Source organism: Neoarius graeffei, chromosome 9 (genome assembly GCF_027579695.1).
Source record: "Neoarius graeffei isolate fNeoGra1 chromosome 9, fNeoGra1.pri, whole genome shotgun sequence".
Classification (NCBI taxonomy): Eukaryota; Metazoa; Chordata; class Actinopteri; order Siluriformes; family Ariidae; genus Neoarius; species Neoarius graeffei.
In genome coordinates, this window is record NC_083577.1 from 21,204,792 (window position 1) to 21,276,880 (window position 72,089).

Here is a 72,089-nt window from a genome sequence, read left to right on the forward strand (position 1 = left end):
AGCCTAAGTTGAACAACCGTGATCTCTGATCCCTCAGACAGCACTGCATCAAGAACCGTCATTCATCTACAGCTGATAGAAACGCATGGTCTCAGGGTTACTTTGGCAAACCTTTGTCAAGCTCTACAGTACATCCACAAATGCGAGTTAAAACTTTACTGTGCAAAAAGTAAGGTTTGCTATCTTCTACTCTAACCTTGTCAAGCCATGTCTTCATGGTGCACCGGTGCATTGTGATACTAGAACAGGTTTGTGCCTCTTAGTTCCGGTGAAGGGAAATTGTAGGCCTGATTAGGGTGCATCAGTTGCCCTCACTTTCATAAAATCTGATGCATTTTTGTTTGGGTGCTCCTTTTCACCAATAAAGACATCCTGTAAAATTTTTTTGACCATATTCAAAAGTCTAATGGTGGCACCATAAGGTTCATTTTTTTTTGCCAAAAAACGCTTATTTTATGTTTTCGCGTAAGGTTTGAATCACAATGTTGGACTCCATTTATTGATTTCTTGTGACCCAGAGATCATGTTAAGAACCTTTGCAAGGGATTGAGAAGCATTAATGTGATTCATAATACATTTGTATTGTTTAAAAGTAGTTGAACAATGATTCAATGAACAGCTAAAACTCAAACTGTGCTTGATAATATATTTAGAATATGTACTAAAAATGTGTATCTAAGATATTTGGTATACTCTATAAGGTGCCATAATGTTTCATGAAAAGTGATCGAAATTTTGTCATAAAAGTCATAAAATAGCAGCTTTTTCCATAACTTTGAGCTCCTGGTGCCACCATTAAACTTTTGAATTTTGTCAAAATATTTCACCCAGTGTGGGTGGCACGGTGGTGTAGTGGTTAGCGCTGTTGCCTCACAGCAAGAAGGTCCTGTGTTTGAGCCCAGCGGCCGGCGAGGGCCCTTCTGTGTAGAGTTTGCATGTTCTCCCCGTATCTGCATGGGTTTCCTCCGGGTGCTCCGGTTTCCCCCACAGTCCAAAGACATGCAGGTTAGGTTAACTGGTGACTCTAAATTGACCATGAATGTGAATGGTTGTCTGTGTCTATGTGTCAGCCCTGTGATGACCTGGCGACTTGTCCAGGGTGTACCCCGCCTTTCGCCTGTAGTCAGCTGGGATAGGCTCCAGCTTGCCTGCGACCCTGTAGAACAGGATAAAGCGGCTAGAGATAATGAGATGAGATTTCACCCGGTGTGTTTTCTTACCAAAAGGAACATAAAAACAAAAATGCATCATGATCAGAGGCACTTTTCATTTTAGGGGGCAACCGATACACCCTAGGCCTGATCCTACAGCAAAGACATTGTGTGTATGTCCAAGTTTGTGAGGAACACACTAGGTATGATGTTCAGGTGATTTTATGATTATTTAGAACCCAGACTCATCATGGCACCCAAAATATCACACATCACACATCACATTATCTCTAGCCGCTTTATCCTTCTACAGGGTCGCAGGCAAGCTGGAGCCTATCCCAGCTGACTACGGGCGAAAGGCGGGGTACACCCTGGACAAGTCGCCAGGTCATCACAGGGCTGACACATAGACACAGACAACCATTCACACTCACATTCACACCTACGGTCAATTTAGAGTCACCAGTTAACCTAACCTGCATGTCTTTGGACTGTGGGGGAAACCGGAGCACCCGGAGGAAACCCACGCGGACACGGGGAGAACATGCAAACTCCGCACAGAAAGGCCCTCGCCGGCCCCGGGGCTCGAACCCAGGACCTTCTTGCTGTGAGGCGACAGCGCTAACCACCCAAAATATCATAAAATGCTTTTATGGAGCCACAAGATGGCAGCAGTGACCACGTTTCTCAATAGCAGGCGTCTTAGTGCAGTGTAAAGCTGTAATGATCAGAATGTCCTTTATCTTTGTGATATACTGTATATCACATGTTTATGAATGCAAGAAAGTCGAATTGAGCTGTCACTAAGCTAATGAAGTATGCCAACAAATACGGCTAATGAACTGTGTGTGCGCGCAAAATAAAATCCCAATCAACATGATTATAGTGTATGCAGCCTATTTATTTATTATATTAGTCTATATTATCCTGACTAGAATGTGTATTTGTGAATGCACAATACATGCACATGATTAAGTAGTAAAGAGGCTTTATTGTGACTGGAGATGGATGCACTCTGGAACTGGGACCTGCAGCTTCCAGAAATAACAGAATGGGGAGGAACTCGGGCGTTTCTCCACCTAGTAGTATCAGGTGAAGAACAAAATCTCAGACAAACTGGATGTCTGCAACACGGAAGTCAAGAAGCAGTGAGATCAGACTCGACACAGGACAGCTTGGAATATTATTCATTTCATACAAACTCCAGGAACTGAGCTCTAATCTGAACATCCACTAAGACAAGCGCACACAGCTTCTACATCTAGGGGGGGGGGGGAAAGGCACCGAATTCCCAAAGATGCTTTTCCTGCTGGACTTTTGAATCGCAGAACCGTGTGTGGAAATGTCGTCGGAAGGTGCGATGGAGAAGGAGCTGAGCAGCGGCGAGTTGAACCGCGCTCTCATGGAGTTCCTGATGTTCGTGGCGCGGTGCGCGCTGCTGCTCTACCCGGTGTTCGCGTGCGGCGCGTTCGGCCTGAGCGTCAGCTGGGTGCTGCTCACGGTGCTGCTGTGGAGACTGTGGGAGAAGAACCGGCGGCGCAAATTCGAGCGCGTAGACGCCGCCATAGACTTCGTGGACAACGAGTTTCACGTAATCAAGAACGAAATGATGGAGGCGCTCAACTCGCCCACCTGGGTGGGTAAAGCAAGGGGGCGTGGCTTGTACTATGGGGTGGCCAGGTTAGACCCAGTGACTTTGTTTGGGGTGGCGCAATCTACATGCCGATCTTCATCCATAGAAAAATATCACTTTCTGTAGGCTGAATGTCTCATCTCATCTCATCATCTCTAGCCGCTTTATCCTGTTCAGGCAAGCTGGAGCCTATCCCAGCTGACTACGGGCGAAAGGCGGGGTACACCCAGGACAAGTCGCCAGGTTATCACAGGGCTGACACATAGACACAGACAACCATTCACACTCACAGTCACGGGTGGCACGGTGGTGTAGTGGTTAGCGCTGTCGCCTCACAGCAAGAAGGTCCGGGTTCGAGCCCCGTGGCCGGCGAGGGCCTTTCTGTGCGGAGTTTGCATGCTCTCCCCATGGGTTTCCTCCAGGTGCTCTGGTTTCCCCCACAGTCCAAAGACATGCAGGTTAGGTTAACTGGTGACTCTAAATTGACCGTAGGTGTGAATGTGAGTGTGAATGGTTGTCTGTGTCTATGTGTCAGCCCTGTGATGACCTGGCGACTTGTCCAGGGTGTACCCCGCCTTTCGCCCGTAGTCAGCTGGGATAGGCTCCAGCTTGCCTGCGACCCTGTAGAACAAGATAAAGCAGCTACAGATAATGAGATGAGATTCACAGTCACCAGTTAACCTAACCTGCACGTCTTTGGAATGTGGTGGAAACCGGAGCACCCGGAGGAAACCCACGCGGACAACATGCAAACTCCGCACAGAAAGGCCCTCGCCAGCCACGGGGCTCGAACCTGGACCTTCTTGCTGTGAGGCGACAGCGCTAACTACTACACCACCGTGCCTAGGCTGAATGTGTATACACCTAATAAATAAAACCTGGGTAACATAACATATATCTCACGAAGTGCTAGGGTTCCATATGAGTAGCTGATAACAAACAGAAGAAATCCAGTGCCTCAAAATAATAAACGTCATTAACCTAAGTGTTTGACTAATATTTGTTTGGCTGTTGGTTCATTTTGGCCAAGGAATCGTTACCTCTGCCAACTGTGTTGAAGGGCGTTATGTTTTTGTCTCCATTTGTTTGTTTGTCCATTCCCAATGGAACTCAAAAATTAGTGAATGGATTTTGATGAAATTTGGAGAAAAGGTGAGCCAAGGAACAGTTTCTTAGATCTTGATACAAATCCAGATATGTATGTAAATCCAGGATTTTATTTTTTTTTTTGTCTCTTCCCAACGTAACTCAAAAAGTAGTGAACAGATTTGGGTGATATTTGGTGGACAGCTTTAGTATTATCTTAGGTTTAAATGAATTAATTTTGATGTTGATAGTATGTGGCTTGGCAGAGGTATGCACTCTGCCACATGCCCTTCTAGTTGGGTTGTGTGTTGGCAAGGTCAGCTTGCTTGTTCATGCATGGCACTGACAGCCTTCACCATTGGTCAAGGATGACATGAAAATTCCCAGAGATGTTGTAGTGGACATTCTTTTATTATTCAGTCTAAACAGAACAAAGTAACCATCACAGTAAGATTTACCAATCATTCAGCTTTTATCATATGACCTCAGTTACTACTACTACTACTACTACTACTACTACTACTAATAATAATAATAATAAATAATCATAATTTTATTATTATTATTATTATTATTATTATTATTATGTCTCATTGCAGTGGCCTCTGGTCAGCTCTTAGCTACACCCATGGGTGACTTGAAAGCTGTATGATTTGTCATCTGTTGTTCATTATCACGCCTTTTGCAGTACCAATATCACTGCAATAACTAAATACTGTATAGTAGTTAATTGCTATGAGCATGTTGAGCAGTATCAGATCCTGTGCAAAAGAGTTAATGCTCTTTTTAATTGATCACACCATTCTAATGTTGCTTTCACTCTGCAGCATTTAGTCCATTTAATCTAAGCTTAGTGTTATTACCTCCTCAATGCAGTTCAGCAAGGCAGCTGTAAACACAGCAATCACACGTGGGTGACTAAAACAACCAGTCCCAGGCCTCCTAACTAATAGTAAGCCACAGTCTCTGTCTGCTTACCAGCCAACTTTAGCATTATCCATCCATTATCCATAACTGCTTATCCTGTGCAGGGTTGCGGGCAAGCTGGAGCCTGTCCCAGCTGACTATGGGTGAGAGGTGGGGTACACCCTGGATAAGTTGCCAGGTCATTGCAGGGCTGACACATAGAGACAAACAACCATTCACACCCACACCTACGGTCAATTTCTCATCTCATCTCATTATCTCTAGCCGCTTTATCCTTCTACAGGGTCGCAGGCAAGCTGGAGCCTATCCCAGCTGACTACGGGCGAAAGGCGGGGTACACCCTGGACAAGTCGCCAGGTCATCACAGGGCTGACACATAGACACAGACAACCATTCACACTCACATTCACACCTACGGTCAATTTAGAGCCACCAGTTAACCTAACCTGCATGTCTTTGGACTGTGGGGGAAACCGGAGCGCCCAGAGGAAACCCATGCAGACATGGGGAGAATATGCAAACTCCACACAGAAAGGCCCCTGTCAGCCACTGGGCTTTAACCCAGAACCTTCTTGCTGTGAGGTGACAGTGCTAACCACTACACCACCGTGCTGCCTACTTTAGCATTATTCAACTGACAAATTGATTCGACCCTATTGTCGCCTGCTGTGTATTTTTGGTTGCAGGCAGCAAATATTTTTCTCCTAACTTGACCCACAAAGTCCAACAGAAATGCTGGATAGGATTCCCGAAGTGCCTTGAACTCCAGTTGCTTCAAATCATTTAACTAGTACCAGATCAATGTCTTTATACAGTTACTTTTTCTCTGATTTCTATACACAGTCACCAAAGGTTTGTCTACCTTTTTTCAACTCTATTTTTGACCAGTGATACAAAGTGTTCTACAAGTACATTTTCAGCCATGTCCCTTTTTACACCATCTGAGTAAATGTATTATATGAGAGAAACCAAATTTCACATTTCTGTTGCATGTCATAATAGCAACATGCCTGCATGTGTTCAAACCCAGCAAACAGTTTGAAGTTAGTAGGAATTTCTCTCGAGTGTTATGTCTAAGAACATGTTTATTTATTTATTTTGTGGTAACATTTATAGCATTTCTAAATGTTCCTGCAACACTGATGCAACCTTTGTAGTTCTAAAAGTGTCCCTGCACAAATGTTTTAATAATGTCCGAATAATCAGAGCAATTTTGAAAATGACTCCCATGGCAAAAGGTTTCTTGATCACCATTAACAATTATCTTCCCAGATTATCCCATGGTGTACGGGTGTTCAATCCAATCTTAACCCTCCAATCTACTTGCTGTCCAGTCATACCTGCTCCATTTTAATATAGTAAATATTGACCTATGAATACATTCTAGCAGTGTTTTCTGTTAGTTGGAAATATGATTTATTTGTATCATGCATGGGGTTTTAGGAAGATTTCCGGCTTCAGTTCATGATCTAGTTTAGTAGGAGCAATGAAGTGTGTAGTGTGTAATCATTTTTTCCATACCAACTTGCTTTAGTGTGGTGTGGTTTTGGATTCAGGGCATTTTGTCATTCAACTATTGTGTGTTTACAGGGGTGTGGTTCTTGCTGTGTTGCCTGGGAACCTCGCAGGCAAAGCAGGTTTCGTTTCTAAGCTCCACCTCTGCTTTTTGGTGTTTTTGATGCCAAGTACACAGTGGAGCGCTCTTTCTCTGTGTGTGTGTGTTAGTTAAACAGGTGATTCTTAAACAGAGTACCAAACGTGAAATATGTTCACTGCAGTGATATTCTTCCTCTAGAACTGTTCAGAACATGATAAAATTACATTTAATGTGTATATCAGGAGAAGCGTTACTTGATTTTTGGAAACTGTCAGCAGTGAGTCATATGTGGGAACAATCATAATGGTACCATTGGAGCATAATTGTGTTAACACAAACCAGAAAAAGGTGTGATTGACAAGAACATGGATGGAAGCCCTGAGCTTTTGCACAGTTGTGTCCTAATGTGTCATTGTGAAAACACTTGAGAAAAACTCTTCAGTAATTAGCAACTACTATAGTATTGAAATGCCACTGTGATGATTCTGCTTTTGTGAGAACACCTGTTTACGTTAATAGTGTAAAAGGTGCTAATTCAGTTTGTTCCTCTTGCATTACTCTTCTTGGAATCCTTTGCTAAAGGGTTTTAATTCAATGAGGTGATTTCTGGCCTTCACTTTTTCTATAATGGTTAAATTTACTAAGGTGTTGTGTTTATTTATTTATTTTTTATTGGCATCCCATCAGTTTATGCCTAGCTAGCAATAATACTGAGAAAATGTCACTGTTCATATGTATGCATGACTCCTGATTACATGCTGTAAATTGAGCCATGGGGCAAGGAACAATTGATTAGGTTTTGATGCAGATCCAGGATTGTTTTGTCTCTTCCCAATGTAACTCAAAAAGTAGTGAACGGATTTTGATTACATTTGGTGTACAGCTTTAGTATTACCTTAGGTTGAAATGATTTGACTTTGATGTTGATAATATGTGGCTTGGTGGAGGTATGCACAATACCAAGTGCCCTTCTAGTTGTTCTTGCAAAAATGGGTGTTTTAGAGACTTCTCCCGCTCAAACCGGATTAGATTAGGTTAGATTAGATTAGATTCAGCTTTGTCATTGTGCAGAGTACAGATACAAAGCCAGTGAAACGTGGTTGGCATCTAACCAGAAGTGCAAAATACAGTATTATTTAAGTGCCAGAAGTAAGTACTGCAGCACAGTGATGCTGTATGTTACAGAATATACAGTGATGGACAGTGGAGAGTTACAATATACAGATATGCCTGTAAATATTAAAATGCATATTTACAGAGGGGAAGTGGACAGGATTAGAGTATGTAAGATTGTATGTACAGTTAGCAGCAGCAGCATTAGTTCACCCCATGTACAGATGTTTGTGTACAATGAAGTGGCAGTGTGTGCAGCAGCAGTATGAACATGCACAGTTGTTTATATGTACAGTATTATTATTGCATAAGTGGCATACTTTGTGCAGCAATTTAAGTGGACCATTTTGTACAAGAACTTAATAGTTCAAATGGCATGTTAAAGTACAATTTATTAGAAAACATATGAGGTGTCTAATACTTGGTTATTGAGTTATTGTTGTGCAGGGGGTTTATTGTAATGTACATAATTGCACTTTTGAATGTTGTCAGCAGGGATAAAGTGGAATATGAAAGGTTGGAAGGAGTTTGCAGTTTGTTGGATCCCATGACATGTATACGGGAAAAAATGTTATGAAATAAAATGAAAAATTCTCACGGCAGCCTAGTGTTTGTGATCTCAGATTACACTGAGGACTAACTAGGTATCTAACCTACCGGTAATCAGCAATCAATAAGCTTCTTATAATATATATCATTACAAATATTTACACACAATCTAACCAGCAAAATTTCATTAATTATTCAAGATTATTGGATATATTGTTACAAATTCTTTTCACCGAATATGAGCAGGTGACTCGGGAGCACTGGTGAAATCAAATGAACTTGACTTGAAGATATTTTGAGCGTGCATTCTTGCCTCTCGGTATTCGCTGATTCATCTCACTTCAGATTACACTATAGATAATACAAATGGATGATGTTAGTTAAACATGAAATATGTTTGTCTTTTGCTTGTTTCCTTTGAAGCAGGATTGGACTTTTTAGTTTCTGTCATGCAGTAACTACAAATCTTTTTCCTCTCCTTTTTTGCTTTCCTTCACTCCTCAGATCATTTCAAAGCAGAAAATGTGAATTTTTACCCTCTCAAAGTTACTCAGGATGCCAGAACTCAGTTTTGGATCATTTTGCATAACTTCAACCAATTGATGTTACTTAGACAAAGTATTCCTGTTTGTCACACTAGTATCACTTGAGGGTTTTTTTCTTCTTCTTTGTGTCATCTCAGGGCTTGCTCATTATGGATCTCAATCTGTGTACATCTGCGTTTGCGACAATTGTCTATTGTTAAAGGCACTATAGAAATAAAATTTGAATTGAAATTCTCCTGGAGCTACAAGGCACGTAAAGACTGCCAATTAGTATAATGTAAACTTCAAATTACATTTGTCTGTTTTGTATGGCGGCACGGTGGTGTAGTGGTTAGCACTGTCGCCTCACAGCAAGAAGGTCTTGAGTTTGAGCCCAGCAGCTGATGAGGGCCTTTCTGTGTGGAGTTTGAATGTTTCTGTGTGGGTTTCCTCCGGGTGCTCCAGTTTCCCCCACAGTCCAAAGACATGCAGGTTAGGCTAATTAGTGGCTCTAAATTGACTATAGGTATGAGTGTGAATGGCTGTTTGTCTCTATGTGTCAGCCCTGTGATGACCTGGCGACTTGTCCAGGGTGTACCCTACCTCTCACCCATAGTCAGCTGGGATGGGCTCCAGCTTGCCTGCGAACCTGTACAGGATAAACAGCTACACATAATGGATGGATGGATGTTGTTTTGTACATCATGCATACAGTGGTTTGTAAAAATGAATGAAAGTGTATCAAATACGACTTTCAGGATGTTGCTTTTGTATGGAATTTTGCTGTCTGACATGACAAACTGTCTTATTAATGTATTGGGCCCCCACAAGTCAATAGCTTTAGTGTTGAACAGATTCTACAAGTCTCCGGAACTGGACTGAAGAGATGAGCACTGTTCTTCCAAAATATATTAGTATTTAGATAGTAGTAGTGGTGGTGGTGGAGAGCGCTGTCTAACACATCGCTTCAAAATCTCCCAAAGGAGTAACTTTAGATTGGTTTGCAATGATGCTTCCCTCTGAGGGAACGAGTGGATCCAATCCATGCCAGCAAAATGAGCCACACAACAGAGCCACTGGGCTTTCCTTTAATTTGTCACAACTGCAGACAAACTGTAACCTGTGTGTGATAAATCTTTCTCATATTTGTCTTTCTGCACAACAGATTCACTTTGATGAAGTTGAGAAGGCTACCTGGATCAACAAGGTAAGAAAGAATGACCGAATACTGTTTCAGGTATTGTAATGTACTCGTGTGTGTGTGTGTGGTACCAGTCAAAAACTTTGGACGCTGCTTTTAATTCAATGTTTTTTATTCATTTGTATTAGTTAAAAGACACTTCATGTCTTAAAGTAATGATGGCTGTCATTTCTCTTGACTTAGTTGAGCGGTTCTTGACATAATATGCAGGGATTAATACAGTTACGCTACAATAGGGCTATTTACTGTAGTTTTATTATTTACTGTTTGATCTCAAATGGGTGGCACGGTGGTGTAGTGGTTAGCGCTGTCGCCTCACAGCAAGAAGGTCCAGGTTCGAGCCCCGTGGCCGACCAGGGCCTTTCTGTGCGGAGTTTGCATGTTCTCCCCGTGTCCACGTGGGTTTCCTCCGGGTGCTCCGGTTTCCCCCACAGTCCAAAGACATGCAGGTTAGGTTAACTGGTGACTCTAAATTGGCCGTAGGTGTGAATGTGAGTGTGAATGGTTGTCTGTGTCTATGTGTCAGCCCTGTGATGACCTGGCGACTTCTCCAGGGTGTACCCTGCCTTTCACCCATAGTCAGCTGGGATAGGCTCCAACTTGCCTGCGACCCTGTAGAACAGGATAATGCGGCTAGAGATGATTTCAAATGCATTAAGAAGGCAAGAAACTCGCCCGCTAATTAACTTTTGATGAGGCACACCTGTTAATTGAAAAGCATTCCAGGTGACTGCCTCATGAAGCTGGTTAAGATAATGGCAATAGTGTGTAATGCATCAAGATAAACACTGGCTACTTTGAAGAATGCAAAATATGAAACACATTTTGTTTTTTAAACACAATTCCATATATGCCCCATATGTTGTTTCTCGTTTTGATGTCTTCAGTAGGGCGGCACGGTGGTGTAGTGGTTAGCGCTGTCGCCTCACAGCAAGAAGGTCCGGGTTCAAGCCCCGTGGCCGACGAGGGCCTTTCTGTGCGGAGTTTGCGTGTTCTCCCCGTGTCCACGTGGGTTTCCTCCGGGTGCTCCGGTTTCCCCCACAGTCCAAAGACATGCAGGTTAGGTTAACTGGTGACTCTAAATTGGCCGTAGGTGTGAATGTGAGTGTGAATGGTTGTCTGTGTCTATGTGTCAGCCCTGTGATGACCTGGCGACTTGTCCAGGGTGTACCCCGCCTTTCGCCCGTAGTCAGCTGGGATAGGCTCCAGCTTGCCTGCGACCCTGTAGAAGGATAAAGCGGCTAGAGATAATGAGATGAGATGTCTTCAGTATTGTTCTACAATGTAGAAAATAGTCAACATACAGAAAACCTATAAGTGTGGTGTACAAACTTTTGACTGGTACTGTACATAACACCTAACACCCATAAACAAACATAATTCTCTTTAATGTTTGCTGACTGATAAGGACACAACCATTTTACTAGGTTTATATAATACAGTATATGAGGTGTGTTATTCCTCAACAAAAATTCCCGTGCAGGGATTGGTCAAGGATGGCTCTTGTGACCATAAAATAGTTCTACCATTGATTAAGCAATGTATCTCATGACATCAAAAAAAAAAATGGACATGGTGAGTCAGTCATGGTATATCCTGGCTATACCATGAACTGACATCACAATTTCAAGCTATACGGCTGACTCGAGTCACAGCTGTGGCTCTGTGAGCATTTCTGTGTGTGTAGATCTATGTATCATGATCATGCCTAGTGAGGCAGGTGATAACATGGTACATTGCACATGCACAGGTCGAAGGTCGCGTCGATGTAAACAACAAGCATGGCTGCCTCCAGTGAGTTTATGCCAAGATTCAATCTTAACACACTTAGTTTGGAAATTTTTGATGAGGGATATAAATCAAATATACCATGCACTGAAAGGTTCCGGTAATTATGGATTCTCTGAGGTGACTGGCATAGTACTATTTTCTTTGGGGCTGCATAATTTAAATTAAGGAAGAGAATCCATGATTTCAACCAGAGCCTCTTAGTGGATGGTATATTTGATTACTATTATTCAACAAATGTGAGGTCAGTAAGAACAAGGTGATGGATAGCTTTCCAGGCTTAATCAAATTCACTTAACTCAGCCAAGCCAGGTATTCTCGACAAAATATCCTTCAAGAAGACTGAGAAATAAATGGAATGACTACAGTAGGGTTTTACTGTGTCATTGTCAAAGAGTGACATTTTTTTACTGCACCATATTATAGCATGAACTTGGGTTCAAATGGGATCTTGTCCTTGGGTTTTGTAGCAATAAAACTTATTGCTTATTATAGAATGTCAAGGTCAAGTAGATTTTCATGAGCAATGCTCCCTGGAAAAATGTTGGAAGCTACAAATGATCATTGGGTGTAAAGTTCTCAAATATGGCCATCTTTTTCTTTATAAGGTTCTTTAAAATTGGTATGATGACCTCTCATTTTAGTAAGCAACAGAAATTAAAATAAAATATGCTAGTTATTTGATAGCAACTACTGTACTCAACAAAACTGGGCTTTGCTCTCATAATGCTCTATCATGTATGTTAAGAATTATTTGAAATTTTCACCCAAATTTTGTTCCAGACTACATTCTTGTGCTGTGAAACTCACAGGAAAAACATTTGTACCTGAGATTCTTCAGACATGTGTGTTACTATGATATCAAGATGATGTCTTCTGAATATTCTCAGATTCTTAAGCAAGCCTGGCCATTCTTTGCCGTCTTCATGGACAAGCTTCTGAAAGAGACCATCCAGACTTCAATTAGGCAGTCCAGCCCTCACCTCAAGACCTTCACCTTCACCAAAGTCCATTTTGGCCAGAGGGTGAGGCGAACTGCTCTAACAAACATGGCATAGATTAGACTTAATGATGCATAGAGGTTTATGGTGATTTCTTAGACATTGGTGGACATTTTTTAGACACTTGCCCCTTTCCCTTCTTAACACCTTTGGACATAATGTGTACACTTGTACACATGAAGTTCCATAGCATGAAGTTCCATAGCATTTTTCCTTGTGTCCGCAGGGGTTAAGCAATTGAAGGAGATTGTAAACTTGATAGACTAATATGCACCTCTGTTTGGTGGTGTTTCAGGCTCCAGTGATTACAGGCATACGAGCGTACACAAATGAAGTAGACGTGAGGGAAGTCATCCTGGACTTCAACATTGTGTAAGTTCTGTGGTTCTAGAAAAAGAACTATATGGGAACATTTTTGATGTCTATCTAATATTTCTGTGATATTAAGTTCTGACCTTCAATAAGGTCAGAGCAAATACAACATTTCCTCATAGCTTATGTATAATGTTTACAACCTTACAATTTCAAGGTCAATGTGCTTTGGAGAATCAGATGCATCTTCTCATCAGATTTATCAATACTTGCTTCATGGAATGCTATCACTGTTTAAATATTTCATGACTGTTTCTCAGTTACGATGGGGATATAGACATTGACGCAGATATAAAGACACGCATCTCGGCAGGAGTTAAAGAAGTTCAGGTTGGCCCCCATGCTTTTTCTGTCAATATATTTTGAGAATGGTTTCATTTTGGAATAAGAATTCTGTGGTGGTGTTTTAGTTTATGGGAACAAATACCTGTATACACATTTAGTACAAGTTTGTTTAGTAGTGTTTTACAACTTGTAATCTGAGAGAGAGACACTTATAGGGTTTGATTGAATTATATTATGAGTAAGATTGGTATCTGAAACTTGGTTATAAAGGACATTGTTGTAAAGGACATTTTAAGTAATACCTTTTGAAATGTGAAAACATTAATACATTTTATCTCAAGTATATTTGCTATACATCAGTGACAGCAAAGAAAAATGTGGAGATTTTAGTCTGTAATCATGACATCTAGATATCTAGAATATCTACACTACCGTTCAAAAGTTTGGGGTCACTTTGAAATTTCCTTATTTTTGAAAGAAAAGCACTGTTCTTTTCAATGAAGACTTTAAACTAATCAGAAATACACTCTATACATTGCTAATGTGGTAAATGACTATTCTAGCTAAATTCTACTAAATGTCTGGTTTTTGGTGCAATATCTCCATAGGTGTATAGAGGCCCATTTCCAGCAACGATCAGTCCAGTGTTCTAATGGTACAATGTGTTTGCTCATTGCCTTAGAAGGCTAATGGATGATTAGAAAACCCTTGTACAATCATGTTAGCACAGCTGAAAACAGTTTAGCTCTTTAGAGAAGCTACTAAGCAGGAACTTTTCAGGCAAATATTAACTGGAAGTCATTCATTTAGTTTGGTTGCTGAGTGTTTTGAACATCTTTGCACGACAGCTCTGAACAAATATTCAGTAATAGAGTTTGACCAGTCCTTTACCTGTTATTGAAAGTTATTTTTTGTCTTTCAGCTTCAGGGGATGCTCCGAGTGATTCTTAACCCCTTGATTGGCCAGCCCCCACTTGTGGGTGGGGTTACAATGTTTTTCATCCGTCGACCTGTGGGTGACATTTTGTTATATGTAATACTGTGCAATATACAATATTTATCCTATTGATGAATTGATAATTACTGCAAAATTTACCGATGAGCTTCATTAATCTAAATTCCCAGATCATGCAGTTGAATTGGACTGGCATGACCAATCTCCTGGATACTCCAGCACTACGGTACACACTGTTTGATTTTTTTTAATTATATGAGTCATGGGGAAACACTGTGGTGCAGTGGATAATGTTGCTGCCTCAGACCTCGGGGGTCCCTGGGTAAATCCTGGGCTTGGGTTACAGTTTGCATGTTTTCCATGTTCCTCCAGGTTTTCTGGTTTCTTTGTACCTCCCCCAAACAGTATGTGTTAGTAGGTGGATTGACTATGCTAAATTGGCCCTAGGTGTGAATGAGTGTATATGCATGGTTCTCTGCAATGCACTGACATTCCATTCAGAGTGTATCAATACCTCATACCAGCATTCCCAGGACCCACCATGGACCTCAACCAGGATAAGGTCTTGTTTGTAGTTCAGTTTTAGTTGTTAGTAATCTGTTTGTTGGTTTACACCTAATGCAATTCGCACATTTCTCTGCAGACAGTTTTCCAAGTCAGCCATCATGGACGTCATCTCTTCCTATATGGTCCTACCGAATCGTCTATGTTTCCCATTAATAGACCAAGTCAAGGTGGATCAAATGAGGTTTCCTCTGCCTCGAGTGAGTGCAGTCGATCACTCACTGTGTCTGTTAAACTGCAAATGATAATTTTGTAAGCACAGAATGGCAAAATTGTGTTTCCAGGTTTTCATTCCAGTCAAGTACGGTCTTGACAAAATCAAGTTTTTTGAAAAGATTTGGCCTCATGAGGATCAGACTGGAGATCCTTTCATAAGTGACATAAACTGCATTAAGATACTGTAACACAATACAGTATTAACTACTGCTGTAACCTGTTGGATGTTTTATGGACATTCTCTAGGGTGTGGTACGTGTCCATGTACTGGAGGCTCAGGAGTTGAAGGCCATGGACATGGCAGTGATGGGACTAGTAAAAGGCAAGTCTGATCCATATGCAGTCCTGATGGTCGGAAACCAACGTTTCCAAACAAAGACCATTCAAAAGACCTTGAACCCCAAATGGAATGAGGTGTATGAGGTAATGGCTAATGCTTGCTTTGCATATATAAGAACTACAAATTTTCCATTCAAGCCAATGTCCAATCAGCATTTTGCATAATTGTTCTTATGGTTCAAATTACTCTATATTACACAAGGTTTTGTGTTCTGATATACTGTAAATGTACTAATCATGGGGTGGCCTTGGGCTGAAGTCCCCTTGAGCAAGGTACCTAACCCCTAACTGCTCCCCGGGCACTGTAGTATGGTTGACCATTGGGGTGTGTGTGTGTGTGTGCGTGTGTGTGTGTTCACTGCTTCAGATGGGTTAAATGCAGAGGATGAATTTTACTGTGCTTGAGTGTGCATGTGACAAATAAACGCTTCTTCTATCATACAAATTGGGTTTCTTGCAGCTTACTTGTCAGAATAACAGTAAAATGAGCAACTGTTGTGTTACAATAAGGAAATATCAGCATCAGGAGGTTCCACAGGGCATGATGCTTGGTCATTTTGATTTCTTTTGTTCACAGTGATAAATCTGTATGTATTTCTTTTGAGTATAGTTTGTGGTTCATGAGGCTCCAGGCCAAGACCTTGAAGTGGAGCTCTATGATGAGGACACGGACAAGGATGACTTTATGGGCAGGTGACTATTTCTGTTTTCTTTCTGTTGGCACTGTGTTAATCTGAGGTAATATTTAATGCATATATTCATTTGCCGGTAATACAGGTTTAATCTGGATTTTGGTGAGGTGAGGAAGGAACATGTGATAGATGAGGTATGTGCCTGTGCATGATACAGATAGCTAGATTGTTTGGGAATAGACTGTAGAATATCCTACAGATGTAAATAGCTAGATCATCTGGGAATAGAAAATGGAAAATTCTCTATTGACGCAGTACAGTGCCATCCATAATTATTGGCACCCCTTTTAAAGATTAGAAAAAAAATCCAACCTTTTAATTGAAATAAATTTATTCAGAGAAAAACAAGTCCCTCATCAAGAAATAATTATTTCCAACAAAAGCACGTGCCAATATTATTGGCACCCCTAGAAATTCTAGTGAACACAATGTAACTGAAGCATGTTTCCCATTTAAATTGTACATGTTTGAGTTGATTGGAGTGTGTAAGAACTTTTACGCTGTAATCCTGGTTAACTGGGGAACAAATGTGATGTGACACAGTGGCTAAATTCCCTTAGTCATTCATTAACATGGGAAAGATAAAAGAACACAAACCAAATAAGGGAGAAGTGTGCTGATCTTCATAAGTCAGGGAATGGTTATAAAGAAATAGCTACTCACCTGAAAATGTCCATTTCTACTGTTAGGCCAATAATAATAAAGTGAACACCAACTGGAACTGTTACAAACTTGCCTGTAAGAGGTCCCAAGTTTATTTTGCCCCCACATACGGTACAGTGAGGTGGAGGGTAAGAGAACAAAAAAATTCCCCAAGGAACCCTCTTGGTGAATTCCAAAAAAAAAGTAAAATCTTGGGTTTTCAACTCTCCAAAACCACCATCAGACTCCACCTCCATGCCAACAGGCTATTTGGAAGGTTTTCCAGGAAAAAAAAAAGCCTTTTCTGTCAGTTAACCACAAACATAAGCACCTGAAGTTTGCGAAACACTACTAGAACTTTGAGTGGAACAGTGTTCTCTGGTTTGATGGAAAGAAAATTTGAATTTTTTGGCAATAAACACTCAAGGTGGGTTTGGTGTAAAAAGGAGGAGGCTATAATGAAAAGAACCTGATCCCAACTGTAAAATCTGGTGAAGCGTTTGTGATGTTTTGGGGGTGTTTTCCCTCCAAAGGCCCTGGAAACCTTGTTAGGGCACATGGCATCATGGACTCCATGAAATACCAGGACATTTTAAATCAGAATCTGTCTGCCTCTGCCAGAAAACTAAAACTGGGTCATCATTGGATGTTCCAGCAGGACAATGATCTGAAGCATATGTCCTGCTGGAACAATGCAAAAATGCTTCTTTGAGCACAGAATCAAGCTTCTGCCATGGCCATCTCAGTCCCTTGACCTGAACCCCAGTGAAAACCTGTGGGTGATCTGAAGAGGAGAGAGCTCAAGAGAGGGCCAAGGACCCCAGATAATCTGGAGAGACTGTATAAAAAGGAATGGTCTCAGATGCCCTGCTGTGTATCTCCAACCTTATAAAATGTTATAGGAGGGACTCCATGCTGTTTTACTCCCAAAGGGGGGTTGTACAAAGTATTAAATGCAGGGGTGCCAATAATTGTGGCATGTGTTTTTGTTAAAAATATTTCTTGATGAGGGATTTGTTTTTCTCTGAATACATTTTTCAATTAAAGGTTGGATGTTGCTCATTTTTTCAGTGTGAGATGAAGTGACTTCACCAAAAAGTGGATTTTTTTTTTCTAACCCTTTTTACTCATCTTTACAAGGGGTGCCAATAATCATGGAAGGCACTGTAGTTAAATCATTTGGGAATATAAACTGGAATATTTTACTGATTTGTTAACAGATCATTTTTGGAATATTTTTTTTTATTATTTATTAAAAATAATATATTCTCCATAATATTGTTTCTTGTTTGATGAGACATGAACTTGGATTAATCAGTCAACATTATCAACATGACACTCCTGTCCTGTTGCTACTAGGAAGGCGTTGTTGTGTATGCACTGTATGAAGAGTTACTAATTACATTTTGAACCCTTTGTAGTGGAGCAATGAATGTGTTTCAGGATATAATACCACAAATATTATACGATATGATGATCCTTTGCACATTGCCTTTGATTTTACAGTGGTTCAGCCTGCAGGAGATTGATAAAGGAAAAGTACACCTGAAACTGCAATGGCTCTCTCTGCAGACTAATCTGGAGCTACTGAAAGAGGTAACCTGTCTCTTATTGTACTAATCTACCTCATCTACTTACTGTAGATATCATGAAGATCAGTTGATTTGTCCACATGTTAGGTGTGCATGCTTTACTTTTCATTAATTTTCAGATGAACAAAATCTCCTTTTTGGGTATTTTAAATCTCTTAATTTTAGAGAATTCTCTCTCTCTCTCTCTCTCTCTCTCTCTCTCTATATATATATATATATATATATATATATATATATATATATATATATATAAATAAAATATGAATATGAGTCGTCCCCCCCCCCCCCCCCATGCACACATACTCAACATTTATTCACACACTGAACTCAGGGACTGCACATTTCACTTTACCTCGCTCATTTGCCCTATTCCGCACTACCTCATACTGGTTATTTCATGTTTACCTGCTATACCTCAAGTGCCCTTGACTGTTTATTTTATGTCCTTTTGCTCCAATATATATATATATATATACCCACCCCGATTCCAAAAAAGTTGGGACAAATTGTAAATAAAAACAGAATGCAATGATGTGGAAGTTTCAAAATTCCATATTTTATTCAGAATAAAATATAGAATGTATTTCTATATTTTCTATTTAAACATACATTTTCTCAGTTTAAACATCTATGATTTAAAGAGAAAAATTAGGTGATTTTTAAATTTCATGACAACACCACCTCAAAAAAGTTGGAACAAGGCCATGTTTACCACTGTGAGACATCCCCTTTTCTCTTTACAACAGTCTGTAAACGTCTGGGGACTGAGGAGACAAGTTGCTCAAGTTTAAGGATAGGAATGTTAACCCATTCTTGTCTAATGTAGGATTCTAGTTGCTCAATTATCTTAGGTCTTTTTTGTCGTATCTTGCGTTTTTATGATGTGCCAAATGTTTTCTATGGATGAAAGATCTGGACTGCAGGCTGGCCAGTTCAGTACCCAGACCCTTCTTCTACGCAGCCATGATGCTGTAATTGATGCAGTATGTGGTTTGGCATTGTCATGTTGGAAAATGCAAGGTCTTCCCTGAAAGAGACGTCATCTGGATGGGAGCATATGTTGCTATAGAACCTGGATATGCCTTTCAGCATTGATGGTGTCTTTCCAGATGTGTAAGCTGCCCATGCCACACGCACTAATGCAACCCCATATCATCAGAGATGCAGGCTTCTGAACTGAGCGCTGATAACAACTTGGGTCGTCCTTCTTCTCTTTAGTCCGAATGACACGGCGTCCCTGATTTCCATAAAGAACTTCAAATTTTGATTCGTCTGACCACAGAACAGTTTTCCACTTTGCCACAGCCCATTTTAAATGAGCCTTGGCCCAGAGAAGACGTCTGCGCTTCTGGATCATGTTTAGATACGGCTTCTTCTTTGAACTATAGAGTTTTAGCTGGCAACGGCGGATGGCACGGTGAATTGTGTTCACAGATAATGTTCTCTGGAAATATTCTTGAGCCCATTTTGTGATTTCCAATACAGAAGCATGCCTGTATGTGATGCAGTGCCGTCTAAGGGCCCGAAGATCACGGGCACCCAGTATGGTTTTCCGGCCTTGACCCTTACACACAGAGATTCTTCCAGATTCTCTGAATCTTTTGATGATATTATGCACTGCAGATGATATGTTCAAACTCTTTGCAATTTTACACTGTCGAACTCCTTTCTGATATTGCTCCACTATTTGTCGGCGCAGAATTAGGGGGATTGGTGATCCTCTTCCCATCTTTACTTCTGAGAGCCTCTGCCACTCCAAGATGCTCTTTTTATACCCAGTCATGTTAATGACCTATTGCCAATTGACCTAATGAGTTGCAATTTGATCCTCGAGCTGTTCTTTTTTTGTACCTTTAACTTTTCCAGCCTCTTATTGCCCCTGTGCCAACTTTTTTGAGATGTGTTGCTGTCATGAAATTTCAAATGAGACAATATTTGGCATGAAATTTCAAAATGTCTCACTTTCGACATTTGATATGTTGTCTATGTTCTATTGTGAATACAATATCAGTTTTTGAGATTTGTAAATTATTGCATTCTGTTTTTATTTACAATTTGTACTTTGTCCCAACTTTTTTGGAGTCGGGGTTGTAGATCCAAAATGAAATTGATAGGATAAAAATCATGCAGAGGACAAATATGAGAGTTTTTTTGTAATGTTTATTTTTGTAAATGCATTAAATTTTTCTCGTTTGCATGTCAATTACTTAATTTCGAAATGAGTGAATGCAACTTATGCCCAGACCACAATCCCATTCTTAATTAAATAATTGAAATATGAGTGATTACTTCAAATGTTTTTTGATTTTCTTTAGAATACTGATGGCTGTGCCTGTGCCATGCTTGCTGTATATTTGGATAGTGCGTCAAACCTTCCTGTGAGTAAACTATCAAGCTCTTCTTCTTCTTCTGACATTACCTTGTAGATACAACAGTCAACTGTCTCAATGGTTTCTTTATTTTGTACTGTGAAGGATTTTTGCATTTTGCAAATATAACTATAATTAGGCGGCTGCAATTTGATTACCTCCGGTGTTGGAGGTTATGTTTTCACCTCCGTTTGTCTGCTTGTTCCCAATGTAATTCAAAATGTATTGAACGGATTTGGATGAAATTTGGTGGAACGGTTGGTCATGGGTCAACAAACAATTGATTAGATTTTGATGCAAATCTGGATATGTATGTGGATCCAGGATTCAGATATGTTTGCAGATCCAAGATTTTATTTGTCTGTCCCCAACATAACTCAAAGTAGTGAACAGATTTTGATGAGATTTGGTGTACAGCTTTAGTATTATCCTAAGTTCAAGTGATTTGATTTTAATATGTGGCTTGGCAGAGGTATGCACCCTGTCGAGTGCCCTTCTAGTTCTTTTTGCAACTTTGCTGTACAAAAAGGTTGTGGTTTCACACTGACAAATTACATGTACAATATTATAACAAGATACTAAACACAAAATTGACTGTTACAGCTTATTCAAGTTTCAACATGTCTTACAAGAGGGGTGGCATGGTAGTGTAGTGGTTAGCACTGTCACCTCACAGCAAGAAGGTTCTGGGTTCGAGCCCAGTGGCTGATGGGGGGGCCTTTGTGTGGAGTTTGCATGTTCTTCCTGGGTCTGCATGGGTTTTCCCCGAGTGCTCTGGTTTCCCCCACAGTCCAAAGACACGCAGGTTAGGCTAATTGGTGGCTCTAAATTGAACGTAGGTGTGAATGGTTGTGTGTCTCTCTGTGTCAGCCCTGCAATGACCTGGCGACTTGTCCAGGGTGTACCCTGCCTCTCACTCATAGTCAGCTGGGATAGGCTCCAGCCTGCCCGTGACCCTGCACAGGATAAGCAGTTACGGATGATGGATGGTTTACAAGATTTACGACTTCTTAATATGATTTTATGACTGTAAATTCCTTTAGATTGAGATTTATGGTCACGTTGAAGTTTTTGCTGATGTTTCCTTTATGTCTCTATTTAGAAAGACTGCAATGATTTAAACCAACATGGGAAGCCCCCCAAAGAGGCCAAGGTAAGTTCATAATCATCAGCAGGAATATACTTGGATGCATTTCTATGTTATTCTTCTGTCTTGTCTGACACCACACCATGCCATCATCCAGTCAGTCATCGTAGATGAGAAAGGCCATTCTTTTAGTCACATGATCAAACCGAAGTATGCTCGTACTGTATTAATATATCAAAGCCTGCATTTCATGTTTGTAGTGTGATAATGGTAGATTATTTGCGCTAATAAGTGTACGTAATGCCTCACCTTGTAATATTTCAAACAGGTCTATGTCTACAATCTCCTTTTCAGAGTCACTTACTACCCAAACGAAGACAACTGAGCATTTTTATTTTCTGAGATTTTGCTGTCTATCCAATTCTCGTGCAGATCCAGTTCTGATATTCCCACTTTCTTAACAAGTGCACTGGTTCAAATTACGTGTGTCCTGTTGCCTAGAGGTTTTGCTAAGTCTCCAGAGGAAGAGTTGACAGTCAATACTGCCTTGGGGATTTTAGGACATGTGACCTGCTAAGCAAATCAGTAGACAGGAAAGAAAATTCCCTGTTTAATATGCGAGCAAAGAGATGTTTGAGGGCCTAAAAAAAAAGAGATGCCTTTCTTGAATTCACTTACAAACAACAAAACATCTGGCAGCTAGAGATTCCTGCTAAATTGGAGTGATCTTTTCTGCATGGTTATGTATATTAGCAACACTTCTGAGACCATTCTTTTCAAAAGAACATTACTGCACAGAGATAAATATGAGAACTATAAAAGTTCCTATCATTCCTAGCAAAAGGATTAATCATTGGAGAATTTGAATGATGTATTGTCTTGCATTTTAGGAGAAACATTTTTACAGTTTGGGTTTTGTGATTGCTATGCAGATATTATTTGCATGAGTCAACCAGCACTTTTTTTGTTTGCTTTTTTTTTTAATAAATAAAGAATGCAGATACATGGGCTAAAAAGTATTCCAGAATTATATACAAGCATACTATATTTTGTGAACCCTGCTAAACAGGGTTTAGAAGCAGGCTTTGGATTGTAAATCACTCCTGGGACCTGCTGAACCGGTTTCCTTCAGGAACGTATGATCATAGACACAGCTACTGCTTGGTTTCGCTTGCACAACAGTTGTAATATGCGTCATACAAACTTGACACCATTGCAAAATGGTTGATATTACGTTGTTTTCTCTCTTTATCTCTTCATCCATTTTCCTTGTATGTCCAGAGTTAAACAATTTATTCCTCCAGTATGTACAAACTAAGTGATCCTCGATCACTTATGGGTTTTGTGTAAGTGTGCTTTTTTTTTTTTTGTGCATTGCAGCTTACAAAGAGGCAGCACAACCCCGACTCTTATGTGAAGTTCTCCATAGATCAACAAATCCAGAAAAGCAAGGTACTATTTGCATTCCCACTAGTGAGAAATGTAGAACTTCAGTGCCCTCTGCTGGAATTATATTAGCACACAGAAACAAAGTGTAAACTTGGTAGTATAGATATTTACTTATATTTTCCATGAAGGTGTCTATAAATGTCATGTTTTTCCACCTTTTTTTTGTTAAGTTTCTAATCTTTGGGTCTGTCTTGTCTTTTTTTTTATTTGAGATTGTGTATTCCTCTAAAGATCCTGTTTTTGAGCAGTACTTCACGTTCTTTGTGCACGATGTGGAAAACCAGGTGCTTAAAGTTCAGGTATGCTAGAAGTGAACAGATTTTGAACAGTTGCTTTCATTTTTTACATATTTTAACATTCTAAAACCTTCTCTTTTAAATGTAACAACAACAAACAGCCAAAACATATTTTCAATGTGGCTTTTGAGACCCCACTGCAGATGGCTGGCTGGCTGGATGGATGAATAGATATTTTTTGAAACCTTAACAAAATTAAAAAAAAAGAAAAACTGAAATAGACAACTGCTAAGTGTCACATATTCCTCTGAAACCACTGTGACCCTGAGCACACTTAAAATGAAATATTTAGTGTCTTGCAAAAGTATTCATCCCCCTTGGTGTTTGTCCTGTTTTGTCACATTACAAGATGGAATTAAAATGGATTTTTGAAGGATTAGCAGCATTTGATTTACACAACATGCCTACCACTTTAAAGGTGTGAATTGTTGTTTTATTGTGACACAAACTATAATTAGGACAAAAAAAAAACAAAATCTGGAGTGTGCATAGGTATGCACACTCGTATCACCCTTTCGTATGAAACCCCTAAATAAGAACTGGTCCAACCAATTCACTTCATAAGTCACATAATTAGTTGATTAAGCTCCACCGGTGTGCAATCAAAGTGTCACATGATGGCTATAATAAATCGATCTGTTCTGGAAGGACCCTGACTCTGCAACACGACTAAGCAAGTAACATGAAAAACCAAGGAGCACTCCAAACAGGTCAAAGACAAAGTTGCGAAAAAGTATAGATCAGGGTTGGGTTATAAAAAATTATCCCAAACTTTGAATATCCTATGGAGCACCATTAAATCCATTATAGCAAAATGGAAAGAATATGGCACCACTACAAACCTGACAAGAGAAGGCCGCCCACCAAAACTCACAGACCAGGCAAGGAGGGCATTAATCAGATATGCAACAAAGACACCAAAGAGAACACTGAAGGAGCTGCAAAGATCCACAGCGGAGATGGGAGTAGCTGTCCATAGGGCCACTTTAAACTGTACACTCCACAGAGTGGGGCTTTATGGAAGAGTGACCAGAAAAAAGTAATTGCTTATGAAGGCACATTTGGAGTTTGCCCAGCAGCATGTGACAGACTCCCTAAACACATGGAAGAAGATTCTCTGGTTAAATGAGACTAAAATTTATCTTTTTGGCCATCATGGAAAATGCCGTGTGTGGTGCAAACTCAACGCCCTGAGAGCACCATTCCTACAATGAAGTATGGTGGTGGCAGCATCATGCTGTGGGGATATTTTTCATCTGCAGGTACAGGAAAGCTGGTCAGAACTGAAGGAAAAATGGATGGCACTAAATACAGGGCAATTCTAGAGGAAAACCTGTTTGAGCCAGCCAGAGGTTTGAGACTGGGATGAAGGTTCATGTTCCAGCAGGACAATGACCCTAAACATACTGCTAAAGCTACACTGGTGTGGTTTAAAGGGAAACATTTAAATGTCTTGGAACGACCTAGTCAAAGCCCAGACCTCAATCCAACTGAGAATCTGTGGCATAACTTGATTGCTGTACACCAATGCAACCCATCTAACTTGAAGGAGTTGGAGCAGTTTTGCCTTGAGGAATGGGCAAAAATCCCAGTGGCTTGATGTGCTAAGCTAATAGAGACATACCCCCAAGAGACTTGCAGCTGTAATTGCAGCAAAAGGTGGCTCTATGACATATTGATTTTGGGGGGTGAATACCTATGCACACTCCAGATTTCTGTTGTTTCATCTTAATTATTGTTTGTGTCACAATTAAACCACAATTTTCACCTTTAAAGTTGTAGGCATGTTGTGTAAATCAAATGGTGCTAACCCCCCCCAATCCATTTTAATTCCAGCTTGTAATGTGACAAAACAGGACAAACAGAATACTTTTGCAAGACACTGTATATTTAGTCACTGCCTAAAAGTGGAGCTCCTGATGAGTGTAATGAGCAAAATATTTGCAAGAGCACAAAATCAAACTGAATAGAATAAAAATATAGCATAAGAACCATCAAATTGTGTAGTGTCATGTATTTCAGGTCAATAAATTGCTGCATTGTCTTGTGACCGTGATGCCAATAATGAGAGATGCATCACAGTTACGAATACATATTTATTCCTTTCTTTGACACCGCATGCCATGCACCAGAAACACCACCACAAAATTTATTATGGTGTGACTCTGCTGGGTGCCTGGTGGACAGCAGTGAACCAGCGCTTTCACATTATATCATTACTATATAGTTACCATCCAATATCAAACTTGATGTCAAACAGTTGTCTGGTTACATCTGTCACATCCATGTGCGTTTGCACGCGCAGTGCCGTTAGAACTAATTATGCACCTGTTCCTGATTAGAGCACAGTTGCAGCGCATAAATGTAAGGGATTTTAGCAACACACAGACTTTGTGAAGGAACACACACTGTACCCTGATTCAGATGTTACCAAGCCTTGTATTTTGTATTGCTTTTCTGGTTTTGACCCTGTTTTGTTTTTTTGGACTGTATTGTGTTCCCTCTGATATCCTGTCTGTCCCTTGCTTGACCACTGCCTGGTTTTTGACTCTGCCTTTGTCTACATTTTGGATCTGTTTGTGAGCGCACTTTCAATAAAACTCTTCCTGCACTTACATCCGTCTGTCGCTCTTACATGACAGAAACTGTCAACTGTCCAACAAGCTAGTGGACTAATAAAACTGTTTTAGCTTGTTTTATATGAAACTGTTGTGAACGTTTTCCATAAAATGTGTTAGTAAGTAATCCCACATTATTTTTAAAAAGCAAATTAAAAATAAGCACTGGATAAAAACCCATCTATCTTATGTAAATAAAGATACAAATTTTGTTGTGCTGTGGTCAAGCATTTATGATGTACGTTGCCTTGCACTTATGATTGGGTTCCCTGTGATGGTACACGTTCATTGTTTATATGGTTGCAAAAGCCATCAAAAATCAGATCAATTCATTACCATATTCTCTTAAGTATGGTGCTCTACTCCGCGTGTTTTGTGCATGGGGAGCTCTGCTATGAATGAATGAGTTGTCAAAGTCATTCATTGATAATTGAAACAGCCAATAAAGGAATAAGACCTGGCCTTAAGGCTTGATCACAAGTGGATGATGATGATGATGATGATGATTATTATTATTATTATTATTATTATTATTAAGCAGAGAAAAGGAGCAATTGTAAGCAAACATAGAGAGTAACAGCCGTATTCGCCTCCCAGTAAGTATACAATGATTATTGTCCGTGCCTCGTGATTTCAGGTGGAGTTGGCTGAAAAGAAAAGTTTACTGGGCATGCTCACTCTGCCTCTCAGCCGGCTACTCAAAGCCTCAGACCTGACACTGGACCAGCGTTTCCAGCTGGAACGTTCTGGCTCTGACAGCCAGCTCAAGATGAAAGCCATACTCAGGGTGAGCTCCTAAACCAACATCTGCATTATTCCTTGCTTCACTTTTTCTGTTTGTTGTAATTGTGGTAAACCGTTACATTTTCAATATGAAGAATGTGTGTTAGTGCTTGTGTGCAATTTCTTGCAAATGTGTACTTTTTTCACTCAATCATTATTTAATGGTGGTTCCAAGGCCTTATTGTCATAATGCAATCTCTCTGACTGTGTGCTTACAATATCTTTGTACTACTACCGGTAACACACTTTTGTTATATATGTGAATGTTTGTGTGTGTATAGTTTCTTTACTAAGCTCTTTTGTCATCCCAGCTCCTGAAACCAGAGAAGCCGCAGCCCAAAGTTTCAAACCCTCTGGTTGCTGAACCTAAAACTGGGAAACAGGTCAAAGATCCTCAGCATTTTGAGGCCCAGCCTCCTCTTAACTACTTGAAACCTGAAGAGAAAAACCAGGCCTCCACGCTGTCACAGACGCAGGTGCCCATCAGCTCTTTCAGCAGGCCCCAGGCTGAGTATATGGCCCGGAGAAATTCTCTCATGGTCTCAGAGAACCGTCTTGCAGGCTCCACTCGAATGCGACGCTATGATTCACACAGCCTTCTCTCAGAAAACTCGATCGCTTCTTCACGCTTCGACCTGGTCGAGGGCGTCCCTTACCCAGAGTGAGTGTGATGATCAGTAGAACACCATGTGTACAATAAGAGTCTGTTGACAGAAACAAAAATACAAAAATGAAGACTGTCACAGGAATGGTTACGTGTCTTAGACTTTTCAATTTTTTTTTTTTTAACAATGTTAAGTGAGCTTATGTAGGAGTATGGTTTTCTTTGTTATGAACTTGAAGGGGTATGAGAGACAATTCAAAATTACAGACTACAGTTTTGAGATTAAAAAAACAAAACAACCTCCAAACCATAATGCCAGTAATAGCACTGAAAACCTGAGTTCGAAGCACCTTCCAAACATACTGTAGCTGCTCCGGACTACAATTCCCAAGCACCACAGTGTCCCTCATCTCTGGAATTCTAGGAAGTACACCTGTTTCCTATTTCCCTGTAATTACTTCCCTATATAAGCCCAGCATTCACAAATGCTCACCACAAAGTATCGCTCTGTATCCCTGTGCTTGATCATACCAAGCTTTCTGACTTTCTGCCTGACTTCTAGTGCTTTTGACTTTATTTATTTCTGACCATGATTACTCGCCTGCCCTTTGACATTCTGTTTGTGAATCAACCGACCCTTGCCTGTTCCCGACTACATATTCAGATTGTTGTATTGGATTTGGTTACCAGTTTGCGATGCACCCACTCTCCCCTGTACTTGCATCTGTAAGTGCCTGCACCCTGACTGTATACTTTGCTGGCAATGGATGCAGCAGAGGAAGTGAAGCAAACTGCTTCCAATGCTCAGGGGCGACTGTTAGGAGAACATCAGCAAATGTTAAGTGAACTTAACACCAGAATGTTGCAGTTAATGGCTGTTGTTTCACAGACCATCCTGACATGCCCTTCATCCTCTGCCGGTGCAGACCTGATGGTTCCTAAACCCAAAAAGTACTCTGGGGAAGTTTCAGACTGTAAAGGATTTCTTCTTCCATGTTCATTATATTTCATGACCTTCACTGGTGCTACAGAGGAGCAGAAGATTGCTCAAGTTCCTCACAGGCAAGGCAATGCAGTGAGTTAGTGCTGTTTGGGAGCATGGAGGTAAACGCACCATCTCCTATGACCTGATTTATCGAATTGTTTAAACAAGTTTCCAGTCATCAGCCGGAGGGTGACAAAGTAGGCAAGAAACTGCTCACCATTAGACAGGAAGACAGGAAAAAAGTGGCCAAATACACTTTGGAATTTCACATGCTGGCAGCTGGAAGTGACTGGAACAAGCCTGCTCTCAAGGCCACCGTTTGACAGGGTCTGCACCCCAAATTGTTCACTGAACTGGCATGCCACTATGAACAACTCCCTCTCAACTCCCTCACTGACCAGGCCATCCACCTCGACCACCTTCTTCGAATCCGGCCTTCATTACAACCACCTCCAGCCCTTCCTCCTACTCCACCATCCCTGACTCCAGTGGAGGTCTTCCATGCTCACTTGCAATGCTCTGAAAGGGACAGGAGGCATTGTGAAGGGCTGTGTTTTTACTGCAGTGAATCTGGCCATCTGATAGCCAAGTGTCCCATTCACTTACCTAACCTTAGAAGGGAAACCTGTCTGCCCAGTCTGGTGACTTAATAAATTCATTCACACACCACGTTCTCTCAAGATGCCAGTACTGTTAAAGCTCCCAGACCGGGCCCATGTTTTCTCTGCCTTCACGGACTCGGGGGCAGAGGGAAATGTCATCAGTCTTGAGATCGTCCAGAAGTACAACCTGCCCACGGAAAAACTCCTCCAGCAACCACTGAACCTTAAGGCTACTGATGGGGGGGGGCTCATCGGTGATGGGCTCATTACAACAGCACATCACCTCTTGAAATCCAGGTTGGGGCTGTTCATGTAGAGCACATCACTTTGTTGGTCACTCACACAGCTCCGCATGCTCTCGTCTTGGGGTTCCTGTGGCTCCAGCTTCATGATCTCCTAATATTCTGGCAACACAGAGAAATTCTGCAGTGGTCCCCATCCTGCTTCCAGAACTGCTTGAAACTTCCACAAGTCACTCTTTTGTCCACCTCTGTAGAGAACCCGCTGCCAGGTAACATTGACAACTTTCCTCCCTGTTATCATGACTTCAAGGAAATTTTCAGCAAGGGTGAAGCTAGTGGCCTGCCTTCTCGCCAAACCTATGACCATGCCATAGACCTTCTCCCAGGTATGACTCTACCTTGGACCCGCATATACCCTCTGTCCATCACCGAACAAGCTACCATGGAGGAGTATGTACAGGAGGCATTACAACAGGGGTACATTAGACCATCCATTTCTCCGGCTTCAGCCAGCTTTTTCTTTGTGGAAAAGAAAGGAGGGGGCCTTTGCCCATGCATCGACTACTGAGGTTTAAACCAGATCACAGTCAAATATCCATATCTGCTTCTCGTGGTGCCGTTGGCCTTGGAATAGCTAAGGTCAGCAAGAATATTCACCAAGTTGGACCTTCAAAGTGCTTACAGCCTGGTCAGAATTCAGGAAGGTGATGAATGGAAGACTGCCTTGAGCACAACGTCCAGGCACTTCGAATATTTGGTCATGCCTTATGGACTTTCTTGCACTCCCAGCATCTTCCAATGCTTGATTAATGATGTCATCAGAGACATACTGGGATGCATCATCATTGGTTACATAGAGGATATTCTAATCTACTCCTGTGATGACCACTCACACCACGAACATGTAAGGTCAGTACTCACCTGGTTATTGAAGAATCACCTCTATGTAAAAGCTAAGAAGTGTGAGCTTCATGTTCACCAGATCTCATTCCTTGGGTACATCATGAGCACAGAACAAGTAAGCATGGACCATAGCAAAGTCTCACCGGTCACCTCCTGGTCCATGCCCACTACCGTGGAGGAACTGCAATGCTTCTTGGGGTTTGCAAATTTTTATCGTCACTCCATCCGTGGGTTCAGCATGATTGCTGCTCCTCTCACCACCCTGCTAAAGAAGGGGCCACAATGTCTCCAGTGGAACCCAGCTGCCGAAGAAGCCTTCAACTAGCTCAAGACCACTTTCACATCAGCTCCCGTTCTTCAGCAACTGGACCATACCAAACCTTTCACCATAGAAGTAGACACCTCTGAGACAGGAGTGGGAGGGGTGCTAGCTCAACATTTCTGGGATAAGCCTAAGCTACATCCTGTGGCCTTCTAGTTAAAGAAACTCACCTCAGCCAAGCAGAATTATGACCTTGGCAATCGAGAACTTTTAGCAATTAAACTAGCTCTTGAAGAGGGGAGACGCTGGCTGGAGGGCACCACACATCTGTTCACTATTCTCACCAATCACAAGAATCTCGAATATCTGAAAACTGCTAAATGCCTAAACCCATGCCAAGCCAGATGGGCAATTTTCTTCACCTGGTTTCAATTCACAATCTCCTACCACTCAGGTCCCAGAAACACTAAAGCAGATGCCCTCTCCAGAATCCACACCACATCCAACCATGCTTCTGAACCCATGCCTATCTTATCACCCAAGTGCTTCTTGCATGCCATTTCATGGGATGAAGATCAGGAAATCTCACAGTCACAACTTCCAAATCTGCCTGAGAACTGTCCTCTTGGATTCATGTATGTGCTGCCCTGATTTTGAGCTCAACTCCTCACCTGGGCCCACTCTTCTCTGGCCAGGGGGCACCCCAGCAGTCACAGAACCTATCAACTCCTCTGGAGTAAATATTGGTGGGAACACATGGTTTCTGAAATTAACCACTTTGTTTCATCCTGCTCCACCTGTGCCCAAGCGAAAGTGTCACGGGCCCCACCTGCTGGGAAGCTCTCTCCACTTCTGGTGCCTCAACGACCCTGGTCGCATATAGCTATTGACTTCATTGCTGACCTACCTTGATCTCAAGTCATCCTAGTGGTCATAGATTGCTTTTCCAAAGCCCTCAAGCTCATTCCTCTGTCTGGTCTACCCACTGCATTTGAAACTGCAGAATTCCTGTTCAGTCATGTTTTCCGATATTATGGTATCCCTGAAGACATCATCAGCGACTGGGGTCCCCAATTCATCTCCAGGTTATGGACCAAATTTATGGACAGATTAGGGGTATCCGTGAGCCTAACCTCAGGGTACCATCCGCAATCCAACAGCCAGGTGGAGTGCGACAACGAGGAGGTTGAGTGCTTCCTCAGGATATTCTGTATGAGGAATCAGAAGGCTTGAGCGCAGTTCATTCCTTGGGCCAAGTATGCCCAGAACACCTTAAAATACTCTGCCACACAGCTGACACTGTTTCAGTGCATCCTTGGGTATCAACCACCTCTCTTCCCCTGGGATGATTCTCCAACACAAATCCTGGCAGTGGGCTCCTGGTTTTCCAGTGGTGCTTGAAAGTTTGTGAACCCTTTAGAATTTTCTATATTTCTATTTATAAAAAGAACCCAATTAAACAAATGAGACAAAAATATTATATTTGGTCATTTATTTATTGAGGAAAATGAGCCAATATTCCATATCTGTGAGTGGCAAAAGTATGTGAACCTCTAGGATTAGCAGTTAATTTGAAGGTGAAATTAGAGTCAGGTGTTTTCAATCAGTGGGATGACAATCAGGTGGGAGTGGGCACCCTGTTTTATTTAAAGAACAGGGATCCATCAAAGTCTGATCTTCACAACACGTTTGTGGAAGTGTATCATGGCACGAACAAAGGAGATTTCTGAGGACCTCAGAAAAAGCGTTGTTGATGCTCATCAGGCTGGAAAAGGTTACAAAACCATCTCTAAAGAGTTTGGACTCCACCAATCCACAGTCAGACAGATTTTATACAAATGGAGGAAATTCAAGACCATTGTTACCCTCCCCAAGAGTGGTCAACCAACAAAGATCACTCTAAGAACAAACCGTGTAATAGTCAGCGAGGTCACAAAGGACCCCAGGGTAACTTCTAGGCAACTGAAAGCGCCTCTCACATTGGCTAATGTTCATGAGTCCACTATCAGGAGAACACTGAACAACAATGGTGTGCATGGCAGGGTTGCAAAGAGAAAGCCACTGTTCTCCAAAAAGAACATTGCTGCTCATCTGCAGTTTGCTAAAGACCATGTGGACAAGCCAGAGGGCTATTGGAAAAATGTTTTGTGGACAGATGAGAGCAAAATGGAACATTTTGGTTTAAATGAGAAGTGTTGTGTTTGGAGAAAGGAAAACCCTGCATTCCAGCATAAGAACCTTATTCCATCTGTGAAACATGGTGGTGGTAGTATCATGGTTTGGGCCCATTTTGCTGCATCTGGGCCAGGATGGCTTGCCATCATTGATGGAACAATGAATTCTAAATTATACCAGTGAATTCTAAAAGAAAATGTCAGGACATCTGCCCATGAACTGAATCTCAAAAGAAGGTGGGTCATGCAGCAAGATAATGACCCTAAGCACACAAGTTGTTCTACCAAAGAATGGTTAAAGAAGAATAAAGTTAATGTTTTGGAATGGCCCAATCAAAGTCCTGACCTTAATCCAATTGAAATGTTGTGAAAGGACCTGAAGCGAGCAGTTCATGTGAGGAAACCCACCAACAGCCCAGAGTTGAAGCTGTTCGGTACAGAAGAATGGGCTAAAATTCCTCCAAGCCGGTGTGCAGGACTGATCAACAGTTACCAGAAAAGTTTAGTTGCAGTTATTGCTGCACAAGGAGGTCACACCAGATAGTGAAAGCAAAGGTTCACATACTTTTGCCACTCACAGTTATGTTTTATTGGATCATTTTCCTCAATAAATAAATGACCAAGTACAATATTTTTGTCTTATTCGTTTAACTGGGTTCTCTTTATCTACTTTTAGGACTTGTGTGAAAATCTGATGATGTTTTAGGTCATATTTATGCAGAAATATAGAAAATTCTAAAGGGTTCACAAACTTTCAAGCACCACTGTAAGAGGAGTGAGCAGGTGTGGGAGGAAGGCCACCAGAGACTGGAACAGATCAACAGCAAGTACAAACAATATGCAGACAAACGTCGAGGGGAGACTCCTGAGTACGTCCAAAGCAACTGAGTGTGGGTGTCCACTAGAGATCTACGAGGGCCCAACACTTGCTGGAAGCTTCAAGACTAATACATTGGTCTGTATAAAGTAATCTGTAAAATTAATGAAGTCTTCCACAAGTTCGATCTCCCACCTTATTGCAGAATGGCTCCCACATTGGGTGTGTCATGCCTGAAACTTGCCATCCAAGGCTCCCTAGCTGTTCTGTCAGTAATACCATTGAAAACCTGAGTTTGGAGCAGCCTCCAAGCATGACTCCAAACAGATTACACTTCCCAAGCACCACAGCACCCCTTATCTCCGGAGTTCTAGGAAGTACACCCATTTCCCCATAATTACTTCCCGATATACTCTAAGCCCAGCATTCACAAACACTCACCGTGAAGTATCGTTCTACGTCCCTGTGCCTGATCATATCGAGCCTTCTGACTTTCTGTCTGACTTCTAGTGCTTTTGACTTTGTTTACATTTATTTCCCACTAGGATTACTTGCCTGCCCTTTGACATTGTTTGTGAATTGACCAACCCTTGCCCATCCCCGACTATGTCTTCAGATTGCTAGATTGGATTTGGTTACAAGTTTGTGACAAACCCGCTCTCCCCGTGCTTGCATCCATAAGTGCCTGCACCCTGACATAAATGCAAATCTCAGAAATTAACAATCAAAAATACAGATTTTTTTTTTTGTAAATTAGGCCATGAGGCCAATTAAATTAAATATTAAAATCTTAGCACAAACGGGGATAATGAAGACAGCCGCCAGAGGTCACTAAAACCAGAAATCACAGTTCACTAGTGAATATATTCAGTGGAGAAAACAAAGCCCAAACCAGTGCTTTACCCAAAACAGAAAACTGTCTATATGTATATCCTACACCGACCAGCCATAACATATTAAAACCACTGACAGGTGACGTGAATAACATTTGATTATCTCATTACAGTGGCATCTGTCAAGGGGTGGGCTATATTAGGCAGCAAGTGAATAGTCAGTTCTTGAAGTTGACGTGTTGGAATCAGGAAAAATGGGCAAACTGTAGCAGAAACTGCTGAAAAAGTTAATGCTGGCTAAAATCAGAAAGGTGTCAGCATTAACTTTTTTCAGCAGCTTGTAGCTCTTCTGTGGGATTTGACCTTATGGGCTAGCTTTCGTGCCCCGTGCGAATCAATGAGCCTTTGACACCCATGACCGTCACCGGTTCACTGGTTGTCCTTCCTTGGACCAATTTTGGTAGGTACTAACCACTGCATACCGGAAACACCCCACAAGATGTGCCATTTTGTAGATGCTCAGACCCAGTCATCTCGCCATCACAATTTGGCCCTTGTCAAAGTCACTCAGATCCTTACACTTGCCCATTTTTCCTGCTTCCAACACATCAACTTCAAGAACTGACTGTTCTCTTGCTGCATAATATATCCCACCTCTTGACAGGTGCCATTGTAATGAGATCTATTCACTATTTAATTCATTTTATATTGGAATAGATGTCAAGAATAACAATTTCATTATCACATAGTAATATTATGATATCCAAAATATTCAAATGTACATTTCATTATTAACTTGGAGCTTTTATTGATTTGAAGCCTTTCCTTGTCTACTTGGTTGTTTTTGCTAAAATGACAAAGAACAACATTTTTTTGTGAAATATTAATTTATTCACAAAAAGATAATTTACAAGTCGTTTACAGCGCGCATGTGAGAGTCCTCTTGGCGGGCGCGCTGTCCGGACAGCTCGCCTGCCAAGCAGACTCTCGCATGCACGCCGTAAACAACTCGCACCTGCACAGGATTAAGGTGCAGTCAGTGCGCCTATATAAAAAACTGTGGAAGCACACTTACTTTGTGAAGTATTGAGTTGCGTTGCTGACATATTACTGAGCCTTATTTCCTTGTTTGGTTTCCTGATCCCTGATTTCCTGTTTCTCGTCTTTGGCTCTGCCTAGTCTATAATGGCCTGTTTGTGCCCCGCTCAACCTATTGCCTTTTTTTCACCGTTTTGTGATTTTGCCTCCTGTTCTGGATTGTTTACCTGTCTTCGCTTGTATTAATAAACACACCTTCTGCACTTACATCCATCTCCCAGCCATCTCTGACAGAATACTTCGCTCTCCCTGACAAAGAGAATGCACATTCACCTGTTCATATGTCATGTTCAGGAACAAACTAATGTTAATGGCGCTAAAACAGCCACTGTGAAATGGTGCACTTGGAGTCTTGTTCTCGGACTCGACTTGGCTTGAAATTTTTTTTTTTTTAAGACTTGGACTTGACTTGGACTTGAACAATGGGGACTCGAGACCGGAGCACACCCAAGAGCCTATGTGATGCACACGCCAAGGTGTGACACTCTTGCACAAAATTAGTACAAAAATTAATGTAGATATAAATATCTTATGCCAAATTATTATGGCACATTACAAAAAAAAATACAGAAAAAAATCCGAGTCCTTGTCTCCAATTTACGAGTCCTAATGCAGTTAATGCATGAGTCGAAGTCCGAGTCATCAGTGCTCAAGTCCAAGTCAAGTCATGAGTCCTTAAAATTAGGGCACGAGTCGGACTCGAGTCCTACAAGCCTGGCTCTTAGCTGTATGCTAAGTGAGTTTCATACTTATTATGTGAAGAATGTCAGACTTTTACATAATTCTTCTGGGGGAAAAAATAGTCATGTTGCTAACACTGAGTGAGAGCAATGCTAGCTTTCATGTATTATTAGCAGTGTTCATTATTTTGTGGTAAAATATTCCCCTGATATGTTAACTGTTGCTCAGCACATTGCTCGGGGTGACTGCCAAACCCTTAACATGACTCTCATTGTGTGAATTACAGTGCCATCATGAATCACCAGGGTAGCTTTGGTCAGATTCAGTTAACTATCCGTTATGCCACACTGAGGAACAAGCTCACTGTGACGGTCATTAACTGCAGGTGAGTCTTTAAACACTGATGAAGGCTCTGCTTCATGGAGGGGGGAAAAAAAAGGGTCAGGTAGTCATGGTGTATTTAGCAAACATTGCTTACTGTGAAATAAATCATCAATTCAGATCTTCAAGACCGAAAATTGCTTTTCAGTTGAAGCTAAAATCATTCATACTAACCTGTTTAGATGGAAAAAGTAAAACAAGCCTATTTCTAATTAAAATTGTGTCTCCTGTAACAATGTTTGCTAGGAACCTGTTCCCCTGTAACACCAACGGCTCGGACACCTATGTTCGCATTTACTTGCTTCCTGACCAAAAATGGAAAAACCGCATGCGGACAAAAGTGAAGAGGAAAACCGTGAATCCTGCCTTCGATGAGAAGTGAGAGTTTGTTCAAATGACTTGCATAGTACTGTAGCACTGCTAATCACACCTCGGTAACTAAACGTGTACGTACTCAGATTCGAATTTTCAATGTCACTTGAAGAAACCAGGACTCGGAAGTTAGATGTGTCTGTGAAGAACAATCGAATGTTCCATACCAGAGAGCGAAAAGAGATTGGGATGGTATGAAAGATGCACTCGTTAAGAAGTTATAATAACGTTGCTTCAGTGTTAGCTTTGATTATTAATCGATAAAACTGCCTTCTGTCCTCTATCTGCAGATCCTGATTGATCTGGCCCAGTTGGATCTTGTGAAAGGTTCCACAGAATGGTTAGTAATTACATCTCTCTCTCTCGTGTATAAATTGTATATGAATCTGGTTCATAAACAGACACACTCCCGGCTTCAGGCTCATTCCTCAGAATTATTTGTGCATGTTTTCCAAACCAGGTATGAGCTCAGTATCCCAGGGCTAAAGAAAGCTATCTAGAAGAATGAAGGTCAACGAAGCATATCCAAGATCACTGATCAAACTGCCTCCTTCAAAGTTCAGAAGTTTCTTCATTTCTATACCTCCGTTTACAACTTTATTGCTGAAATTTCTTAACTCTTTATTTTAACAATGAAGAACTGGTTAAAAAGTGCACTCTTTTTTTTACACATGCAAGTGGGGTTTTCACCTGATGATGGGACACAGTCTTTTTGTGCTCCTTTTGTTGAAAGCATTTTTTTTTAACCATACTGGATGCATTGGGACTGCTTTTGTGTTGCTAAGCTTGCATGGATTAATTCTCTGTAAATGTATTTTTGTGTGCATTTTCATATTGTGCGCAATATATTTCTGGACTCCTGATGTCCTATGTGTATAGAGGATATTACAAGGTTGTGCGAAGATATGAAGTTTATCTTTGAGTGGTGAATATAGTTCATGAGTGAGGGAAGCAAACGAGTGAAATATTTTCAACAATGAGAAGATTAAACTTTATATATTCACACCACTGTGTAATGTTCTTTATATTATACGGACACATCCACAATTAAAAAAAAAAAGTTAATCAAAAGAATTTTAATTTTGAACCAGTTCGCCATTTTGACAACACGTCTAGTCAGCAGGAAAAGAGTGAGTGACGTCATCGGAGTGAAATATCAGGAATTATTATGCATACAGGACACTTTTTCGATGGAATAAAAACATGTATTCTATTCCCTTCTAGCGGGTTTCATTCATTTATTTGATAGCGTGCAATATTGTTAGCATATCATTTATCCTACATGTATTATGCCACTCTACCCAATGGAGAATGAGCATTGAATATTGTTTGATATTGCATGGTTATCAAGACATAACGTCACATGTCAGACACACAAAACTTCCGCTCTAGCAAGCAACTGTGACAATTTCTAAACAAACATGGCCGCTAGGTTTGTTTCGTTGTAATACGGAAGATTTTGAGAGAATTTTGAAAGAGAAAGATGCATTGAACACCCAAAAGTAATGTGTATGCAGCATAATAATAATAATAATAATAATAATAATAATAATAATAATATTGGCTGGCTTTCTTTCATGGTATATCAGGTATATTCCATTAAGCTACTTGTCTTTGACTCGTTCAGTATCATGCTAGCTTAATGGAATATATCTGATAGACCATGAAAAAAAGCCAGCCAATATTATTTAAATATGTCCCTTAAATCCGCAATGTATTTCATCTGAAAAATGTGAGTTTTTCAGCGCGAGAAGATAAATTTCATATCTTCAAGCCATCATGTGATTTTCTTTTTATTATATAGACACATTCACAATCAAAATGTACCTAAATTTATCAGAACAATTCATTGACTTTCTCATGAGTGACATATAGAGATTTGTCACAGTGTTGGTTCTCCATGTCCCGGATGGAGCTCATATGAAAAATGAGTGGTGTGTTTCCCAGTAAAACACTCATTTCTATGTTTTATATATATATATATATATATATATATATATATATATATATATATATATATATATATATATAAATAAAATGATTATGTGATGTTTACTAATGTGATGTAACTAATGTAACTAATGTACACCTGTGTGGATCAATGTTCCTGCTCTTGACAAACCAAAGACGAGTCATCAGAAATTCTTGATTAACTGCTGTCTTAAACATGTTGAGCACTATAACGAAGCAGATATGTGCACTTATTGAGGGTCTTAAGGACTACAAGTAGGAGAGAAGAGATATATTAGAAATGTATATGTTTTCAAACAAAAAAGTACGAAAAAAGTAACTAATGGCAAAAGTGTTTATTTTTATTTTATTCAGTATTTTTCTGTATATTCATTTGAACTGTGATTATGTTGTAGTAAACATTGGGAAATGTAAAGAAAAGAAAAATCTTCTGATAATCCTTAAATAAACTATTGCTTTTATTAAAGTTAAATTGAGTGGCAAAAGTTTCTGGACAGGAAACATGTTAAGTTACAGCTGAATAGTGTTTTGAAACAATGATAAACTAAAGAGTGACTTGATTTGTCCATGTTTTTTCCTCCCAAATTGAAGGTAAAGTTAGATACTGTACCAGGAATAGCCCAGTTTTATGCTCTTTCACCATGTGCATCAACATCAAAAACATAATTTATGTTGAAAGAGCAAGAAAGCTTTGAATACTGGGGTCATTAATTTACAGATAATAGATTGTTTACAGAGAATCTAATAACCATGCATCAAGATTAAAAAATCAATATGAAGGCAGCAGCACAAAATGTTAATAAACTGTAAAAGTCAGAGCACAGTGTAATATCCCTTAGCTTTTGGAAGTATGTGAAGGATTTTGCTATAGTTCAGATCTGGTCAGTTACTGATGCAACTAAAAATACCACTATCATATCAGTGACCTGACTTTCATAACAGTGATCACTTAAAAAAAAAAAAAATACTTCAAGAGAAATATACGACAATGATAAACTTGTCTTTCATGTTAATATTGAGTCAGTGGTGATGCTATTTCAGCAGTTCCTGGTCTGAAATAATATCCTGCAATATTCAAGTACACTGTGTGTGTATATATATATATATATATTTTTTTTTTTTTTTTACACACTACACATCAAAATGTCACAACCCTGAGATTCATTTGCCATGAGGCCTCAAGCTACAGAGACATAGACATGCTTCTGATCAATAATTTCAGGCTCTAAAAATAAAAGCAGTGTAAGGAAGACTATCTTATTTTTGAACAAACCTAAAAGCAGCATTGCATGAACTAGTTTTGTAAAAGACAGCTGACAAATGATGATTCAAGCAGGCTATATCATGCAATTGTTTGACAGAGTATTGTCTTTCCCCAGTAGTTACAATCTGAAACTGACATTAATATTTAATAAATCAATACAAAACATCCTCTCGTCCTGAAGAAGGAGAAAATCTACACTGGTGCTTGAAAGTTTGTGAACCCTTTAGAATTTTCTATATTTCTGCATAAATATGACCTAAAACATCAGATTTTCACACGTCCTAAAATAAATAAAGAGAATCCAGTTAAACAAATGAGACAAAAATATTATACTTGGTCATTTATTTATTGAGGAAAATGATCCAATATTACATGTCTGTGAGTGGCAAAAGTATGTGAACCTTTGCTTTCAGTATCTGGTGTGACTCCCTTGTGCAGCAATAACTGCAACTAAACGTTTCCAGTAACTGTTGATCAGTCCTACACACCGGCTTAGAGGAATTTTAGCCCATTCCTCTATACAGAACAGCTTCAACTCTGGGATGTTGGTGGATTTCCTCACATGAACTGCTCGCTTCAGGTCCTTCCACAACATTTTCATTGGATTAAGGAAGGTCAGGACTTTGACTTGGCCATTCCAAAACATTAACTTTATTCTTCTTTAATCATTCTTTGGAAGAATGACTTGTGTGATTAGGGTTGTTGTCTTGCTGCATGACCCACCTTCTCTTGAGATTCAGTTCATGGACAGATGTCCTGACATTTTCCTTTAGAATTCGCTGGTATAATTCAGAATTCATTGTTCCATCAATGATGGCAAGCTGTCCTGGCCCAGATGCAGCAAAACAGGCCCAAACCATGATACTACCACCACCATGTTTCACAGATGGGATAAGGTTCTTATGCTGGAATGTGGTGTTTTCCTTTCTCCAAACATAACGCTTCTCATTTAAACCAAAAAGTTCTATTTTGGTCTCATCCATCCACAAAACATTTTTCCAATAGCCTTCTGGCTTGTCCACATGATCTTTAGCAAACTGCAGATGAGCAGCAATGTTCTTTTTGGAGAGCAGTGGCTTTCTCCTGGGGTCCTTTGTGACCTCGCCGATTATTACACGCCTTGCTCTTAGAGTGATCTTTGTTGGTCAACCACTCCTAGGGAGGGTAACAATGGTCTTGAATTTCCTCCATTTGTACACAATCTGTCTGTGGATTGGTGGAGTCCAAACTCTTTAGAGATGGTTTTGTAACCTTTTCCAGCCTGATGAGCATCAACAACGCTTTTTCTGAGGTCCTCAGAAATCTCCTTTGTTCGTGCCATGATACACTCCACAAACATGTGTTGTGAAGATCAGACTTTGATAGATCCCTGTTCTTTAAATAAAACAGGGTGCCCACTCCCACCTGATTGTCATCCCATTGATTGAAGACACCTGACTCTAATTTCACCTTCAAATTAACTGCTAATCCTAGAGGTTCACATACTTTTGCCACTTACAGATATGTAATATTGGCTCATTTTCCTCAATAAATAAATGACCAAGTATAATATTTTTGTCTCATTTGTTTAACTGGGTTCTCTTTATTTACTTTTAGGACTTGTGTGAAAATCTGATGTTTTAGGTCATATTTATGCAGAAATGTAGAAAATTCTAACTTTCAAGCACCACTGTATCTAGAAATATAGTTTGCAAAATAGATTTCACTCTCATTGCTGTGAAATGCTTAGATTAAATGCTTAGATGAGTGCAATCAGTTGCCATCAGAAGTAGTTAAATGCTTAGTTAAATGCTTAGATGAGTGCAATCAGTTGCCATCAGAAGTCACATACTTAGTTGAATGGAGCTGGATTGTGTGCAACTAAAGTGTGATTTCAATATAAAAATACACCTATTTCTGGAAAGACCCAAAGAATTTTAGAGAACGTCCCTAAACAAACAGCATCATAAAGACCAACAAGCTATCAAAGTCTAGGGGCAAAGTTCTGGACAAGTATGTATCAGGGTTTGTTTATAAAAAAAAAAAAATCTCAAACTTTGGACATCCTGCAGAGCACAATTAAATTCACTATTAAAACTTGGAAATGATATGGCACACCCGTGACCCTGCCTAGAGGAGGCCATCCACCAAATGACCAGATAAGGAGCACATTAGGCAACGAAGCAACCAAGAGGACAAGGGAAACTCTGAAGGAGCTGAAGAGATCATTAACTCAGATGGGCCCAACACTCCATAAAGGTTGGCTTTATGGAAAAGTTGCAGGAAAAAAAAAATCCTGTTTCTTGTTTGGCCAAAGGCATGTTGGAGACTCAGCAAAGGTGGAAAAAGTTATCTGGTCTGAGACCAAATTTATCTTTTTGGCCTTGGCATAAAGAATCATGTTTACTGAATATGAGAACACCACTTGAGAACACCATTCCCCATCATGAAGTACAGTAGTGGTAGCACTGTGCTTAGTGTTACCCTTGGCATCTTGGTTGTTTCTCTGGCTAATCCCCTCTTTACCTGTCCTCCTAAAGAAGGACATCCTCCCCTAGGCAAAGTCACAGTTCTCTTACTTTATTTTCTTGCACCAGAATTAATTTTTACTATTTTTACAAAATCACAAAGAACGTATTTTTTGTAAATAATTTTTAGAATCGTATAGATTTCCCTCGTTCGATTTTATGGATTATTTTGTGTTGAGTCATGACATATAATCTCAATTAAGTGCATTTCAGTTCCAGGCTGCAACATTACAACCTGTGGAAAATGTTCATGAGGGCTGAAGACATACAAAACACTATAGGGGAGAGCGGGGTAAGATGAGCCAGGGGGTAAGATGAGCCACCCCCTGTTTCTAAGAAACAGTAAACAAATGTGACCATGTGACCACATTCAAAGGGGGCCGGGACCATTTACTTACACTTGTGGAGAGGAGCACCACATGTCAAACTAGGTGAGGGACATATTTATAAAAATGTGTTTTTGTGCTTTCTAAGTCAATTCCATGTTTGTCCACAGTGAAGATGATTTAGAGAAGACAAAAGTAGAATAATATTTAGACACATTAGGGTTAAGTTAGTGGCTTTCTAAGCTATGATATGAATGCTAATAAAAATAATTTTGATTAGCCTAATCCCCTTTATTAGCATTTTTCTACAAAACGGTGGCCATGGGGTAAGATGAGCCATTAGATGTGGGGCAAGTTGAGCCACTGGCTCAACTTACCCCATTGGTGGCTGAGCTTACCCAATATGGATGACACTTAAGTTTTCACATTTACTGGTCATATATGACAACAACATATATATATATATGACATCAGATGAGGAAGACCAGTTGTTAGATGTGGGGGATTATGTTGTGGCAAAATACACGGGGAAGAAGAAAGTGCATTTCTTCATTGGCCAGATAATCAAATTGGATGTCTTCGAAATAGAGGCAAGATTTCTCAAAAGAAGCCGGTCATGCCATGGCTCTGCAAGAAAGCCAACCTTTGTCTTCAAAGAGAAAGATGAGGCTGTCCTGTCAAGACAGGATATTGTGAAAAAATTGCCCCGCCCCTTTACTGTTGGGGGGACAGCACGGAGGGAGAGGCAAATGGTGTTCCCTTGCCATTTGAACGCTTGGAACATTGAATAATGATGAAATGATTGAATGATTGATGGAATGATTGCTGCATGTTTTAGCAATGTTTTAACCTACTGAAAGAAATAAGATTTTTTTGGCACTGTTCTACTGTTTTAGTAATTTCTATAATATAGTATATCTCTCATTCCCTCTCTAACCATCCCTCTTTCTATCTATCTACGCATATCTCTCTCTCTATCCATCTATCTATCCCTCCCTATCTATCCCTATCTATCCCTCGTTCTATCACCTCTCTCTTCATCTTCCCTTCTCTATGCAACGGCCCTATCCCCCACTTGATTGACTTGACTTGATTCATTGATTGCATTTCTAATAATAAAAGTTGTTTACTTTGTTAACCTAACATGTTTTGTGTTGGCTCAATTTACCCCACACAGTGGCTTATCCTACCCCGTGCATGGGGTAAGTTGAGCCACTTGACATTTTTTTTTCAAGAGGTAATATCACTCTAACCATAAGAGCTTATCAATTATGTTTTGCTCAGATAGTAACAGTACACTTTGAAATTTGGTATGGTGTGTAGACTGGAAGCAAAAATGGCTTTAACATGTAGTTATGATGAAAAATGTAAAAAGTGGCTCATCTTACCCCACTCTCCCCTATGGGGTTATGTCTTGAATCATGTAGCTCACTTTGGTTTGCAGTTCAGTTAAAAGTAATTAAATATTCTGGATATGCATGGTATTCACAGAACACCACAAAGATGATTAGCTTGGTTATCCACCACAGTGTCATAGAGATCTGTGCCATTAAGGGTTTTAGGAGGCGGATCGATCATTGATGAGTTTCCAAGTGTATACTCTCCAGTGAGGACTCTGCAGAAATACATGTGCTTCTATCCTTGTGCATTTGGTACTGAATATGTGTTATTGGAAGAGTAGCTTGCATTAAGAGCGAAGTATGTGCCTTTTCCATAGGCTGCAGCTGCAATGAATCAACATAAAAAGATTAATGAAATTAGCTGCAGAGGTTGATGGAGTAAAGCAAAAACTAAAATATTGTTCGTTCAGATTATTATACCATTTTTGCCTGCATAGCTCCGGTTGAAGCCATTTTGATTTATGTGGTTTATTGACTCTTCCCTGGTTCCATGAAACAGCATCTTCTCATTATTCTGATGACCATTCATTTGTTCCATGTATTGCTTGTTGTTTTGGTAGTTCTTCCACATGCGAGGATTCTGTATCCGTTCAATCTACAAGAAGCAAAAAAAAAAACCATACATAAACCAAATCAAAAGTTAGGAAATGAAAGGATATCTTAAGTTATGCTTCACATGTCTCAGAAGCCACATGCTTTAAGGGCATTATTGTTACAGGTTTTTCTAAAGTGGCCCAGGACATCATTGTACTCTTTTCTGCCAGTTTGCAGTGGACAAATCTTGTGCAGCTCATTAGATGCCATGACGGCCCATTCCTTTGGGAGGTTTTCAGTGGCTGCAATTGAAAAATCCATCCATCCATTATCTGTAGCCGCTTATCCTGTTCTACATGGTCGCAGGTGAGCTGGAGCCTATCCCAGCTGATTATGGGCGAGAGGTGGGGTACACCCTGGACAAGTCGCCAGATCATCGCAGGGCTGGCATGTAGAGACAAACAACCATTCACACTCACATTCACACCTACAGTCAATTTAGAGCCACCAATTAGTCTAACCTGCATGTCTTTGGACTGTGGGGGAAACCAGAGCACCCGGAGGAAACCCACGCAGACATGGGGAGAACATGCAAACTCCACACAGAAAGGCCTTCGCCGGCCGCTGGGCTCAAATGCAGGACCTTCTTGCTGTGAGGCGACAGTGCTAACCACTACACCACCGTGCTGCTCCAATTGAAAAATCAATTATTTTCATTTAATGAGAAATGTTTCAAGGTTATAAGGAGATATGTGCCATAATATATAGCTATGGTTAGCAGAAACACATTATTTCCCAAGATTATATACCATAAGTACATTAACCTTGATTTACTAGATCAGGGGTTGTCTGGATGAGGACAGGGAAAAGTATTTTTGTTGACTGAACTTGAAAAAATACTACAGCAGAGCTGATAAATGTATTAAAAAATATCAGTAGTTCTGCAACCAGCAGTTTTCTATTGCATTTTATCTCATGACATGCATCTATGGAAATTATTTAGCTGAAGGAAGCTCATCGAACCAGAAACTAGCTACAGGGCATAAGAATTTGGTTCAGAAAGGAGTCTATGGAGAGTCTATGGAGAGTTTCCATAGACTTTTCCCAAGTTTTTACATTTTATTTGACTGGCTTTGATCTGATAAGTGAACAGACTTAATCATGATTTGATTAAAGAAAAGCCAATGGTGTAAATCCAGTATTTAAATATGAATACATTTATTCTCCATGTGTCAAATTTAGAACAGGAAGCTCATCTGTTCAGCGCAAGGGGCGTCAGAAGCATTTTTAATGTGTGGGGGGGCATACTGTGAGGGGTCTGGTGGTGCTCCCCCAGAAAATTTTTAATTTATTAGGTGCCATTTCCTGCATTCTGGTGTATTTTTAACAGGTTGTTAAACACCTAATTTTACCTACAAAAGTAACTTAATTCAATGACTATTTTAGAGACTCAACAATAAATCCTCATTCAACTAGTCCATATATTCATCAGCCTGTTTTTAAACCCACTGCTCTGCCTAAGATAATGAGATGAATGTGACACAATGTATCACCAACAATGACTTTATGGGTGCATTTTACTTTTTATTTTGTGTTTCCTTTTTTATTTAGTTTTAGATGTAACACAACATGCCACTGGGTGGCATGGTGGCGTAGTGGTTAGTGCTGTCGCCTCACAGCAAGAAGGTCCAGGTTCGAGCCCCGTGGCCGACGAGGGCCTTTCTGTGCAGAGTTTGCATGTTCTGCCCGTGTCTGCGTGGGTTTCCTCCGGGTGCTCCGGTTTCGCCCACAGTCCAAAGACATGCAGGTTAGGTTAACTGGTGACTCTAAATTGACCGTAGGTGTGAATGTGAGTGTGAATGGTTGTCTGTGTCTATGTGTCAGCCCTGTGATGACCTGGTGAGTTGCCCAGGGTGTACCCCGCCTTTCGCCCGTAGTCAGCTGGGATAGGCTCCAGCTTGCCTGCGACCCTGTAGAACAGGATAAAGCGGCTAGAGATAATGAGATGAGATAATTTCACACAATAAACAGGCATGACATGGCATCATGCAAACTTCATAACTGTGTCAAGCAACGGTGAAACATAAAAATAACTTCACACAATGAACAGGTGCAATTTTGTTCACCACCAACAGTGACTTTAGTGGGTGCATTTTACTTTACTACTTGACCTCATTCTTGGCATTACAGTAAGGCAGGCCTACTGGGTTTGAATTAAATGATAGCTAACATTAAGCTAGCTGATACAGCTAACATTGACTAGCCAGCTAACTGCACTAACATTTCCATTGGGACAAAAAAAGCCTGTCCTGTGGGGAAATTCTGACTGACTTTCCACTTCTTTGTAAAGAATTTCCTTTTGCTCATTGTGTCTGGGGAGGAGCAAATACTGCAAACAATTCATCATCAACCAAGAATACCCCATAACCGGGTGCTCCGGTTTCGCCCACAGTCCAAAGACATGCAGGTTAGGTTAACTAGTGACTCTAAATTGACCGTAGGTGTGAATGTGAGTGTGAATGGTTGTCTGTGTCTATGTGTCAGCCCTGTGATGACCTGGTGAGTTGCCCAGGGTGTACCCCGCCTTTCGCTAAGCTTATTTCATTGTTTAGTTGAACATTAATTTAACATGGCCTAGGGTTAATTTTGAGGGCAGATAACAAGAGAATAAGGTTTTAGCAAAAGCTAGACATTGTGAGGTGGCAATGGGGCTGACGTCACCTCCTCCACTTTCCAGCAGCTGCACCAAAATATCTGTGCTCGTGCTGAGATTCACTTCACTCGCGCGCGGTGAGCTGTTGTAGGGAACGCCCGGAAAACCCGGAGTGGATTTTCAGTGGTCTGTGTATTCTCTTATCGATCAAGTGGAATGGATTCTTTCACGAAGCAATAGAAACGGCGCTGGGTATTCATGTCAAATGTGGGCGGGTCCAAATGAAGAATTATGAAATGTGAAGGGGACACGCCCCCTTCACATTCAATGGTGGCGACGCCCGTGGTTCAGCGTGCATGGCGCTAGCCAAAAGTGGTAACTGTTGAAGTTTCACGTATTTATTCAGAACTTTAAAACAAACAAACAAAAAACTACAAGCAGACACTAGAGGGCAGTATAACACATTCTCAGAACCCAATGTCAAATTACAGTATTACAACACTCCCACTTAATTTTGCAATGGTATTAAGGCCTTTTACACTAAATTATATTACTTAGATCAATGCTCAACTTCACAAATAATGTCAAGATAATAAATCCTTAACATTCAAACTAGCAGGACTCTTTTCTTACTCTTATCTTAACCTTGCTTACAGTGCTTTCAACACATTCAGCAGTATCTCTATTAAACTAAATTAGCTAGGACAAAGCCCAATCTCTCTCCTAAGATACTCAAACTTTTATCTAGTAACTGGCTTGGTCAAGATATCTGCCTTCATATCATCTGTTCAACAATATTGTAGCTGTATTTGTCCATTCAAGAAGGTCCGGGTTCGAGTCCCGTGGCCAGCGAGGGCCTTTCTGTGTGGAGTTTGCATGTTCTCCCCGTGTCCGCGTGGGTTTCCTCCGGGTGCTCCGGTTTCCCCCACAGTCCAAAGACATGCAGGTTAGGTTAACTGGTGACTCAAAATTGACCGTAGGTGTATGTGAGTGTGAATGGTTGTCTGTGTCTATGTGTCAGCCCTGTGATGACCTGGCGACTTGTCCAGGCTGTACCCTGCCTTTTGCCCATAGTCAGCTGGGATAGGCTTCAGCTTGCCTGCGACCCTGTAGAACGGGATAAAGCGGCTACAGATAATGAGATGAGATTTGTCCATTCTGCACACATTCACGAATGTAGTGGTAACGAATGTCTATGTGCTTGGTTCTTGAATGATCAACTGGATTCTTTGCGATTGCGATGGCTCCTTGACTGTCCTCCAGGATCACAGTTGGTGTAGTGTCCATTCCAAGATCATTCAGTAGTCGTTGAAGCCAGGTACATTCCTGAGCTGCCTGGCTGAGTGCGACGTATTCAGCTTCTGCTGATGAGAGTGCAACTGTTGACTGTTTCTTACAAAGCCAACTCACTGCTCCTCCACCCAGCAGAAAAACACTGCCAGTTGTTGAACGACGATCATCTTGATCTCCAGCCCAGTCAGCATCTGAGAATCTGACTAAAGCTCCAGAGTCTGACCATTCATACTTGAGAGCAAGATTCAGTGTACCCTTCAAGTATCGAAGAATTCTTTTCACAGCAGTCAGATGTGCTGCATTTGGATCTGCACTGAACTTTGATACAGCACTCACTGCTTGTGCTATGTCTGGTCTTGTGGCCATTGCAGCATTCAGCAGACTATACCATGGATTGGTAAGTACTTGGGTTCACAGACTTACTGACACCACCAGTCCTTTTTAGCTTGACATTTGCGTCAGCTGGAGTTGCAACGGGATTGACATTGTCCATTCCATACTTTCGAAGAATGGCTTCAATGTAATGCTTCTGATGAAGAAATACACAGTTGTTTGCATGGTCATGGACAACAGAGATGCCCAGGATGTAGGAGAGCTCTCCCATGTCTTTTATCTTGTAACGCTTCTTGAGAGCAACTTTCAGTTCATTCATGCTTTCTATTGACTCAGTAATCAGAATCAGATCATCAACATACACAGCTACATAGTATCTCTAAATTCTGTTGAGATCTCACAAACACACATGGATCTAATGTACTCTGTGTAAAGCCGATGTCTTTCATGAACTCTGTGAAAGTTTTGCTCCAGCAGTGAGGGGATTGCTTCAGTCCATATATTGACTTCTTCACTTTACACACTGAGTGTTCCTGTCCTGGTTAGACGTACCCCTCTGGTTGCTCCATGTAAATTTCCTCTTCCAGAAGTCCATTTAGGAATGCAGTGACTACATCCATCTGGTGCACATGTAGATTATTCTGGACAGCAAAGGCCAGCAAGGTACGAATTGAGCTGAAACATACCACAGGTGAAAATGTTTCATCATAGTCAGCACCATACTTCTGTGAGTAGACCTTGGCAATAAGTTTGCACTTGTATCTCACCACTTGTCCATCACTATGATGCTTGACTTTGAACACCCATCTTGATCCTATGGCCTTCTGATCTCTTGGCAAGTCCACTAAATCCCATGTCTTATTTTCAAGCAGTGACTCATATTCCAGGTCAGCTGCTTCCTGCCATTCCTTTGCACTAGGGCTCATCAATGCCTCTTTCAGTGTGATTGGTTCTGTGACATGACGAACACTGGCATAATGATCAACAGTCACTATTTCAGCAAACTCATCATATCCGTATCTCTTTGGAGGCTTTCCAATTCTGCCGCCTTTTCTAGCAGGTTTACTGACAGTGGCTTCTTCAGCTGGTGTTCCTCTCTCATCTGTGTTCATGGTAGCTTCATTGTCCAAACAAGAAACTTCCACTTCCTGTTTCCGGCCAAAATTTGATTCATTGAAGATGACATCACAGCGATTTTCTTTCCAGTTTTCACCTTTCTATGTCTGGAACATGTGCATAAGCTACACAGCCAAATACACTCATGTGACTCATGTCTGGCTTTTTGCTGCACCATCTCTGATAGGGCGTGCCTTCCTTCAGAACAGATGTGGGCAGCCTGTTCTGTATGTAAGCTGTGGTTGCTACAGCTTCTGCCCAGTACATTTTTGCCAACTTAGCATGAGCTAGTGTAGCAGGGGCTTCTGGGGGAAGTCTGACTACGCCACCCCTAGGTGGACACTAGGGGAACTCCAATTACCATTACACTCATACCAGGACACAGGCTCGGGTACTGAGATGACAGAGACTTGTTTCCATACACAAAGAGAAATTTTATTAATACAAAAACATGACAATAAATATAAAAAAAAGAAAGCTGACATCAGACTGATTTAAAACACACCACAAATAAAATCACTGCAAAGCTTTTCAATTGGCCATGGTCACACAGTAAGTCACAATTCATGCACACCCACATTTAAGGTGGGGAAAACAAACACAGTAAAGGACTTGTTAATCCACGCCAGAACAGAGGCAGAAGAGCAGGTGCATGGATCTTTTAAGTAGACTGGGCGTTGGTAACACACGTAAGCACTTGCACATAAACTCATTCAGACAGAACAAGACAGGCACACGCACCCACACAGGAGCAACTGAGGCACACCAGTGGGCGTCCAGCCGCCCCTCAATATGAATGCCAAGAATCCACCTCAGGCACACGTGCACAGAACCACACTCACCTTCACACAACACGACAATTAATCAGTCACACAGTGAAAACAATCACTACACACAGAAGAGGACCCACCACCTGAAGGACACTGTCCCCACCACCGGTGCTCCGCTCCTGCGTATACAACAAAGACAAAAAGACACAATTAATTATGGACCTCACACACACACACACACACACACACACACACACACACACACACACACACACACAGACCTACATACACACACAAGGGTCCAAAAGACCCAAAACACCAAACAAAATAAAAGAATAAACAGCAACACGAGACTCCACGGCAATAAGCCTCCTCTCTATGATGCAACTCAAAATAAAATAACACAACCAAATAATAAAGAAAACAAAAACCAAACAATGAGCAAGATGCCCTTAGCCCTGGCACTCAGCCAAGAGCTGTATTCCACAGTCACTTTACACACGCGCGCACACGCTCATTCACACAAAGTCTGAGAGCAGAAAATTCAAGCTGCAATAGCCAATAGTCCACAGTATTGGAGAGCAGAGGTGTCGACACGTCAATGCAGTCATAAACAACGGGTACGGCAAAGCAGCAGTCGTTCTAGCCGGCAAAGTCACTTCCTTATGAGATGATATCTAAGAAACGACACACAGAAGTACGCTTAGTAAACAGCCAGCCCAGTAACTTCACCATGCAACTCTAATTGAAACAGCCTACCTGAGTGACGCTGGTTAATGCATGAAGCTCGTAGCAAGGTGCAGCATGCAAGTCAAATAACGATGCAATAATGCTGAAACACATACAACAGTGGGCTTACTAAACAGCCAACCTGATAACCCCATAACATGACTCAATTAAAACCAACATACCTGAGCAACAACTTGTGGATACAAGGAGCCCACGGCAAAATATAGCAGATGAGCCGAATGATGGTGCATTAACCAGCGCAATCTGATGGAAGATGTAGTAGCCGCAATGCAGCAAAGAATTCGGTGACACAACCGGCGATCAGGTGAACCCAACGACACAAGCCTCGGATGCTACACTCTGAATTAGGGCTGTGTACAAACTATAATATCTTACCGGTAACGCGATTGGCCGCCAAGGAAAAGCACATAGCCAACCAGAAACCAGGAATCAGGTGATTGGCTGTCACAGAGCAATGCAGAGAGCCAACCAAAACCAAAACAGAAAGTAGGAGGCCAATCATGATCAACATGATCAAAAGTAGTGAGAGAGAGAGAGAACCAACAGACATAAGGTAAACAAACTATATTCACCCAGTCCATCCTGCCACAATCTACCCCGCCCTTTAAATCGTCACCCCGACGATGGCCAAGCGATGGCCACAGGCAAAACCGCTACCACAACGATCTTGGAAGGTGGTGGATGTTGGAGTGTTGCCCAGCCATGGACCGTGAGGTCCTTCACAAAGTTGTTGCAACTTCAGAGGGGCCGGGCAGTGAGCCGTCCTCCGAACATGGGAGGCCATTCACCACTATTTCAGGGACCACAAGGGACGACCCATTAGGACCACTGGTAACCGACTCCCCTGGTGGAAGTTCCTCAATAAGAGAAGCAGCACCTGGTGCATCTAGCTCAGACACCTGTGGACGGATAGGCCGGTCTGAGATAGCCAAGTCATACTCAACCCCATCCTCTTGCTCGGTTGCCTGCTGAGTGCACGGCAAACCAGTAGATTGACCAACCGTAGGAAGCATGGGGGCATTCTCACCAACCACTGACTTTAAAAGGGAGCAATGCACCTGTCGAGACTTGCTCGGGTCATCCAATGGTGCTACACTATACACTGCACCACCCTCCTTTGGTGCCTTCAGAACCCGATGCACTGAAGAACTCCACAGGTCATGAATTTTATGACGGCCCCTCATGACAAGCTCCTTGAGGTATACCAACTGACCCTCCAGTAGTGGTATCTCTCAGACCTGCTGATCATGGTGGGCCTTCCGACGTGCAGCTGCTGCCTGCAATCGCTCTCTGGCTCCATGGAATGCCAATTGCAAGCGGGTCTGATGCTCTTGGACCCATTCATGAACTGTGGTGCCAGAGGGCTCTGGGACATTACCCAATAAAAAATCCAAGGGCAACCTTGGTTCTTGCCCGAACATCAGAAAGAATGGCGACTCCCTGGTGACCTGGTGGGGAGTGGTGTTGTAGCAATACAAAATCTGGGGCAAGCAAGAATTCCAATCCCTTTTCTGTGAGGTGGGTAAAACTCACAACAGGTTGTGCATGGTTCGATTAAAACGTTCGCACTGCCCATTTCCAGCTGGGTGGTAGGGGGTAGTACGAGTTTTCTTAATACCATACAACCCACAAAGCTGCTGGATAAGTCCATTCTCAAAACTACGGCCCTGATCCGAATGAATTCGTCCAGGTACCCCAAATTTAGTGAACCACTCTCCCACCAGCACCCGCGCCACAGTAGAGGCACGTTGGCCGCTCGTCGGTACAGCCAAGGTGTACTTGCTGAAAATATCAGTCATCACAAGCACATATTCTTGCCCATTTCTGGCAGGCTCCAGGGTAGTGAAATCAATGGCCAAGATCTCGTTCGGTCGACTCGCCAATAGATGGCCCATAAAGCTCTGTGTGGTTAGATTACTGTCCTTGGCCACCTGACACCGATCACAAGACAGACACCAGTCTGCCACATCAGAGGCCATACCAGGCCAAAAACACTGCTGCCGTAGGAGCTCCAGAGTCCTCTCTGTTCCCTGGTGGCCGTGTTGCTGGTGAGCCTGCGTCAGCACCTCTTTCTGCATTGCCTTAGGCAACAACAGCTGAAATATCATCTCACCTCCCTCTGAACGGAACACTTTTCGGTAGACAATGCCATCTTGCTCCACCAGGCGATCCCACTGTTTCAGTAGGGCTAATGCAGACGGCGATGCCTGTTTGCGCTCCTGGCCATTAGGACATTCCCCCCGCCTCCAGAAACCCAAGGCTTCCCTAAGGGTGGGGTCTGCCTGCTGAAGAGCAATAATGTCGGCTGTGGTACGGGTTGGTAAGACCAACATAGCCGACTGGGCAGCCGTAACCATCCCTGGCTGCAGCACTTGCTGCAATGGCTGTGGAAGGGCCGTGCCTGGGGCTAAAACCTCAGTCACCTGGGAGTCTGGGGGGTGCAGCCTAGACAGAGCGTCTGCATTTACATTACTCCGCCCTGACCGATATTTGACCTCATAGTCAAAAGACGCGAGCTGGCCCAGCCAACGCTGCTCGGTGGCACCAAGTTTTGCTGTAGCCAGGTGGCTCAATGGGTTATTGTCTGTATAGACCGTGCATTTGTACCCTAACAGGTATTCACAAAATTTTTCTGTCACGGCCCACTTAAGGGCTAAAAACTCCAATTTCATTGAACTATAATTCTGCATGTTTCTTTCTGCCGGTCTCAAACCTCTACTGGCATAGGCTATGGGCCGAACTCTACCCCCTTGCTCCTGTGAGAGCACTACACCCAAGCCTCCATGACTCGCATCAACCTCCAAAATAAAAGGAAGTGTGAAGTCTGCGTATGCCAATATGGGGGTAGTGGTCAGCTTGGTCTTCAAAGCCTTAAAGGGATAGTTCAGGATTTTTGACATGAATCTGTATGGCATCCCCATCAATAGTGTCGTGCAAACACACTGACTTACCCCCGACAGCATCCTGTGAGTCCAGTTCTTGTCCAGTTTTGGTCCAGATGAAAGTAGTCCGGCAAGTTTGTTGGGGTCACGAAAGTAAAACGTTTTTCGTCTCAAAACAGTACATGTTCAAAAGAGTGATATATTTGCATCACAAAACCGTTGCCAAATAAAAAGTCAAACCTCGAAATCGCTTGGCACTATTTTCTCTCCCTTCTTATCACTGCATGCTGCCGGCAGGTGACAGCAAAATGCAGACCCACTAAGCTGGTGGGAGACCAAGGCTGCACTCTATCCACGGATTACACATGTGATGGCATGGAGGATGTGTATAGTGGCAGCATCTGTCCCCCCAGAGAGGATCTTTTCAAAAGCAGGACAGATTATAACTGAGAGGAGAAATAGAATCAGAATTAACTAGTTAATTGCAGCAATTAAAGGAATAGGTAGGAAAAGGAAGGCGCAAAGACGCCGCGCAGCGCCTGAAAATGGGTTTTCAGGTGCTGCGCACCCGTTTTCAGGCGCTGCGCGGTGTCTTTGCGCCTGCAGCGGTGCTTTGCCTGTGCTGTGGCTGAAAATAGTTCCAGATATAAATTGGTCTAGTAAATCCCTTCGGGTTAATTTGCATTGATATGTGTACTCGATGTGAATGTACAAGTCATGAGAAATAATTATAAAAAATCTTGAGTTATTTAATTCACTTTTGCAATGACAATGCTATCTGGACATGCCAGATTACAGCGACTACGCTAAGCTAAAGCTAACCGGGACGTTTATAGATCAGGACAATGGCTGGGTCGGCTACAAAACGCTTTGGCTCACTCATCCAACTCTAGGGACTGCAGGGACTGACTCAATTTCATCTGGAGGTGGCGTATTCCTTTAAATCAAAAATAAAATCTCAGGAGCCGTTTGGGAGCCGAAAGAGCCGGCTCCTTATAGTAAGAAGAGCCAAAAGAGCCGGCTCCCGAAAAAGAGCCGAAATTCCCATCACTAGTAAACAATGAATGAAACAGCTGTGGCTGTCACCTGGCGGCAGCGCGCAGTGATAAGAAGAGAAAATAGTACCAAGCGATTTCGTGCTCTGACTTTTTATTTGGCAATGGTTTTGTGATGCAAATATATCACTCTTTTGAACACATACTGTTTTGAGATGAAAAACGTTTTACTTTCGTGACCCCAACAAACTTGCCGGACTACTTTCGTCTGGACCAAAACCGGACAAGAACTGGACTCACAGGATGCTGTCGGGGGTAAGTCAGTGTGTTTGCACGACACTATTGATGGGGATGCCATACAGATTCATGTCAAAAATCCCGAACTATCCTTTTAAAACTGGCTTCACACTCACTGGACCAGGTTGGTATAGTTGCCTTCCGAGGACCTGCCTTGGAGGCTGCGTTGGTCAGCTCGGCTACCAACCGATGCAACGGGGCAGCTAGCTTGGCAAAACCTTCCATGAATCGTCTATAATAGCTCACAAATCCCAAGAAAGATCGTAGCTCAGAGATGGTGGTAGGAGTTGGCCAAGACGAAACCACCTCGACCTTACTAGGGTCAGTGGCTACACCTTGGTTCGAGATGACATAGCCCAAATACTTCACTTGATGCTGGAAAAATGCACACTTCGAGAGTTTCACCTTCAGCCCTTTGGGCTCCAGTCGTCCCAGCACCACACCCAGCCTTTCCAGATGTTGCTCCACAGACACAGAATGGACGACAATGTCATCAAGATAAAGAAGCACTGACTGACCTTGTTGGTCACCAAATATCTGCTGCATTAAGCGTTGGAAGGTGCTGGGAGCATTACAGAGCCCGAAGGGCATGCGGTTATACTCAAAAAGTCCAAAAGGTGTGCAAAAAGCAGTTTTGGGCTTGTCCTCCTCTCGAACCGGTACCTGGTTGTAGCCACTGGCCAAGTCAAGGGTAGAAAAGAATTGCACACCTGTCAGTGCATCCAAGGACTCGTCTATGCGTGGAAGCGGAAATGCATCCCTCCTTGTCTTGCTATTTAATTGATGATAGTCCACACACATACGCAGACTGCCATCCTTCTTTTTCACAAGAACAATGGGGGACGCGTAGGGATTACAACTTTCACCGATCACTTGCATTTCCAACAATTGATTAATGTGTTCCTTCACCAGCTCGTACTCCGAAGGGGGTATGCGTCGGTAGTGTTGCCGCACTGGGGTGCTATCCTGAAGGGGAATCTCATGAGCAATCAGGTTAGTACACCCCAAGTCTAACTTGGTGGCCGCAAAGACATGAGTGTACTTTCTTAACAAAGAACGTGCCTTCTCTTGGTCCTCCAAGGACAAAGGAGACAAGTCCAAGGCGTCAATCTGGTCAGGCATGGTGGGTAATGCCAACTGAGAAGACACAGTTGCGATGTATGATGGCTCTTCCATAACATCTGCTGGTAAACTTACAAGGTGAGTATGTTCCAATTCACCCATAACAGTGTGGGGATAAAGCAATACATCCATAGTGCCCACATTGACAACCGGTATATAAGCTGTACCTCGAACAACTCGCACCAACGCAGGAGAGACTAACAAACCTGCAGGTAAGCCCAACTCTGGGGGTTCTAACAACACCATGGCTCCAGAATAATGATCCGAACAAGTTCCAGCCACCAGCTTCATGGTACCACCTGGTATCCTACAAGCCCTTTTACCTCTCACCTTGACCTGACCTGTGACCCTCCCAGATGGCTGCAGACCACTGCCATAACACTGCTGGAAGGCATCTTGGATGGGGGCCGGTGCCCCTGACACAGAAGGTAGGTCAAACAAACCTGGTCCATGACTGCCAAAAAGCTCCTTGAAACATTTCTGAATGACATTCATCCCTAAAACAACGGGTGTTGGAATGTTTGACATATTTGGTGGGTCCTGAACCACCAATACACCACACTGAGGCATCAACTTCCCACAAAGCTCCACGTCCATTTCTAGGTAGCCTTTCTTTATACAGGTAGGTGTTCTCCTGCACTGCCTTTTGGCATGCAGCACCTCCACCGGTGCCTTGTTTGCTAGCTGCAGGGTCGTCAGCTGGGGACCACCGCTCATAGATGTTTTGCCCCTTACCCCAGAACATCTCCTGGTGGTGGGGCAATGAACAGGGATGTCTCCCTGCCACCCCCTGCAGCTAGCATTCTTAAATCATGCCTTCTCCCCACGCTACATCCCTCCGTCTCAGCCAGAGCCAAAAACTTGCCTTCTCTGCCTCCTCAGATAGCCCCCTGATGGCCCTCTGCAAACTGGTGCCACGCAGGCCTAAGTCTCTCAGCAGCCGGGTTGTCAAGTCTGCCACAAAGCCTCTTACCCCTACCTCCACAGGGTATAGCCTCGTACTCCATCCGGCTTCCCTGCACTCTACCAGTAGGTCAGAGTACTTTGCCCTCTTCCTCTCATGGGCAGCTGCCAACCCCTCTTCCCATGGCACAATCAACTCTACCAACAGTGCTTTTCTCTCCACTGTGGTCCACAATACCATGTCAGGTCGCAGGGAGGTGCTGCAGATCTCTTGGGGAAATTGAAGTTGCCTGCCCACGTCCACCGCCAGCCTCCACTCTGCACCTTGATTGAGGAGCTTTGATGGTAGTATCCTTCCTAATCCGGCTGCCAGTTCTCCCTGCCTGAGGAAGTGGATGCGATGTTGGGCTCCCGCTGTCTCTTCTCTGCTCGCCTCATGCCTTGCTGTTTCCACGATCTCGGCCAGCTTTCGGAGGATCTGATTGTGACGCCATCTCAACCTCCCCTGTGTCAGAGCTGTCCTGCATCCTGACAGGACATGTTGTAACGAAGCATTGTTGGTACCGCATAGGTCACAGGCTTGTTCTGTCCCCAGCCACTGATGTAAGTTACGAGGGCAGGGTAAGGTGTCATACGTTGCTCGGATTAGGAAACTGAGGTGGGCCTGTGGAGTCTTCCAGAGATCCGCCCAGCTGACAGTTTTTCTCATCATCCCCTCCCATGTTGTCCAACGGCCCTGCTGGCCCTGAGCGATGGCTTTGACTTTGAGCTCCTCCTGCTCCATCCTGGCTATCTCAGCAGCCACCAGGTCCTTCCTCTCCTTCTTACTTGCTCTGGACCACACACAGGGTGGCTCCCTCCATCCAAGGCCTGCCCTCCCTAGCTGGACCATGCCAACCACTTCCTGGTGTTGTATCCTGCTTACTACCCTCTGCACCTCCTCCTCCACCTTCCACTTCCTCCCCGTCTTAACCCGTGCCCACTGGTCCTTCACCGCTGCATCGGAAGACTCCCTCAACTCCATTACAAGCCTTGCCTTCTCCTGCCTATACCCAAGGGTGATGGACTTCAGGGGCAGTTGGAGTGCATTCCATCCATACAGGCCTGTTGCTGAAAAGCACTTTGGGAGCCCCAGCCATTTACGGATGAAGGCATTGGCTTTTGTCTCCATCTGAGTTACAGCTGAGGAGGTGACCTCGCAGAGCTTCAGCGGCCACATTACTCTTGGGTACAAGGTAAAGTGGTAACACCACACCCTTGTACTTTCCGGGCAACTGGCTGGCGTCGATCTTCTCCAGGCCTGCTGATAGCTGCTGCAGAATGGTCCTCCCCATCAACTTGTCTGAGAGACTGGATGTATATTGTCTTCCCAGACTGCGGATTGGCTGGTCAGCAATGAGGGGGATGTTTTCTCCTCCTATGGTAAACGCAGCTCTGTCGTTACGTTCTCCCTTGCGCATAGAGAGGCTCCTAGACTTGCCCGGTTCAAACTTCATTCTGGCCCAGCTAATCAGCTTGTCCAATCATCTGAGCAGCCTCAACATGCATGGAGCCATTTGCAGAAGGCATGTGATTTTGTCCATGTAACTTCGTAATGGGGGAAGCCGTCGGCCCTGCGGCAGTCTGACTCCCCCCACCACCTGCCTTGCTCCCGTTAGAATGACCTCAAACGCAGCCACAAAGAGGATGGGGGAGATGGAACACCCCATGGCAATGCCTACCTCCAGTTGCTGCCACTTGGTGGTAAAGTTTTGCAGCCTGAAGCACATGTGCATATCCTGAAAGTAGCTTGCTATCATGGCCTTGATGTTAGTGGGGATATAGAAGAAGTCCAATGCAAATGCAATGAGTTGGTGGGGCACTGAGCCATATGCATTCGCTATGTCTAGCCACACTACATGCAGATCCTTCTTCTCCCTCTTTGCTGTCTGGATTTGATCCCATATCATTGAGGCGTGTTCCACACACCCTGGGAAACTGGGAATCCCTGCCTTCTGACAGCTGGTGTCTATATATCCATTGGCCATGAGGTATGCGGTCATTCTTCTCGCCATTACTGAAAAGAAGATCTTCCCCTCAACATTCAGCAAGGCTATACTTCTAAACTGATCGAGGGTTCTAGAGTTTTGCTCTTTAGGAATTGGGACTGCTACCGCCCTCTGCCACTCAGCAGGGATGGTCTGTTTAGTCCAGGCAATTTTCATCAGTGTCCACAGGAGTTTCAGCACTTGTGGGCAGTTCTTATAAAGTTTATATGGGACTCCATTTGGCCCTGGTGCTGATGATGACCTTGCCTTGTGGACAACTTGCTTTACTTCGCTGAGTTTAGGGGGAGACACATCGAATTCTGTTGTTGGTTCAGCTGGCTTGGGCACATAGCCTGGCGAGCTCAGCTGTTCACTCCTGGCTGGGTCGCTATACTGGGCCTGGATGTGTTTCTCTAGGTCCTCCTTGGATACCTCCAACACTCCACTGGTTTTTTCCTCCAGAAGGCCTCGTGCATGCCGGAATGGATTCTTGAAGAAGTTCGCCCTCTCCTTTTCCTTCCTTTTCCTCCGTCGTCGGATGCGCTCGGCCCTTCGTAGGGCAGCCAGCTTTCTTCTGATGTCTCTCCAGAGGGCCTTTAGACCCTCTTTCTCTGCATCTTCTGCTTTCCTCCAATGCTTCCGGAGACACCTTCTATCTACCACCAGGTCCTTGATTTCCTTCTCCCTCCTTCCCTTGGCCCTTTTGCCAGCTTTCCGGCTGACAACTTCACCAAGCCTGCTGTTACATTCTTCATACAAAATCTCGCCAAACAGGTTCAGCCTCGATTCTACTGATCCACGCAAAGCATTCTAGAGCAGTCCACTCAGATGTTCATCCAGCCTTCTCCACTCCTCTGTCTCATTGGACTTTGGCCATTTGATTCTGTTCCTCTGCATTAAGGTTTCCAATATATGGAATGACTAAGCCATTGGCTGCCCTAAGTTGTAACCAGTGACAGGAGTGAAGGCGCTCCTGTCCCCAAGGCTTAAAGTGCTGTAAAAAGAAGCTTTCTGTAACAGTGGTCACCATGGATCCCATGTCCACCAAGCAAAGCACCTTAACCCCTCCCAAAACAATATCAACATGCAGACAGGAGGCCATTAGTTTCAAAACACTGGTCAAGTTTGGAGTTTCACTTCCTGAGCCAAGAACTGCCCCACCGGATGTGTGGCTCTGCAATCCGGCGGGCGCTAGTTTCCAGAGGACGAGGATCTGTGGACATTGCTACCTGAAGATAAATTCTGTCCGGGACCCTGGGGCCTCAATGGTACTCGAACCCCATCGCATTTGCTGGCGACATGGCCAGGCTGTTGACAACGTCGGCATATTAGTGGCCCAGTATGGAGCGAGCGACTTCGCATGTTGGACCGTTGTAATTGGGCGATACTCTGGGTAAGCTGTTGCAGCTGCTCTTGCTGACAACGCAATTGTTCCTGCTGCAACCTCAACATTTCCTTCATGTCACTCACCTCCGAAGATGATGGCTGAGGCGGATCATGCGGACTTCCTTGTACCTTATACTGAATGCCAAGGGCTGCAGGAACGGAATGACTGCGACTCCTCATACTACTGGGCATCCCCTCTCTCTCCCACCTAATAGCTTCCTTCCGAACCTCTAACAACGTGGCAGTAGGTTTTCCTCGCACCATCTGCTTTAGCTGCCTGCGTAAAGCACCATCGAGGACATGCTCAACAAACTGATCTCTAAGTAAAGCTTCAGCATTTGGCATACCATCAGGGGCTTGGTTCTTTACCTTGTTCATGAGTTTCAACAAACTCAATGAAAACTCTTGGAGGGTTTCCCCTTCCTGCTGCCGCTGAGAGAAAAACGCCTCCTGTAATGCTACATACGACTCAGCGCAACCGTAAAGCTCTTTCAGTATAGCAATTATGCGATCTGGATCCCTCCGATCGGCCCTAGGCCGATACTTTATCTCATCATGTGCTTCCCCCCTAAATGGTCATACAAGAAATCAGCTTTATCAATTCCTTCCAGATGCCATGCCCTCATGCTGGCCTGTGCCTCCTCCAACCACTCACTCAACCGTTGCCCTAACCTCCCACTAAACATGGGGCATTTACGTTCCCGTGGGATAAAAACCAACCTTTCTGTTACCGGGGCGGTGGCTGCACCATCACTACTAGGCACAGAGTTGTTAGTGGTTGCACCATCAATTGTCACAACAGACGAGGAAGCTGAGGCCCGCTCTTGACATAACCTTTCATTATCTTCTCTCAACTGGGCCACCAAGTCCTTCAACGTCTGTATCTCTTCTGCTGCCATACTAACTCAGATCCCAACAAACCATACAGTCAAGCCAACACAATCAACACCCTTACCTGACACTTTATGGGTCGCTGCGAGAACAACTGCTGCTTTGCCTGGAAACAGAGGAAAAGACGTGCAATAAGGTTTTTTTTATGCAGATGCTCTCAAACAAAACATTTATACACCACACTACAGAATGGAACATAAATCTCCGTCAGTACTCAATACGATCCTGCTGACTACGCCAAATTGTAGCAGGGGCTTCTGGGGGAAGTCCGACTACGCCACCCCTAGGTGGACACTAGGGGAACTCCAATTACCATTACACTCATACCAGGACACAGGCTCGGGTACTGAGATGACAGAGACTTGTTTCCATACACAAAGAGAAATTTTATTAATACAAAAACACGACAATAAATATAAAAAAAAGAAAGCTGATGTCAGACTGATTTAAAACACACCACAAATAAAATCACTGCAAAGCTTTTCAATTGGCCATGGTCACACAGTAAGTCACAATTCATGCACACCCACATTTAAGGTGGGGAAAACAAACACAGTAAAGGACTTGTTAATTCACGCCAGAACAGAGGCAGAAGAGCAGGTGCATGGATCTTTTAAGTAGACTGGGCGTTGGTAACACACGTAAGCACTTGCACATAAACTCATTCAGACAGAACAAGACAGGCACACGCACCCACACAGGAGCAACTGAGGCACACCGGTGGGTGTCCAGCCGCCCCTCAATATGAATGCCAAGAATCCACCTCAGGCACACGTGCACAGAACCACACTCACCTTCACACAACACGACAATTAATCAGTCACACAGTGAAAACAATCACTACACACAGAAGAGGACCCACCACCTGAAGGACACTGTCCCCACCACCGGCGCTCCGCTCCTGTGTATACAACAAAGACAAAAACACACAATTAATTATGGACCTCACACACACACACATCCACACACACACACACACACACACACACACACACACACACACACAAGGGTCCAAAAGACCCAAAACACCAAACAAAATAAAAGAATAAACAGCAACACGAGACTCCACAGCAATAAGCCTCCTCTCTATGATGCAACTCAAAATAAAATAACACAACCAAATAATAAAGAAAACAAAAACCAAACAATAAGCAAGATGCCCTTAGCCCTGGCACTCAGCCAAGAGCTGTATTCCACAGTCACTTTACACACGCGCACACACGCTCATTCACACAAAGTCTGAGAGCAGAAAATTCAAGCTGCAATAGCCAATAGTCCACAGTATTGGAGAGCAGAGACGTCAACACGTCAATGCAGTCGTAAACAATGGGTACGGCAAAGCAGCAGTTGTTCTAGCTGGCAAAGTCACTTCCTTATGAGATGATATCTAAGAAACGACACACAGAAGTACGCTTAGTAAACAGCCAGCCCAGTAACTTCACCACGCAACTCTAATTGAAACAGCCTACCTGAGTGACGCTGGTTAATGCACGAAGCTCGTAGCAAGGTGCAGCATGCAAGTCAAATAACGATGCAATAATGCTGAAACACATACAACAGTGGGCTTACTAAACAGCCGACCTGATAACCCCATAACACGACTCAATTAAAACCAGGGCTTTGAACCGGAATTTTTTTCCTATTGGTTCGTTCCGAACAGAAACGGAATTTTAACGTTTCCGGTTTTGGGTTCCACCATTAAACAGACGTTCCCGAACCGGTTAGAACAAAAAAAATTTCGTTCCCGGAACGGTTAATTACGTTCCCTGTCAGCTGTTTAACAAATGGCTATAAAATTATGTCTCTGTCTCATCCAGCTTAAGCCAAATGTAGGCTAATTCTATTACAACCTTCATTAAATAAGACAAGAAATAATTCAAAACAATTATTATTTCAAATGTTGGCGATTTGGATTCTCAGTATGTCTTCCCATCTACACAAACAGAAAAAGTGCCAAAAATGAAAGAGAATTCGTTTAGTGTGTTACCAAAGGCTAGTCAGGCCCTATAGAGGGCTACCGCATGACGTCACCGCGCCGCGAGATTTTGTTAGGCGCCATATTGGAAGTACACATCTATGCAAATACATACATTCATAAACTACAGCTGAAATGTAGCCAGGGCCGGTTCTGCCCTAATCTGGACCCGGGTGCAACATCGTGCAAACCCCCCCCCCCCAAAAAAAAAAAAAAAAAAAAACAGTCTAAATCAGGACAACCATCACATAACTATAAACATTTTATATCAACTATTTTAACTAAATGGGCTATAATAAATAAGCCTGCAGGCAGCCACGGCGGGCTGCCTCAGGAAAGTAACCATTCAATGACAACTGAAAGCCTGCAGCCACGGCGGGCCGCCTCAGAAAAGTAACCATTTGTCCTACCTTAAAACTCGTTTTGCATTTTCTGCCTCCTTTTTTGTATTTTCGACCCTGCGTTTATTTTCTTTCCTTTTCTGAAAACCCGATTTGTGTCCAGACATTTTGTTCTGCTACCAACGAACTAACTCGTCAGGTCTCGTCTCTCGAGCCCGCGATGATTCCCGTGGGAGGGGCAACAACTGATACATTTTTACAAACAGCCAATAGGGAGGTTGCATCGTTCAGGCTCTTCTTTGCTCAGACACTCTAATGCACTTACTCACTAGCAGTCCACCTTCCCGCTCTCTCCATTCAATCAGCGAACGTCACACAGGAAGTGAACCCCAGCGGGTCATAGAAACTTGCGCAGGAGAAGAATGACTATTTGTAGGCTACAGAAACTTTGAGGAACGAAATAAAAACCGGTATTAACCGGTTACCATTATTTTTAATAAGCGTTTCTGTTCCGGAACATAAAAAATAATAAAGTTTCTGGTTTCGTTTCTGTTCCATGTGAAATAGAAAAAGTTCCCGGTTTTCGTTTTCGTTCCTTGAACCGGTTCAAAGCCCTGATTAAAACCAACATACCTGAGCAACAACTTGTGGATACAAGGAGCCCACGGCAAAATATAGCAGATGAGCCGAACGATGGTGCATTAACCAGCGCAATCTGATGGAAGATGTAGTAGCCACAATGCAGCAAAGAATTCGGTGACACAACCGGCGATCAGGTGAACCCAACGACACAAGCCTCGGATGCTACGCTCTGAATTAGGGCTGTGTACAAACTATAATATCTTACCGGTAACGCGATTGGCCGCCAAGGAAAAGCACATAGCCAACCAGAAACCAGGAATCAGGTGATTGGCTGTCACAGAGCAATGCAGAGAGCCAACCAAAACCAAAACAGAAAGTAGGAGGCCAATCATGATCAACATGATCAAAGTAGCGAGAGAGAGAGAGAGAACCAACAGACATAAGGTAAACAAACTATATTCACCCAGTCCATCCTGCCACACTAGCATACTTCTGGCTGCTTCAACTAATGTCCTGTTTTTTCTTTCTGCAACACCACTTTGCTGAGGTACATGTGGTACAGTCATTTCATGGTGGATACCTTGAGCTTTCAAGTATTCCTGAAATTCCCTGGATGAATATTCCCCACCATTGTCTGCTCTCAGCCTCATGACTTTTCACCCACATTCATTTGAGAATGTTTTTTTCAAATTCTTTGAATTTGCTAAGCACCTCATTCTTTTGTTTCATAAAGTATACTGTGGCAGTTCTTATGAATGGGCGGAGCACAGAAGATGGCAGGACAGAGCTCAGGTTGGTAAACCTTTTTATTTGTAACACTTTTCAGTAGTCTCTCGTTAATAAAACACAGACACACGCGCACACACACACAACCAGCGTCTGGTTCGGGGGAGAGCTCCCTCTGCTCTCGCCCCCTCTCCTTAAATAGGGTGCAGTCACTGGGGAAGACACACAAACACATTAACATCAGGTGCAGTGATTCTGCCACTTACCTTCCCTGACTCCACCCTCCGGTCACAGACCGATGCTTGACCACACCCCGGCTGCCACATACCCCCACCGCCTGACTCAGGCCGGGCGGCCGTCCAGTCTGCAGCCGACTCCCCCCCCCCTTGACAGGAGAGGGAGTCTGCCACGACCATCTGCGCCCCTGGCCTGTGGATCCCCTTGAAGTTAAAGGGTTGGAGTGCCAGATACCAACAGGTGATCCGCGCATTGGCATCCTTCATGCAGTGGAGCCACTGGAGGGGTGCATGGTCCGAACAGAGGGTGAAAGGGCATCCCAGCAGGTAGTAACGGAGGACGAGGACCACCCACTTGATTGCTAGGCACTCCTTTTCAATGGTGCTGTAGCGCCCCTCACGCACCGACAGCTTCCTACTGATATACAACACTGGGCGGTCCTCCCCTTCCACCTCCTGAGACAAAACAGCCCCCAGCCCTCTGTCCGATGCATCCGTCTGTAACATAAAGGGGAGAGAAAAGTCAGGGGAGTGTAAAAGTGGCCCCCCACACAGTGCAGCCTTTACCTCAGAAAAAGCCCGCTGGCATTGCTCCGTCCACTGGACCGGATCTGGTGCCCCCTTTTTAGTCAGATCAGTCAGCGGGCTGATGACGTCTGAATAATTAGTTATAAACCTATGATAATAGCCAGCCAGCCCCAGGAACTGTCTCACCCCCTTTTTGGTCTTGGGCCTCGGGCAGGCTGCAATTGCTGCTGTCTTGTTAATTTGGGGACATACCTGCCCGTTGCCCAAGTGGAAGCCCAGATACCGTACTTCCACCCGCCCAATCACACACTTCTTCGGGTTGGCTGTGAGACCCGCTCGTCTCAGCAACCTAAGGACGGCCCTCAGATGTTGGAGGTGCCTCGGCCAGTCATTACTATAGATAATGATGTCGTTGAGGTAGGCGGCCACATAGGTGGCGTGGGGGCGGAGGACCCTATCCATCAGCCACTGAAACGTAGCGGGCGCCCCAAACAGCCCAAAAGGAAGCGTGACAAACTGGTGTAAGCCAAACGGTGTGGAAAAGGCTGTTTTTTGGGGGATAATGGAGTCAAGGGGATCTGCCAATAACCCTTTGTTAAATCCAGTGTCGAGTAAAAGCGAGCCGTGCCTAGTCGATCGAGCAACTCATCAATACATTGGGTATGCGTCGAATTTAGACACCGCGTTGACTTTTCTATAGTCGACACAGAACCGGACCGACCAGTCGGCCTTGGGAACCAAGACCACCGGGCTGCTCCAGTCACTGTGGGACTCCTCGACGATGCCCATTTCGAGCATGGCCTCGAGTTCTTCCCGAACCACTTTTTTCTTGTGTTCGGGTAGCCTGTAAGGGCGGCTACGCACTACCACCCCCGGGGGCATCTCAATGTGGTGCTCTATGAGGTTGGTGCGGCCGGGCAGGGGCGAGAACATGTCCGAAAACTTGGTCTGCAACTGGGCAACCTCTGTGAGTTGCGTACCTCCCACTCATTTCCTGTCTCTACACTGTCCTATCCAAATAAAGGTGAAAAAAGCCCCCCAAAAATTGTAATGCAGACGGTTGCCTTGAAACTTCAAGTATTCTCAACTATTCTTTTTTTACAGTGTGGTTACCACTAGTTGTACTCACAGCAGGACCTTCTGGCATTTTGACTTTGTACACTTGTTTCTAGAAATTGATATCCACTTGTGGAGACCTCAAAATAAGCGCTTGTCCTAGTTACCTCACCCGGGACGGAGTCCACCAGAGGGTGAGGTATTGTTTTCGGTCGGGTTTCTTTGTTTCTTTGTTAATGATATTACAGGAAAACAGCTGGATTAATCTTCATGAAACTTTCAGGATAGATGGGCATTGGTCTCAAATAGAACCTCCAACATTTTGAGGGTCATCCGGTCAAGGCCACCAAAAAGGTCAAAATCATTTTTGTTGGGGCTACTGCCTCATATAGAGGGGCTAGCCACTATGTCTTCATGCTGTAAGAATGTAAGAGTGTAACAGTCGTGCACTGCACATGCGCATACACGCGTTCCAATTAAAATGCCCAGTGAGTGTATATAATTCGGTTCACCATTCAAAATAAATGGACAAGACTAAAGAAATTGCTTTCAGACATGTTTATGCTTATTACAGAGAGAAAGTGTGTTTCCACTGAGCTCTAGTGCTGGGCCATTTCCAGGAAATGAGTTTCGGTCATGGCAACAGCATGTGTATGTCAGCCTTGGTTCAGAGGTTTCAGTTTTGAAAACTGTACGAAGTAAGAGTAAAATAATATAAAGTACAGACACCTGGTATATTTTACTTCTGTAATTTTTAAATTGTTCATTTTTGGATTATGCTTCATTTTTGTGGCTACTGCCTCATAGAGTAAATCCATCCATCCATTATCTGTAGCCACTTATCCTATGCAGGGTCGCAAGCAAGCTGGAGCCTATCCCAGCTGACTATGGCCAAGAGGCGGGGTACACCCTGGACAAGTTGCCAGATCATCACAGGGCTGACACATAGAAACAAACAACCATTCACACCTACGGTCAATTTAGAGCCACCAATTAGCCTAACCTGCATGTCTTTGCATGCATGTGGGGGAAACCGGAGAACCTGGAGATAACCCACGCAGACATGGGGAGAACATGCAAACTCCACACAGAAAGGCCCCTGTTGGCCACTGGGCTCAAATGCAGAACCTTCTTGCTGCAAGGCGACAGTGCTAAGCACTACACCACACACATATATAAAATCTACTGTCAATTTAGAGTCACCAGTTAACCTAACCTGCATGTCTTTGGAGGAAACCAGAGCACCCAGAGGAAACCCATGCGGACACAGGGAGAACATGCAAACTCCACACAGAAAGGCCCTCACCGGCCACAGGGCTCGAACCCGGACCTTCTTGCTGTGAGGTGACAGCGCTAACCACTACACCACCGTGCTGCCTATATTGTATGGGCATGGTATCAGAAAACAATTTTATTTATTAGTAGTAGCCAGATGTACCCATAGGGTACTTTTTTTTTCACAATATTCATCATAAGTGCTACCGGGCTAAGTTTGTTTTGCCTGGCAATATTTGTTGGAATTTTGTAATAAGGTCAAAGCTGTGGTACTGATCACCCTGTTTGTATTGCCAGTCTAACAGCTCAGTTGTTAGCTCCATGTCGTTGTTTGTGTTAGCTCCATGTTGTTCTCTGGTTGTTTTCAGCATGGTGTTGAGCTCACTTACAACCATCAGAACATCCCTGCTGAGACCCTCTACTACAAGCGTGACTTCTTCTGAATCTGCGGCTGTAGCCGCCTGAGCCTTGCGCATAATCTTCACACTAACATTCATGGTTCGTTGGAGCTCCTGGATACGTTGTCTTTCTTTATCAGACAATCTGTGGATCATTGGGTCACTGATGGGCTGAAACATGTTCTTCTGAGATGAGATTTTCTTTAAACTGCTTGGTGTGATCCACGGCAGTTTGGGAAGACCCATAGATGGAGAAGTAAACCACATTCACAATGTTTTCCTCAATTACAAAGTCCTTCTCTTGTGGTGGCTTGACATCTTTGGTCTTAGAGCAACAATGATTTGGTAGATGCTGTTGAAATGAAAGATATGAGCTGTGTTGGCATTTGGGAAAAACAGATTTCTTACATTTGTTAAGAACATCTTTGATCAATGCAGAGTGCACCTTTAAAAGTTCTTGTTCATATTCAGTGCTAATAACTTAAAATGTGCAATACACTAATTGCATTCATGTGAATCAGGAAAAATAAAGAAATCAGGAAGATGTACATGCAATTCTTGACCAGGCACTCTCATTCTTCTGTGTTTCAGTGGCTTCTCTTCTCAACAAACTGATGAAAATCTAGATCACTGGGGCCTGGAAGATCACTATGCGCACCGTTCCGAGTGAAAACTGTGGAATCTGCCTCAAAAAGTCAACTATAGCATCCATCATGGAGTCTGCAACATGGCCTTGATTAATTCCACCCTTACCTGTAAGCAGGGCCGCTGACAGCTTTGGCTGGGCCCGGGACAAAATGCTCTGAATGCCCCCCCTGGGCCAACCCACACACACACCCACCTCTCTTATCCCAGTCTCTACTCACTCCAACCCTTAAATGACAGGTATTCAAAAACCATTCAACCAGTCAACAACCATTTCATTTTAGCATTTCAACATTTTTACAGTTTTAACATTTTAACATTTCCTTAGTCTGCAACTATTCAGGTGCAAAATGCAATGCGCCGGACTTTTGTTGTGGCAAAGTCGTCAATAAGGTCATTGAAGTCCAGCTTTTTCGCAAGTTCATGCTCTATAGAGATCTTGCAGTCATGTGACCGGAAAGTACACAACCGCCATCTTGTCGGTCAAAAACACCGCTGAATACTGCTGCACTCGTGTACAGAATGGATCAATTTCAACCGATGGACTACACGGCTCATTTTTCTAATGAACAGATAACTAGATATATGTCTAAAATAAATGATCTACAGATTAGTGACCCTTATGGCTTTCCGGACGGAGTTTTCACGACCGGATTTTGAACTGCCAGCGGAATACCCAGACATGTATAATTACCTCATTAACTTTCCCTCGCTGTTCAGTGGTATAAGCATGCAGTGCTTCAAATCTCTGGACAGTTATCTTTACAGAAATTCAGGATTTGTCAGCGACTCAGATGTGGCATCTTGTAAACAAGAATCCTCATTGGATGGGTAAGTCACTTAAGTATTACTAGTACTGATACTAGATGCACTGACCAGCCGATTATAGAATAGAATAAGTTAATTCCAGCTGTAATTCCAAATCGTCCGTCTTGTTTACATGGATCTGGTGTTGGAGAGATAGAGGCTTAGCAGTGGAGGTTTGAGTGGCTGTTTTCTGAGCTTAGTCAACAGGCTGGCTCTGCAGCCTCGCTTTTGCTTCCGCTCCCGGCGCTGCCTCCTTCACTTTGCTTCTGATAACAGTCCACGGAGACCCCGCTGGTCTCGCTATCTCATCCGGAATGTTTTTTTTTTTTCTCATCCGGAATGTTGTGCATGCAATGGAAATCGCTACAAACCATCATTTTCTGCTGGAAACCAATGTCCAGTAAGTCCATACAGTTGTAGTGGATATTGAAGTCCGGTACAGACGAACAACATGCAAAAATACACACAAAAAACATAAAAACGTGCACAGGTAGGGAGAGCTTGTAGCCACAGCCGTTGTAGTAGAATTGTATATAGTAGGGTTTTCCAGAAGAAAAGGTAGAAGTAAAAGCAGAAGTAGAACCAGAAGTAGAAGTAGAAGGCGGAATATGGCGTTTGACTGACAAGATGGCGTCTGTCACAATCTGGATCGGCTGTGACGTCGCATGCAAGTGCTCCATAGAGAGCATTGCCAGCCCACTGAGCTGAACATGGAAGAACATAGTATGCTGTGCATGCGTACTGTCCAGTGTGAAAAGCAGAGAACACACCGTTCGAGAAACGGCGGGATATGATTGCGGGCTAATGTGAATATTCTTAGCTTCAATCAGATATATGAAACACAATGTTATTAAGCCGTTGTGGTTATGAAATAATTCAATGCCCTGTGCATTTGATATGGTGTTCAGTGTAACTTGCTCTCCCCTCATTTGTAACATGAATTGCGTGCCGCGCGCATCTTGGTTGGGGTTACTTTACGGGGCTGGAAAAAGTTGGCTGTGTCTTACCTGGCTCAGCTGCCCCACTGCCTTTGCTAGTACCTGCTGCATCATCCGAATCTTTTTAAAAATATTTATGCATTGAGCCCCTGAGTCTCTTGGTTTCTTCCTCTCTTTTTCTCTTTTCTTTTCTGTGCTCCTGACTTGTGCATGTTGGCAAATGGCACGCACGCTGATTGTCGAAGCGCTATGATCAAACGATGTCATTTTTTTCCCCTTAATCAAAGAGTCAGACCAAACCATTTTTGCATTAGGAGTGGTAGGGGGTTCTTGACGCCTTTTTCAAAGACAATAAAGGCAAAAGATCTAGAAATCATTT

General features: G+C 42.8%; 1 protein-coding gene across 1 annotated transcript; it reads left to right on the forward strand.

Moving 5' to 3' along the window:
- The first annotated feature begins 2,214 nt into the window (after nucleotides 1-2,214).
- esyt3 (extended synaptotagmin-like protein 3) lies at nucleotides 2,215-39,226 on the forward strand. The gene is made up of 23 exons (XM_060929179.1): nucleotides 2,215-2,787; nucleotides 9,746-9,787; nucleotides 12,460-12,594; nucleotides 12,866-12,942; nucleotides 13,203-13,272; nucleotides 14,150-14,239; nucleotides 14,353-14,408; nucleotides 14,826-14,946; nucleotides 15,209-15,385; nucleotides 15,912-15,994; nucleotides 16,079-16,127; nucleotides 18,142-18,231; nucleotides 20,543-20,605; nucleotides 21,699-21,749; nucleotides 23,064-23,135; nucleotides 23,345-23,431; nucleotides 26,684-26,833; nucleotides 27,141-27,490; nucleotides 36,317-36,415; nucleotides 36,658-36,789; nucleotides 36,870-36,975; nucleotides 37,074-37,123; nucleotides 37,244-39,226. Exons 1-23 carry the CDS (start codon nucleotides 2,494-2,496, stop codon nucleotides 37,281-37,283), a joined length of 2,484 nt encoding a protein of 827 aa, XP_060785162.1. The 5' UTR covers nucleotides 2,215-2,493; the 3' UTR covers nucleotides 37,284-39,226.
- The last annotated feature ends 32,863 nt before the right edge of the window (nucleotides 39,227-72,089 follow it).

Coding starts and splice junctions, on each gene's coding strand:
- esyt3 (XM_060929179.1), top strand. CDS start 2,494: ATGTCGTCGGAAGGTGCGATGGAGAAGGAGCTGAGCAGCGGCGAGTTG. Junction 21,750..23,063: donor AGCCCCCCAAAGAGGCCAAG/GTAAGTTCATAA, acceptor TGTGCATTGCAG/CTTACAAAGAGGCAGCACAA. Junction 23,136..23,344: donor AACAAATCCAGAAAAGCAAG/GTACTATTTGCA, acceptor TTTTTATTTGAG/ATTGTGTATTCCTCTAAAGA.